Raw genomic sequence first — 72,089 nt, 5'->3', positions numbered from 1 at the left:
TTGTGTGAATACATAGACAAACTAAGCGTCACTAGTATGCCTCTACTTGAGTAGCTCATTGATCGAAGATGGTTATGTTTCCTAACCATAGACATGTGTTGTCATTTGATTAATGGGATCACATCATTAGGAGAATGATGTGATTGACATGACCCATTCCATTAGCTTAGCACCCGATCATTTAGTATGTTGCTATTGCTTTCTTCATGACTTATACATGTTCACATGACTATGAGATTATGCAACTCCCGTTTGCCGGAGGAACACTTTATGTGCTACCAAACATCACAACGTAACTGGGTGATTATAAAGGAGCTCTACAGGTGCCTCCAAAGGTACATGTTGGGTTGGCGTATTTCGAGATTAGGATTTGTCACTCCGATTGTTGGAGAGGTATCTCTGGGCCCTCTCGGTAATGCACATCACATAAGCCCTGCAAGCATTGCAACTAATGAGTTAGTTGCGAGATGATGTATTACAGAACGAGTAAAGAGACTTGCCGGTAATGTGATTGAACTAGGTATTGAGATACCGACGATCGAATCTCGGGCAAGTAACATACCGATGACAAAGGGAACAACGTATGTTGTTATGCGATCTGACCGATAAAGATCTTCGTAGAATATGTAGGAGCCAATATGAACATCCAGGTTCCGCTATTGGTTATTGACCGGAGACGTGTCTCGGTCATGTGTACATTGTTCTCGAACCCGTAGGGTCTGCATGCTTAACGTTACGATGACAGTTTCATTATGAGTTTATATATTTTGATGTACCACAGGTTGTTCGGAGACCCGGATGTGATCACCAACATGACGAGGATTCTCGAAATGGTCGAGACATAAAGATTGATATATTGGACGGCTATATTCGGACACCGGAAGTGTTCCGGAGAAGTTTCGGATAAAACCGGAGTACCGGAGGGTTACCGGAACCCCCCGGGGGGTTAATGGGCCTCATGGGCCCAAAGTGGAGCAGAGGAGGGGCGGCCAGGGCAGGCCGCGTGCCCCCTCCCCCTCTAGTCCAAATTGGACAAGGAGGGGGGGCAGCGCCCCCCCCCCTTTCCTTCCTCTTCTCTCTCCCTTCCTTCCCCCTCTCCTAGTTGGACAAGGGAAGGAGGGAGTCCTACTCCCGGTAGGAGTAGGACTCCTCCCTGGCGCGCCTCCTCCTGGCCGGCCGCCCCTCCCCCTTGCTCCTTTATATACGAGGGCAGGGGGGCACCTCTAGACACAACAATTGATCCTTGAGATCTCTTAGCCGTGTGTGGTGCCCCCCTCCACCATAATCCTCGATAATATTGTAGCGGTGCTTAGGCGAAGCCCTGCGATGGTAGAACATCAAGATCGTCACCACGCCGTCGTGCTGACGGAACTCTTCCCCGACACTTTGCTGGATCAGAGTCCGGGGATCGTCATCGAGCTGAACGTGTGCTAGAACTCGGAGGTGCCGTAGTTTCGGTGCTTGATCGGTCGGGCCGTGAAGACGTACGACTACATCAACTGTGTTGTTATAACGCTTCTGCTTTCAGTCTACGAGGGTACGTGGACAACACTCTCCCCTCTTCTTGCTATGCATCACCATGATCTTGCGTGTGCGTAGGAATTTTTTGAAATTACTACGTTCGCCAACAGAGACGATCTCCATGCCATCAAATACTTACCCCTCAAACTTAAAGGGCCAGCCCGACACTGGCTTAAAAGCTTCCCTGAAAACACTATTGGAAGTTGGGAAGAGCTCAGAGGACGCCTTTCGGGCAAATTTTCAAGGGACCTATGTCCGACCACCGGATGCAGACGATTTAAGTCATATAACTCAACAGCCCGGAGAGTCAGCCCGAAAGCTCTGGAATAGGTTCCTCACCAAAAAGAACCAAATAGTTGACTGTTCGGACGCTGATTCCTTAGCAGCTTTCAAACATAGCATCCGAGACAAATGGCTTGCCAGACACCTCGGCCAAGAAAATCTGAGAACAATGGCTGCATTAACAAGCCTGATGACTCGCTTTTGCGCGGGCGAGGACAGCTAGTTGGCTCGATGCAGCACCAGCGACCCAAGTACATTCGAAGTTAGGGACGGAAACGGGAAGCCACGACGCAGCAAAAACAAGCGCCGGAATAAAGATGACAGTCCGAAGAGCACGGCGGTAAACGCCGGATTCAAAAGCTCTCGGTCAGATCAGCAAAAGCCGCCCCCTAAAGGCAACAGGGATGAACTTTCCAGCCTAAACAAGATTTTGGACAAAATATGTCAAATCCACAGCACCCCCGACAAACCTGCCAATCATACCCATAGAGAATGTTGGGTCTTCAAGCAGTCCGGCAAACTCAATGCCGAACACAAGGGGCTGGATACACCAAGTGTAGACGAGGACGAGCCTCGCAAGCAAAGCACTGGGGAACAGAAGAAATTCCCACCAGAAGTCAAAATAGTAAACACGTTACACGTGACGAAGGGGAGAGACAAAGCGGCGACACTAAGGACACACGCTCCAGGGCCCATTACCACGGGGTTCTGCCACTGGTCGTCCCAACCAATCATCTTCGACCATCGGGATTACTCGGCCGGCATCCGGCAGGCAGGATGGGCTGCCTTGGTGTTACACCCAATAATCGACGGATACCACTTTACACGAGTCCTGATGGACGACGGCAGTAGTTTAAACCTGATATATCAGGACACAGTCCGCAAAATGGGGGTGGACCCAACAAAAATCATCCGTGGCAATACTACCTTTAAAGGAGTAACGCCAGGTCCAGAAGCCCATTGCACGAGCTCCCTGCTACTAGAGGTTATATTCGGCTTTCGGAATAACTTCCGCAGTGAGAAGTTAACCTTCCATATCGCTCCGTTAACCTTCCTACTCGGACACGAAGCTTTCATCCGCTTTAATGCAATACCGCATTACGCTTCTCTCATGCTCAAGATGCCCGGTCCACGCGGCATCATTACAGTACATGGAAATTTTGAGCGCTCCTTGCGCGCGGAACACCGTGCGGTGGCCTTAGCAGCCGCACACTAGACGGCCTCACCAACTAAAGCATCTGACAGGTTGTTAAGACCACGACCACGGCTAGACGAGTCTGGCATAGTTGTACATAATTGATACAGTTTTGATGGCTGCACGCCTAAAAACAATACAAGGGGCTCAATGCGTGTAAACAAGTGATAATTAGGCTCAAGTTTACTCATCTTGAACTATACATGGTTTATTTAATATAACCTACCTCTTTGCACGACTACTTTTCCACTAAAGTTCCTCTCTTTTACAGATGACCATCGTGCTACACCCGTCCAGGATACGGCACAACGGAGACACATGCGCAGACGTGCAGCAGGGACCCGTTTCAAGGATTCTTTTTAGATTAAGACCCTGCGTAAACCTTTTTGCACTGTCTTTTGTTAAAATATACCCCTCAGATCCTCAGTATAACTGAGAAGGATGCTGACGTATTGGCATGTGGCCACGTCAGAATATTGCACGTACCTGGGCTTACTACAAAGGGCAATATTACGCCCAGTTTCAATCATAAAGACCGAATACCTTAGGGAGTGTTCGGCGTCACGAGTTAGGCCTTATATGCATCAACTCCGAATCATGTCTTTGGTCAAATGTTGGGTTTGCCCGGCTCCTGTGTTTTGCTGCCTTACGTTCCGTTCTATCGGCTAGGGCGGCACCAGGAGAACTACTGCGATTGTGCCCTGGGTCACCCGGACGAGCACCTCAGTAGAGAAAGCCAAAAACTGACTGTCATGATATAGCGCGAGACTGGTCAACCAGTCGATGACCTCGCGGAATCTTTGAGATACCTCCGCCTTAACGAAGGGCCGTTTCTCGGCCAGGCATATACGCGCCCCGAGTTCGGACGAGCACGGAGCCACCAGGGGCTATATAGTAGCCCCACTGTCAAACTCCTATGGCTAAGTGAAAGTGTTAAAGCATTATAGTCCGATTGCCTAGTTCGCTGCGCTATCACCTCCTTAATGGACCAAGACGTTGGATCAAGTGTGAACATGCGTCTTCTGCGAACACCCCCGCATTATATGCGTGGGGGCTGAAGCCGACGACTACCATCTTGCAGATTATATACATACATACATGAACGGCCGCATCGGAGGTATTATAATTCTTTTAGGCAAAAGTATAAAATAGCCTTTACAATTCAGCAAAACATTGTTTTTCAATGGGAATACATGTCTTTAAAACATAATATTCTTCGAGCACTGTGCTTCTATTGCATGAGCGCCCTCAAGAACTTCTCGAAAGTAGTGCTCGGCAGGTACCCGGCTTTTGTCCGAATCTTGGGTTGCAACGGTGGTGGCCTCCATCTTCGCCCAGTATGTCTTCACACGGGCAAGGGCCATCCGTGCACCCTCTACGCACGCCGACCTCTTCATCGCATTGATATGCGGCACTGCACCAAGGAAGTGCTGCACCAAACTAAAGTAACTATTCGGCTTTGGCCTTTCCGGCCACAAATGATCCACAACAGATCTCATGGCAAGTCCGGACAGTCTATTCAGATCGGCCCATTCGGCCAACCGATCAGTCAATGGGAGCGGACGCTTTGGAACATTAAACTGCGACCAGAACAGCTTCTCCACTTCGCGATCTATTTGATCTCTGAAGTATTCGGCCGCATTGGTAGCACTCGCTGCTAAATCCAGATATGCGTCCAGCGAACTCCACAGACGGTCCAAAGGAGCATATTTAGGATCTCCAAACCTCATCCGCAGCATAAAAGGCTTCCCGGCCGCGATGTCTCCGGGTTGACGCAGTTGTGGAAGGCGCAGAACGGTCGGCTGCCCTTAGATGGCTCGGGCTGGTCTCTGCCGCGCTTGGTGTCCGGCTCCGCTGCGAGCACGGCCACTCCCTTGCGCTTCACGTCCTTTGCCTTGGCCTTCTTCTCCTCCGGGTCCACAGCCGGTAGCTCGCGGAGGGAGAGGCGCCCCTCCTCAGCTCTTGCGCACTTGGTCTCCAGGTTGAACAGCTCCAAGGACGTGCACAGCTCCTCGTGGATAGCAAGCTCTTCCTTCATCTTGATGTCTCGGACGCCATCGGAGAACACGGAGATGATGGCCTCGTCCGTCACCTTGGGGATCTTGAGGCGAACATTGTCGAAGCGCTGGATGTACTTCTGGAGGGTCTCCCCTGGCTGCTGCTTGACGTGGCACAGGTCATCCGCAGCCGGTGGGCGGTCGCGAGTGCCCTGGAATTTGGCGACGAAGCGGTCACGCATCTCGTCCCAGGAGGAGATCGAGCCCGGAGGCAGGTCCAGGAGCCACGGGCGGGCGCCGTCTTTGAGTGCCATAGGGAACCAGTTCGCCATGACCTTCTCATCACCGTTGGCCGCCTTGATGCTCAGCTCGTAGAGCTGTAGGAACTCTGCAGGGTCGGGGGTGTCGTTGTAGCGAGGAGGCAGGTCTGGCTTGAACTTGCCAAGCTAGGAGACGCTACACAGCTCGGGGGTGAAGGCGCGGGAGCCAGCTGTGGTCACCGGGGCACGTCTTGGAGGTGGAGCTTGGTCCTGACGCCCACGTGTTGCCATAGTGAGCGGCGCGAGGGCCTGCCGCGGCGGACAATCCTGGCGTTGCGGTGCAAGGAGTGGCGGAGCATTATCTTGCGGCCGAGGAACTTCTTGACAGCTTCTTTCTTCACGTGCGGGCATCGGACACGATGGATCGTGCCGTGGGGCCACGCGCCTTGGCGCCAAGGTGCCGTCTTGGGGCTGAGGTGGTGGAGGCGCTCCATGAGCTACGTTGCCCGTAGCCGACGGAGGGTGAGGCAGCGAGAGAGACGATTCGGGGGAGCCCCCTGCCGCGCGGACAAGCTCGGCGATGCGGTCGAGCCAGTCCTCGTAGAGGTCGTCGACCGGACGGTAGCGGGAGCTCGTGCACCATGAGGAGCGCACCCCGTGCGTCCATGGGATAGCGACGAGCATGGGACGAGGAGACGACCGGGGTCAGCGACATAGTGGCGTAGCGGCCATCCCGCCGCACCGAGGGGTGCAGCAAGGATGCTTGCTGCTTGTTCCCCGCCGGGCCGGTGGCGGCATTGGGGCAGGAGACGTAGAACGACGAGGTGGCCCATCGACGGGAGCTGTCTGTGCGACGCGGGTGGCCAGGGCAGCCCGGCGCTCGACGCGAGCACGACGAGCGTCCGCCATATAGACGATGGAGCGATTGGACGCGGAATGATGGATAGGAAGCTCTGGCACACCCCTACCTGGCGCGCCAAATGTCGGATCTCAGGTTCCGGCAAAACCCTCAAGGTTTGAACTCTGGGGTGTGCACGAAGGTTTCCTCCCTACCGATCCACACCCTAGCTCGTTAAGATTTTGCGGAAAAACTCGACGAACTCACAACACAAAAGACGCGAGATTTATACTAGTTCGGGCCATCGTTGTGGTGTAATACCCTACTCCAGTGTGGTGGTGGTGGTGGATTGCCTCTTGTGCTGATGATGAACAGTACAAGGGGAAGAACAGCCTCCTGAGGATGAGGTGTTCTTGTGCTTCTCATGCTGTGGTGGTGTGTGTCTCTAGGTAAGATCTCAGTTGATGATCCCATGCCTCTCTACTATGGTGGCTAGCTCTATTTATAAAGGCCCTGGTCCTCTTCCCAAATATTGAGCGGGAAGGGACCAACAACGGCCAATTTGAAATGGGACAACCAGTACAGCTTATCCTGACAAAAGCGGTCTTCGCCTGCCAAAGGCTCTGGTGGTGACGCCATCTTGGGCTCCACGGTGACCTCCGTCCTGCTGTCCTGCTGGTCTTGTTCTCGTTGCACCGATATGGAAACCTTTGCTTGATGCCTCGGTACTCTACGCCCGCGCTTGCCTCCTTAGCACCAAAGAGGGAATAAGGACGTTGCGCACGCTGGCGCCCGCCTGATCCTGATCGTCATGGCTCACGTCAGGAGGGCCTCGCGAGGTTTGCCTTGCCTTGATATCTCTGCCCCTCGCGAGCCAGCCTGGTGAGGCCGCCCTTGAGGAGGTCCTGTGTCGTCCGCCTCATGAGGCTTGGCCCCTCGTGAGGGTCTTGAATACCTTGTTGATGAAGTTGGGTCATATTGGCCCGCTATCTGCGCCACGCCGTGGGCCGCAGGCAGGCATGTCTGGGGACCCCCGTTCCCAGGACACCGACAATAACAATGATCTCCTATTTTAACAGAAACAACAGGCATGCCCACAACAGGTCTATGTTTATCTTTAGCATAAGGTCTAGCAATTCTAGCAGCTACAGAAAGAAATAACATGCCCATCAATATTATCGACCAAGAGATCTTTAACCATAGCTATATTAGGTTCAACTTTAATTTGTTCATAGGATGTAGATGTTTTAGCATTACTCTAACGAACCATGATTGAAGCTTTGGCATGATCCTTTATTCTAACAGGGAAAGGTGGTTTTTCAACGTAAGTAGTAGGAACAATAGGATCATTATAAGTGATAGTCTTTTCTTCAACTTTAACAGGTGCAACTACTTTTACTTCAATCGGAGGACTATATTTAAACCACTTCTCCTTAGGGAGATCAACATGAGTAGCAAAGGATTCACAGAAAGTAGCTACTATCTCAGAGTCAAGTCCATATTTAGTGCTAAATTCACGGAAAACATCGATGTCCATAAAAGATTTAACACAATCAAACTTAGGTGTTATACCTGACTCCTTACCTTCGTCGAGCTCCCAATCTTCGGAGTTGCGTTTAATTCTTTCCAATAAATCCCATTTGAATTTAGTAGTCTTCATCATAAAAGAACTAGTACAAGAAGTATCAAGCATGGTTTGATTATTGAGAGAAAGCCGAGCATAAATTTTTTGAATAATCATTTCTCTTGAGAGCTCATGATTGGGGCATGAATATAACAGTGACTAAAGCCTCCCCCAAGCTTGAGCGATGCTTTCTCCTTCGCGAGGCCAATAATTATATATATAATTGCGATCACAATTAACAAGATGCATAGGATAAAACTTCTGATGAAATTCCAATTTCAATCGGTTGTACTTCCATGATCCCATATCAACACATAGCCTATACCATGTCAATGCCTTTCCCTTCAAAGATAAAGGGGAGACCTTATTCTTGATAACATCTCTGGGCATACCTGCAAGCTTAAATAATCCACAAACTTCATCCACATATATTAAGTGCTCATCGGGATGTAGTGTTCCATCTCCTGCAAAAGGATTAGCTAGCAGTTTCTCTATCATACCCGAAGGAATTTCAAAGTAAACATTTTCATTTTTAGTAGGTTCATTAGGTTGAGGAGCAACTCTTTGCTCTACTGGTCGGGGTGAAGATACCCCGAACAAGCCCCTTAGAGGATTACTTTCCATAGTAACAAGTGACAGTAAATTTCAGCACACTATATAAATTTTTCCTTACCAAATTCCACCTACCAAAGGCACTCCACTCCCCGGCAACGGCGCTAGAAAAGATCTTGATAACCCAGAAGTATAGGGGATCTATTGTAGTCCTTTCGATAAGTAAGAGTGTCGGACCCAACGAGGAGCAGAAGGAAATGACAAGCGGTTTTCAGTAAGGTATTCTCTGCAAGCACTGAAATTATCGGTAACAGATAGTTTTGTGATAAGATAATTGGTAACGGGTAACAAGTAACAAGTGAAAATAAAGTGCAAAAAGGTGGCCCAATCCTTTTTGTAGCAAAGGACAAGCCAGGACAAATTCGTATATAAAGGAAAACGCTCCCAAGGACACATGGGAATTATCGTCAAGCTAATTTTCATGACGCTCATATGTTTCGCGTTCGTTACTTTGATAATTTGATATGTGGGTTGACCAGTGCTTGAGTGCTGCCCTTCCTTGGACAAGCATCCCAGTTATGATTAACTACTCTTGCAAGCATCCGCAACAACAAAAGAAGTATTAAGGTAAACCTAACCATAGCATGAAACATATGGATCCAAATCATCCCCTTACGAAGCACCGCATAAACTTGGGTTTAAACTTCTGTCACTCTAGCAACCCATCATCTACTTATTACTTCCCAATGCCTTCCTCTAGGCCCAAATAATGGTCAAGTATCATGTAGTCGACGTTCACATAACACCACTAGAGGATAGACAACATACATCTCATCAAAATATCGAACGAATACCAAATTCACATGACTACTTATGGCAAGACTTCTCCCATGTCCTCAGGAACAAACATAACTACTCACAAATCATATTCATGTTCATGATCAGAGGGGTATTAATGTGCATAATGGATCTAAACATATGATCTTCCACCGAATAAACAAACTAGCATCAGCTACAAGGAGTAATCAACACTACTAGCAACCTACAGGTACCAATCTGAGGCTATGAGACGAAGATTGGATACAAGAGATGAACTAGGGTTTGAGAGGCGATGGTGCTGGTGCAGATGTTGATGGAGATTGACCCCCTCCCGATGAGAGGACCATTGGTGATGACGATGGCAATGATTTCCCCCTCTTGGAGGGAAGTTTCCCCGGAAGAACAGCTCCGCCTGAGCCCTAGATTGGTTCCGCCAAGGTTCCACATCGTGGTGGCGGAGTTTCGTCTCGTAAGCTTGCTTCTGATTTTTTTCCAGGGTAAAAGACCTCATATAGCAGAAGATGGGCACCAGAGGCCAGCCAGGGGGCCCATGAGGCAGGGGGGCTCGCCCAGGGGGGGTAGGGTGCGCCCCCCACCCTCGTGGATGGTGGGTGGCCCCCCTCTGGTACTTTGTTCGCTCAGTATTTTTTATATATTCCAAAAATAATTCCCGTGGAGTTTCAGGACTTTTGGAGTTGTGCAGGATAGGTCTCTAATATTTGCTTGTTTTCCAGTCCAGAATCCTAGCTGCTGGCATTCTCCCTCTTCATAAAAAACCTTGTAAAATAAGAGAGAAAAGGCATAAGTATTGTGACATAATGTGTAGTAACAGCCCATAATGCAATAAATATCGATATAAAATCATGATGCAAAATGGACGTATCAGTCGTCCAGTAGGAGCACGACCGCATCGATGCGTTCGTCTTGTACTGGCGACCTGCTGCCCATCTGCATGGCTGTAACGCCCCGAGACCGATGTGCCAGGTGTCATTCAGTTATTCGCTGTTGTTGCCTTGTCATTGCTTGCGTGTCATGCATTGCATATCATGTCATCATGTGCATTTCATTTGCATACGTGTTCATCTCGTGCATCCGAGCATTTTCCCCGTTGTCCGTTTTGCAATCTGGCGCTTCGTTCTCCTCCGGTGGTCGTTTCTACCTTTCTTTCATGTGTGGGGTTTAAACATTTCAGGATTGGACCGAGACTTGTCAAGAGGCCTTGGTTTACTACCGGTAGACCGCCTGTCAAGTTTCGTATCATTTGGACTTCGTTTGATACTCCAACGGTTAACCGAGGGACCGAAAAGGCCTCTTGTGTGTTGCAGCCCAACACCCTTCCATTTTGGCCTAAAACCCACCTAACTCTGCTCCATCATCTCGGTCGTTCGATCACGATCGTGTGGCCGAAAACCGCACCTCATTTGGACTCTCCTAGCTCCCTCTACCTATAAATATGTGATCCCCTCCGAATTTTTCGCGCAGTCCAAACCCTAACCTTCGTCCACCTCGCGCCGCCGGACAATTTCGTCCGCGCCGGACATGTCCACCGTCCTCAGCCACCTCACTCCGACCAACCGGAGAGTGCCACCTCACCGCCGCCAGCGCCCTCACCCACTCAGCGCGCGACACGTCAGCGCCGCCACCCTCTCTCTCCTCTCCCTCCACCGCACCGGCCCTGTAGGCCCATCGCAGGCCCGCGCTGGCCCGAGCCGCCGTCGTCCGAAACTTGCGCGAGCCCGATCCAGGGCCTCATTGCCGTTCCTCTGCGCCACCTCGTCCGGCTCGCCGGAGCATCTCACCGGCGACCCCCAGCTCGCCGCAGTAGGGACCCGATGCCATGGAGTTCGCCGCCGCCGGCCACGTCTTCACCCGAACCCGGCTGGGATCCACCGGATCTGGCCCCGCCGGACCGGTATCCGCCGTCCCCTCTTCGCCGGCGCCGTTCCCTCGTTGGCTCGTAGCCCAGCCTCGCCGGCGTCGTCGCCATGGATCTCCGCCTCGCCCTGCCTCCCCGATCTGATCTGGAGACGACGAGCGCCCCCGTTGACTCCTCCGCGGGCCCCGAGTCCGGCCCAGCGCGCCGCCCCGCCTCGGCCTGCCTCCTCCTCCTTCGTGGGCTGGCCCAGCTTCCCCGGCCAGCGCAGCGCAGCGCCAAGCCCAGCTCCAGATCCGCGCCGCCCTAGCCTGGCCCAGCTCCCACGCGCGGCCTAGCGAGCCCCTTCGCGGCCTGCCTCTTCCACCATCCTGGCCGAAGCCCATGGGTGAAGCCACCGCCCCCTCCTTTTTTTCTCTCTCTAGTTGGCCCGGGACAGTTTCAGCCCATGTCATGTTTTTTTTTCAGCGCCTGGGATTTTCCTATTTATCCAGAGATTGCCAGTTTTGTAGTCAAGTCCCCCTAGTTCATGCATTTAATAACTCACTAACCGTGCATCGGATTAAAATGTTTTATATATGAAACTTGCTCCGAATTTTGTGTAGATTAATAATATCCAACTTTCATCCATGTTTAAAATGTTTAAAAATTTTTTTGTCTAATTTTGCATAAATGCCATGTTAAAATGATTTAATTCATAACTAAATAACCGTAGCTCCTTTTTTAACAAACTTTATATGTAAATGGGGTAGAAAAATGCCTAGTTTAACATGGTGCATTCATCTTGCATGTTTAACAACTCTAAAATAATGTTTAGGGCAGAACAGTACCAAACCTAATATATGCATATGAGGAGTTTCCGGAATTGTTGTTCGTTGCTTCCGGCCTCATTTAACCTTGACTAGATAGGTAGTTTACATTTGCTTCACCCTCTTGCCATGTTTAACAACATTTAATATTGTTGGGTACATAAACGGGATCAAACTAAATAACTTATCGTGGTGTTTCGTCAATATGCAACTCGTTGCATATTGAGCTCCATTTAATTTGTAGGATTGCTTGTGCACTTTGCCATGTCATGCATATTTAAACCGGACATGCATCATACTTGGTTGTGCATCATGTCATGTTTATGTGTTGGTTGTTTACTATGTTGTGTGCTTCTTTTCCGGTGTTGCTTCTTCGGGTTGGTTCCGGTAACGTCGTGTTTGTGAGGACCCGTTCGACTACGTCCCTTTATCTTCTTCATGGACTCGTTCTTCTTCCTTGCGGGATCTCAGGCAAGATGATCATACCCTAGAAATCACTACTATCTTCGCTATGCTAATTTGCTCGCTCTTTTGCTATGCCATTGCTACGATGCCTACCACTTGCTTGCAAGCCTCCCAATTGCCATGTCAAACCTCTAACCCACCATTGTCCTAGCAAACCGTTGATTGGCTATGTTACCGCTTTGCTCAGCCCCTCTTATAGCGTTGCTAGTGGCAGGTGATGATTGGAGGCCGTTCCTTGTTGGAACATCTTTTATTTAGTTGTTGGGATATCATTATATTGCCATGTTATCTTAATGGACCTATATACTTGGTAAAGGGTGGAAGGCTTGGCCTTATGCCTGGTGTTTTGTTCCACTCTTGCCACCCTAGTTTCCGTCATATCGGTGTTATGTTCCCGGATTTTGCGTCCCTTACGCGGTTGGGCTATAATGGGAACCCCTTGACAGTTCGCCTTAAGTAAAGCTCTTCCAGCAATGCCCAACATTGGTTTTACCATTCGCCACCTAGCCTTTTTCTTTTCCTTGGGTCGGCCAGCCCAAGGGTCATCTTTATTTTACCCCCCCCCCCCCGGGCCAGTGCTCCTCTGAGTGTTGGTCCAACTGAGCGATGTCCGAGGCTACCAGGGGAAACTCTGGGCTGGCTTACCCGACATCTGGCTCATCTGAGTGTGCCCTGAGAAAGAGATATGTGCAGCTCCTATCGGGATTTGTCAGCACATTCGGGCGGTGTTGCTGGTTTAGTTTTACCCTATCGAAATGTCTTGTTGTACCGGGATACCGAGTCTGATCGGAATGTCTCGGGTGGAGGTCTATTCCTTCGTTGACCGTGAGAGCTTGTCATGGGCTAAGTTGGGACACCCCTGCAGGGATTTGAACTTTCAAAAGTCGTGCCCGCGGTTATGGGCAGATGGGAATTTGTTAACGTCCGGTTGTAGAAAACCTGAACTTGACCTTAATTAAAATGAATCAACTGCGTGTGTAACTGTGATGGTCTCTTTCCGGCAGGGTCCGGGAAGTGAACACGGTTGTTGGAGTTATGCTTGACGTAGGTAGTCCAGGATCACTTCTTGATCATACTTTTATCGACCGTGCTTTGCCTTCTCTTCTCACTCTCATTTGCGTATGTTAGCCACCATATATGCTAGTCGCTTGCTGCAGCTCCACCTCATACCTTTACCTTACCCACAAGCTTAAATAGTCTTGATCGCGAGGGTGCGAGATTGCTGAGTCCCCGTGGCTCACAGATACTTCCAAAACCAGCTTGCAGGTGCCGATGAGATAGTGCAGTTGACGCAACCAAGCTCAGGAGGAGCTCGATGAAGATCTTGTCCTTTGTGTGGCTTTGTTCTAGTTGATCAGTAGTGGAGCCCAGTTGGGGTCGATCGGGGGCCTTTTTGTCGCATTTGGGGTTCTTCTTTTATTTTGGTTCCGTAGTCGGACCTTGAGTGTTTTTGGATGATGTAATGCTTTATTCATGTAATTGTGTGAAGTGGCGATTGTAAGCCAACTATGTAATCTCTTTCCCTTATTATATTCCATGGGTTGTGTGAAGATTAACTCACTTGCGACATATGCCTTCAATGCGATTATGCCTCTAAGTCATGCCTCGACACGTGGGAGATATAGTCGCATCGAGGGCGTTACAAGTTGGTATCAGAGCCCTCCCCGACCTTAGGAGCCCCATTGCTTGATCGTTTTTAGCAGCCGAGTTGTGTCTAGAAAAATGTTTTGAGTCATTTAGGAATTATATATCGGAGAGTTTAGGAATTCTTTTTACTTCCCAGTCTCTTCATCACTGTGGTGAGGCATCCTGACGTAGAGTTTTTGACTCTTCTCTTCTCAAATTTCACTAAAAAAATTTAGGATCACACGGGTATCTTGGAATCGTTCCGATGGTTTTATGATGAGAACATTGTCTTGGTGCCTCCTGTCAGGGGTTTAGTGGAAGTGTCCCAGGGAGTTGAGCTCTGAGGTGTTGTCGTCATAATTTTATCGTTGCAGTTCTGGAATACCTAAGTTTAGTACGCCGACATCAAAAATCTCTTTTATGCAGTTCGTTGGTGAGATAACCTCGACGCCACCCAGTACTGGGGCGGGAGTTCGGGAGTATTGCCATAACTTGTATAACGGATGCTTTTCGAAGGTTGAGGTAGATGATTTCCGAAGGTTTCTTGGTTATGTGTTGAAGGATGGATATAGCTGGATGTAGGATTTGCTAGATTTGGGTGAGATAATATGCTTCCCCTGTATCCCCAACACCTGATTGCATAACCGGAAAATTTCGGAAGTTTCATAGGTGGGAATTCAAGTAGCTCTTAGGATATCTTTCCGACAGATGTATGATATGAAATTGGGGTTCGACGTCTAGTGGTCCGCCTATTCACGGTCGATTTTACAGTGGTCTCATTGTGTCTTAAAGAGTCCTTGGCTATGCCGACTCGGGGACGCTTCGTATGTCATGTGCACTGCCTTGTACATGATGGTGCTGTACGATCGAGCCCGTGTAGGCCCCACCACGAAAACTTCGGACAAAATCTCTATCATATGTTTGTTCCGGCTTATTCCGCAAGCCAATTCTTTGTTTTTGTTTTGAGTTGTGGTATTCGAGTTGCTTCAATGTCAAATGTTGATTCCATACCTTCCCCAAATGGTGTTCTCATACTCCGATGCGAATAATAATCCTTCTTGATAATCGAGATTGTCTTATCAATCCTTTTTCACCGGTGTGCTTCTCTTCAAGTGGATCCGATCCTTTCAACATCAGCAAGATCAATTATCATTTCTTCTCAACGGTGTTCGTTTCATTCTCAACAGTGTTTTCCCACCCACCCACCCTTGTTTTCTTGAAGGATTCAGATTTCTTGATCAAGTATCCATCTTATTGATGCGAGGCCTCTTCTTTCCTTTTCCGTCAATGTTCGTATCTGGTGATTGTCATGAAGATGCTTACGGAGTTTCAAGTTCGTCACTCATTTTCTTCCCCGGTGGTTTCAAGTCAAGCTTTGTTGATCATATCATTTTCCTCGTTTCAATGTTTTATCTTGCCGGTGCTCCTCATATTCATTCATTTCTCGCTATTCATTTGTTCCGGAGTGCTAAAGATATCTCAGAAGACTCGTGTTTCCACTCTGCTCTCATTCAAACTCTTTCGAGGTTGTTATCTCTTTCAAGTCATTTAATTCAACCGGTGCTTTCTTCCTTTTGAATCGTTCTATGGTGTTTCTTTGAGTGGGCCCTAACCCACAGGTCTTTTCCCAGGATCTTACCTGACTCTTCTTATTTTCCCGGAGGTATTCTCAAATTCCTTTCGAAGTTTGACGTAAGGATGAATTATCATCAGTCAAATGTATTTCTCCAAGATCTTTCAAATTATTTTCATCGTTGGTTCAACCTTTCCAATTTTAATTCCGGAGTACTCAATAATTCTTGGTGGTGTTTCCCGTCATCATTCTCGGGGATTTGTAGACCGAAGAAGATTTTTCTCTCAATCTTGCTCCATTCTCTTCAAGATTCGCGATTCTATCTTGTTGCCATCCTCTCATTTGCGATTGTGAGATATTCTTTTCAAACATCCGGAGTAATTCAGGAGCCTTTTCAGTTTGTTCATCCGGAGCCCATCATCTAAGATTTATTCATTCTCAGCTTTCAGTTATCATTCTCCAATTTTACCGGTGCTTCGTTCAAGTGATCTTTAATCAGTTCGTGATCCCTTTGTTCTCTTGTATCTAGTTTCTCTCAAGCATCTTCCTTCATCTGCAAATTATTCCCGGTGTGTCTTCATGTTTTAATCATTCTTTTTAATTCTTACGGTGGTTCGTTCAAGATTTCTATTCCTTCATTATCATATCAAATCCTTTTCTACGAGAATAAGTAATATGCCAAATCCGTTGATTGTCATCAATTTAAATTGGTGAAGGATAAGCATAATGTAATTCTTACTCTTGTTTCGTCCAAGTGATTTAATTCCTTATTCCGGAGGTTCATCAAAATTCTTGGGTTTAATAGCTCATCTTTCTTGTCCCGGAGTTCCTAGCTCTCGAAATTACATTACCATGGAGATTCATCTAAATCATTGCAAGGAGTCAACCTTATTCTTTTCATCCTCCTTTTCGATTGATCATTTCTTTTATTACCGGAGTTCTCATGAAGTTTCTACATGATGGTTCATAAAGGATTTAATTCCTTCTCGAAGCGTTCATCAACATTCTTTTCAGAGGAGCTCAAGATTTTTTTTCATATTGTAATCCGGAGTGCAATTCTTTCTTCCGTATCTTTGGAGGTGGTATTATGTCATTTTGATAATTTGAGATCATGCTTCATGATTCACACATTGTTTACAATGAGGTATTTTAAATCCATCAATCTCGTCATTGTAGTTACCTTGGGTTATATTTCACCTAAAGCCTTCCCTAAGGTTTGTTGCTATCTATGGCGCTTATAAATGATCCAATGTCTTCTTTTATCCTCACGGTGAAATAATTTCTCGTCTCCTTGTTCTTATCAATCCAATTCTTTTTCCCATGAGTGGTAGGTTGTCACCTCATAATTTGAGATGTACTCCATAAGACCATATCAAGCTTATTCTTTTCATTGTTGGTTTTCAACAACTTTGTTCTAGCATTTGTTGTAACCGTGCTCTCTCAAGATCTCGTTTCCCTTTGTTCCGGAGGCATTGTGATGTTGCTCTCTTCAACCCATCTTCTTGCTTTGTCAGGATCGTGCTCTTTTCGTCCTTATCCTTTTAACTGGAGTGTCGTGCCCGCTTTTCGAGTTCTTCCCATCCTGTCAAATTTTGCATCCCTTCTCAACCGGAGTGCTGCTCAAATTATATCAGTCTTATCCCTTCTCTATCTTGTCTTAACCGGAGTGGTTTCAATATATATCGTGCCCCTCAACCTCAAGGTTTTTTTTCGCAATGCTCTTTGTCCCCCCGTTTCTAACGGAATGTTTTCGACCTTGTTCACCTTCGTTGCATTCTTTTCTCGAATTTATTCAACCTTTGCAAGGTTCTCTGGTTTCACTCGTTTGTCAGAGAAGCAACTTAGCTTTACCTCTCCTCTTTCTCTTCTGTTTTTCCCTCCGGTGTTATTCTAGATCTCGGGACGAGATCCTCTCGTAGTGGTGGAGTGTTGTAACGCCCTGAGACCGATGTGCCAGGTGTCGTTCAGTTATTCGCTGTTGCTGCCTTGTCATTGCTTGCGTGTCATGCATTGCATATCATGTCATCATGTGCATTTCATTTGCATACGTGTTCATCTCGTGCATCCGAGCATTTCCCCCGTTGTCCGTTTTGCAATCCGGCGCTTCGTTCTCCTTTGGTGGTCGTTTCTACCTTTCTTTCGTGTGTGGGGTTTAAACATTTCAGGATTGGACCGAGACTTGTCAAGCGGCCTTGGTTTACTACCGGTAGACCGCCTGTCAAGTTTCGTATCATTTGGACTTCGTTTGATACTCCAACGGTTAACCGAGGGACCGAAAAGGCCTCGTGTGTGTTGCAGCCCAACACCCTTCCATTTTGGCCCAAAACCCACCTACCTCTGCTCCATCATCTCGGTCGTTCGATCACGATCGCGTGGCCGAAAACCGCACCTCATATGGACTCTCCTAGCTCCCTCTACCTATAAATATGTGATCCCCTCCGAATTTTTCGCGCAGTCCAAACCCTAACCTTCGTCCACCTCGCGCCGCCGGACAATTTCGTCCGCGCCGGACATGTCCGCCGCCCTCAGCCACCTCACTCCGACCAATCGGAGAGCGCCACCTCACCGCCGCCAGCGCCCTCACCCACTCAGCGCGCGACACGTCAGCGCCGCCACCCTCTCTCTCCACTCCCTCCACCGCACCGGCCCTGCAGGCCCATCGCAGGCCCGCGCTGGCCCGAGCCGCCGTCGTCCGAAACTTGCGCGAGCCCGATCCAGGGCCTCGTTGCCGTTCCTCTGCGCCACCTCGTCCGGCTCGCCGGAGCAGCTCACCGGCGACCCCCAGCTCGCCGTAGTAGGGACCCGATGCCATGGAGTTCGCCGCCGCCGGCCACGTCTTCACCCGAACCCGTCCGGGATCCACCGGATCTGGCCCCGCCGGACCGGGATCCGCCGTCCCCGCTTCCCCGGCGCCGTTCCCTCGCCGGCCCGTCGCCCAGCCTCACCGGCATCGTCGCCATGGATCTCCGCCTCGCCCTGCCTCCCCGATCCGATCTGGAGACGACGAGCGCCCCCGTTGACTCCTTCGTGGGCCCCGAGTCCAGCCCAGCGCGCCGCCCCACCTCGGCCTGCCTCCTCCTCCTTCGTGGGCCGGCCCAGTTTCCCCGGCCAGCGCAGCGCAGCACCAAGCCCAGCTCCAGATCCGCGCCGCCCTAGCCTGGCCCAGCTCCCACGCGCGGCCTAGCGAGCCCCTTCGCGGCCTGCCTCTTCCACCGTCCTGGCCGAAGCCCATGGGTGAGGCCACCGCCCCCTCCTTTTTTTTCTCTCTCTAGTTGGCCCGGGACAGTTTCAGCCCATGTCATGTTTTTTTTTCAGCGCCTGGGATTTTCCTATTTATCCAGAGATTGCCAGTTTTGTAGTTAAGTCATGCATTTAATAACTCACTAACCGTGCATCGGATTAAAATGTTTTATATATGAAACTTGCTCCGAATTTTGTGTAGATTAATAATATCCAACTTTCATCCATGTTTAAATTTTTTTTGTTTAATTTTGCATAAATGCCATGTTAAAATGATTTAATTCATAACTAAATAACCGTAGCTCCGTTTTTAACAAACTTTATATGTAAATGGGGTAGAAAAATGCCTAGTTTAACATGGTGCATTCATTTTGCATGTTTAACAACTCTAAAATAATGTTTAGGGCAGAACAGTACCAAACCTAATATATGCATATGAGGAGTTTCCGGAATTGTTGTTCGTTGCTTCCGGCCTCATTTAACCTTGACTAGATCGGTAGTTTACATTTTCTTCACCCTTTTGCCATGTTTAACAACAATTAATATTGTTGGGTACATAAACGGGATCAAACTAAATAACTTATCGTGGTGTTTCGTCAATATGCAACTCGTTGCATATTGAGCTCCATTTAATTTGTAGGATTGCTTGTGCACTTTGCCATGTCATGCATATTTAAACCGGACATGCATCATACTTGGTTGTGCATCATGTCATGTTTATGTGTTGGTTGTTTACTATGTTGTGTGCTTCTTTTCCGGTGTTGCTTCTTCGGGTTGGTTCCGGTAACGTCGTGTTTGTGAGGACCCGTTCGACTACGTCCCTTTATCTTCTTCATGGACTCGTTCTTCTTCCTTGCGGGATCTCAGGCAAGATGATCATACCCTCGAAATCACTACTATCTTTGCTATGCTAGTTTGCTCGCTCTTTTGCTATGCCATTGCTACGATGCCTACCACTTGCTTGCAAGCCTCCCAATTGCCATGTCAAACCTCTAACCCACCATTGTCCTAGAAAACCGTTGATTGGCTATGTTACCGCTTTGCTCAGCCCCTCTTATAGCGTTGCTAGTTGCAGGTGAAGATTGGAGGCCGTTCCTTGTTGGAACATCTTTTATTTACGTGTTGGGATATCATTATATTGCCATGTTATCTTAATGCACCTATATACTTGGTAAAGGGTGGAAGGCTCGGCCTTATGCCTGGTGTTTTGTTCCACTCTTGCCGCCCTAGTTTCCATCATATCGGTGTTATGTTCCCAGATTTTGCGTCCCTTACGCAGTTGGGCTATAATGGGAACCCCTTGACAGTTCGCCTTAAGTAAAGCTCTTCCAGCAATGCCCAACATTGGTTTTACCATTCGCCACCTAGCCTTTTTCTTTCCCTTGGGTCGGCCAGCCCAAGGGTCATCTTTATTTTACCCCCCCCCCCCGGGCCAGTGCTCCTCTGAGTGTTGGTCCAACTGAGCGATGTCCTAGGCTACCAGGGGCAACTCTGGGCTGGCTTACCCGACGTCTGGCTCATCTGAGTGTGCCCTGAGAAAGAGATATGTGCGGCTCCTATCGGGATTTGTCGGCACATTCTGGCGGTGTTGCTGGTTTAGTTTTACCCTGTCGAAATGTCTTGTTGTACCGGGATACCGAGTCTGATCGGAATGTCTCGGGTGGAAGTCTATTCCTTCGTTGACCGTGAGAGCTTGTCATGGGCTAAGTTGGGACACCCCTGCAGGGATTTGAACTTTCGAAATCCGTGCCCGCGGTTATGGGCAGATGGGAATTTGTTAACGTCCGGTTGTAGAAAACCTGAACTTGACCTTAATTAAAATGAATCAACTGCGTGTGTAACCGTGATGGTCTCTTTCCGGCGGGGTCCGAGAAGCGAACACGGTTGTTGGAGTTATGCTCGACGTAGGTAGTCCAGGATCACTTCTTGATCATACTTTTATCGACCGTGCTTTGCCTTCTCTTCTCGCTCTCATTTGCGTATGTTAGCCACCATATATGCTAGTCGCTTGCTGCAGCTCCACCTCATACCTTTACCTTACCCATAAGCTTAAATAGTCTTGATTGCGAGGGTGCGAGATTGCTAAGTCCCCGTGGCTCACAGATACTTCCAAAACCAGCTTGCAGGTGCCGATGAGACAGTGCAGTTGACGCAACCAAGCTTAGGAGGAGCTCGATGAAGATCTTGTCCTTTGTGTGGCTTTGTTCTAGTTGATCAGTAGTGGAGCCCAGTTGGGGTCGATCGGGGGCCTTTTTGTCGCATTTGGGGTTCTTCTTTTATTTTGGTTTCGTAGTCGGACCTTGAGTGTTTTTGGATGATGTAATGCTTTATTCATGTAATTGTGTGAAGTGGCGATTGTAAGCCAACTATTTAATCTCTTTCCCTTATTATATTCCATGGGTTGTGTGAAGATTACCTCACTTGCGACATATGCCTTCAATGCGATTATGCCTCTAAGTCGTGCCTCGACACATGGGAGATATAGTCGCATCGAGGGCGTTACAATGGCTCTTCCCCCTTTTCTCGGTGCCGTCATCACCGTTTCTTCTGACTGCCGGGAAATGGCTCGTCCCCCTGGTGCTTCCGCTTCCTTTTGGGGCCTTCTGGCTGGGCTCTGGTGCCTTCCTCTGCCGGTGCCTGTGCTGGAGACCCCCTTTCGGTCCTGGGGCGGTGACCAGGGGGCCGTCGAGGTGCTCCGCAAGTCTTCCTCCTTCGTAGCCTCGCCACTCCCGATCTTGTCAGGATGGGGTTGCTAGCTCCTGACAAGGATTGGGGTGGCGTTGTGCTGGCGTGGCACCCGTCCTCTTCTCTTCCCACCGCAATACCTAGGATAAGAGGGACATGGAGAGGAGTTTACGGATCACTTATCTTTGTTCAATCTTAAACTGGCAGGCAATCACCAAATTTTAATTCAAATAATGTAATCTCTCGAGTCCATCTTTGTGTTCTATAATGCTTGTACTTGTATCAGCATATAAATGAAAAAGATGAACCTTTCCGGGAACCCGTTCATGTGTATGTCCATGCAGAGGTGGATTGCCTCTTTAATAAAAATAAACGAGTTTTCCCCGACAGGATATCCTGTCGGTACCCTCTTTGTCTGTCGGAGAGCTACGTCTATCGGGGGATAGACAGAGGGGCTAGCCCCCCACCAACTCCTTTTTACCAAAGGCTACTGCAACCATCCTGATAGAAGAAATGTTCGAGTCAATGATGGGAGCACCTAAGTTTCAAAAGAGAGGCGAGGTTTTCTCATGCAAAGTTATAGCTTTATAGAACACTAATGGACAAGAGGTAAAACTTATCTGGTTGGCTTGCTGGGGATCGCTGTGACGTGCAATCTTCTCATCCCTTGTTGAAGCCAAGTTCACGGCACGAACCTGCAACTCCATGTAGATGAGAATGAATGCAGGATGCGATCCTATCTATATGCATATGCCGATGCTCATGAAATGCTTATGCAGTGATCTTGGTGTGCTCATGCATGCATGCAATCTTAGTTGGGGGCCCCCTACAGCGCTTCTTTAATTTCTCTTGCATAGGGTCATCGCCCCGGCTTTGTACAAGGGGTTACATGTAGCTGAGGCAAGGCATGTACAAAAGACTGCCCAACAGCCTCGCGCCTTACCGGTAGTACTCGCGGAGATGCTCAATATTCCATGAGTTTTGCAACTCAGTGCCATCTTCGGTCTCCAGACGGACTGCGCCGGGTCTGGTGACTCGTACCACCCGGTAAGGACCTTCCCACTTTGGTGACAACTTGTTTGTACCCTTGACGGACTGAACGCGCCTAAGGACAAGGTCAGCTTCCTCAAAACACCGGGCACGAACCCTGCGGTTGTGATAGCGACGCGGGGCTTGCTGCTAGCATGCACCACGCATAGCGTCCTAGAGACGGTTCTCCTCGAGTAGCACAGCGTCGTCACACCGGTGCTTGCGCTACTTCATCGCATGCAAGCACTCGAGGGGACCCGTAAATGAGTTCCATGGGGATAACTGCTTCTGCCCCATAGACCAGGGAGAAGGGAGTATGCCCGGTAGCTCAGTTAGGTGCCGTTCTGAGGGAGCAGAGAACTAATGGAAGCTCCTCGATCCACCACCTATCGTGCTTCTGCAGCGTATCGAAAGTTCTCATCTTGAGCCTACGTAGCACTTCAGCGTTCGCTCTCTCCGGGGGTGTGCCACAGAGACGAATGAGATCTTGCATCCGAGGGTATGAACATATAACATGAAGGCGTGGCTCGTGAATTGGGTGCCGTTGTCGGTGATGATCCTTGCAGGAACTCCAAAATGACGCACCAATTCTTTCAAGAACTTGATAGTTGACTTAGCAGTCACCTTTCTCATGGCAGTCACTGTCAGGACCCCGATTCCAAGTCACATCGATCTAGCCGGTAACACCTCATATCACTTTGCGGCCTCACGCACGGTATTCCCACAGGTGTCGCCTTACCATGGTCAGGACCGTTTGCACCTTTTGGCTCATGTATATGATAGTGTCGCTAGCATCCATATGACAGAGAACCCGGGCCGACATGACTAGTCGTGAACCCAAAGTGGCACTAACTTACGGGGACATGCATACATGAATCAACATCGAGCATGTAGGTCAGCATCGTGTGAATACGGGCTGTAGCACCGGGCTAACAGGACTCCGGGAACCTGGGCTGTAGCAGGACTACTATGGCTCATGGAAGCACAAGACTACATTTCCCCATAAGAGAGGCTACCAAGGATAAACAACTAGGTTGTCGGATCCCACACATACCAAGCATTTCAATCATACACACAATATGCTCGATATGTGTAAATACAACATGGCATCACAACAAGACTCTACGACTCAAAGTATTTATTCATTAGGCTCCGAGGAGCGAGATATTACAAACATGGGTCTCATGACCCAACATTCAGAGCATACAAGTCAAAGCACATGCGGAAGCTTAACATGTCTGAGTACAGACATCTACAAATGAAAAAGGCTGAGAAGCCTGACTATCTACCAGATCCTGCTGAGGGCACAAGATCGTAGCTGAGGTAACAAGCTAAACATCGAAGTCCACACGGAACTACTAGCGAGACTGACGTCTCACTGCAAAACATAAAATAAGCAAACGTGAGTACAAATGTACCCAGCATGACTTACATCAGAACTATCTACATATGCATCGGTATCAACAAAGGGGTGGTGGAGTTTAATTGCAGCAAGCCAGCTTTGACTCAGTGGCTAACCTAAACCATGACTGCAAGTAACTCTTTTGAGGTGGCGCACACGAGTCCACACATTCACCATATCAATACACCACTATGGATCCACTTCCGTCTCCCTACGAGAAGGCCATCCATAGCACTCACGCTTATCTTGCGAGTTTTAGAGTATCCACTTTCACTTGTCTATGAACTGTACAGGCAACCCAGAAGTCCATTACCGCAGACACGACTATTCAAATAGATGATGTTAACCCTGCAGGGGTGTACTTCTTCACACACGCTCTCACCACTTATCGCCGTTTACACGACATGTACTCGGCAACCTTAAAGCGGAAGCCCAGTGAGGGTGTCATCCACGACCTACCTAAACACTCAAGTCTCTAGTCCAGGTTTATCACCTATTTAGCTTCCATCCGCAGGGAGTCCGGCCGAGGTTTCCACATACGGCCCCGAACGATGTGTACAGGGTTCCGAGACACCAAACGGGCGCCCGGCATGCCCGACCACGTGCCTACCGCATCACAGCCCACCCCTCTGGTCAGCGCTGCCCACGGCCTCCAGCACACTACAAACACCAGAAACTACTTGCAACTCCTAGACAGAGGACAAGGGTGATTAAGAAGCCGAGAGAGTCAATTAAGGATCCCAGTGTGTGGTAGTAACTGTTTCATGGATCACAAACACATAACTCAGTTCCTGAGGACGACTTCAATGAGACAACCCACCATGTACTCCTACATGGCCTCTCACCGCTACCTTTACCAAATCATGTTCACACACTTAGCTCTCAACAGTAGGACATGTTCACAACTTTCCAATCCACCCCCGATGAATCAGAACTGACACAACTCTAAGCAATAGCAGGAATGACAAACAAGCATGAATGAGTAGGCACATCAGGGCTCAAACAACTCCTACTCATGCTAGTGGGTTTCATCTATTTACTGTGGCAATGACAGGTCATGCAGAGGAAAGGGGTTCAATTACCACAACATGTAACAGTTGAAGCGTTGTTGTCCTAATGCAGTAAAAGAGAGCAGGAGCGAGACAGTGAGATTGTATTGGAATGAACAAGGGGGTTTTGCTTGCCTGGCACTTCTGAAGATAGTATAGTTCTTCATCGGTGTCATCGAACTCATCGTCTGAACGTCGTCTACTGAGAGGGGACAGTCACCGGCAACAGAGAAAGAACACAATCAATGCAATGCGACAATATGATGCATGATCATGACATCGCAATATGATGTGAGTTAAGCTAATGCAGCTAGCAATGATTTAAATGGAGTTGGTTTGAACACTAGATTCAAATTCAAACTCCACATAAGGCATTTCAAATGCCATTAATTCAAATTGTTTCATACAGCAAATTTAAGTTGTTCAAACATGCATGATAATGGTACAGATGGATAGATTGGATTTTTTTGATCATTTTTCATATATAATTTGTTTCATTTGGAGTTATGGTTGAATTTCTATGAATTTTAGAAGTTTAGGACATTTTCTGGAATTTCCTGAATAAGAATAAATCTAGAAAATAATTAACTGCATCAGGGTGACGTCAGCAGTCAACGGAGCTGGTCTAGGTCAAACTGATAAGTGGGTCCTGCATGTCAGTATTAATGTAAACTAACTAAATTTAGTTAGTGTTAACCCTAGGTTAATTAGCAGAGTAGGCCCCACTTGTCATAGACTCAAGGGGAGTCAACCTGGGCCCACCCAGTCAAAGTCAACGGGTTAAACCCGCCGGCGTTTAGCCGCCGGCGAAGCCAAACGCGGCGGTGGAAGTGCAGTTTCGCGCTCAGGCGACCAAATGGATGGCGGACACCATCTAAGGGACGCGGGGAGCGAGCCCCATCATTTGGTGGCTGTGGTGGAGCTCGGGGTTGCCGGAAACATCGCTGGCGACAACCTTGGCGATTGCCGGAGTCGATTGAGGACGAACCCGAAGCTATGGGGCACGACGAGGCGTGTGGGGTGGTGCGTTGGGCTCTTGGTAATGCGGTGAGTGCGTTGGACATGGTGGTGTGGCCTGTGGGTGGCCGTAGTCACATCGGCGACGAGCTCGGCGGCGGCGGGTGCGGGTAAATGTGGTGCGGTGCATACGATGAAGGAGAGAGTTAACGGAGAGGGGGAGGATGGAGCTGAGCTCACGGCGATTGCAGCAAGCATCGAAGCAGGCTCGGGGAAGGCTGGAGCTAAGCGGGGCGACGATGGCGATCTCAGCGGCCGGAGTTGGGGAAAACGGGGTCGGGGGAGACTCTAGAGCGGGCGAGCGCTCGGGGCTCGGCCTGCTCGACGTAGTCGACGACGGTGGAGCGAATGGACACGATGACGCGGCACGGGGACGACGGCGGACGCGGTTATCACGGTGGCATGGGCGCGGCAGCGTTGGCCATGGTGCGGGAGAGCGAGGGAGAGGAGCTGGGGAGGAAGAGGCGTGTCTGCGAGCTCGGGGGAGAAGTGGGTAACCGACCCAGGGAAGCAGAATGGCGAGGGGAGAAAGCAGGGCAGCGGGCAGCTGTGTGGCGCGCGCTGGTGCCGGCGTCGAGCACCTGCCTTCCTGCCTGGCCGACCGAAGCAGCTCGCTGGAGCGGTGGCTGGGCTGGGCCGGTAGCTGGGCTTACTAGGTGGGTGCCAGGTAAGCCTCTGCTCTCTACCTTTGTTTTTCTTTTTATTTATTCTTGTTCTATGTCTTGAAATAGTAAAAAAAACTATTCCATTTAGGAAAAACCTGAAAATATTCAGAGGCACATTTGAAAATATTCTCATTAGCCTAAAAATACTTTCAGGATTATTTGGGCATTTTAAAATATTTAAAGGATTTAACTTTCCCAAATGCAAATAGTAATGATTTAATCCAATGACCTTATGTGTCCTGGAAAGATGTGAACCCATTTTGTCAGAGGGTTCTAACCCATAACAAAAAGGGTGGAATTTTTAGAAGGGCATTTTGTCAGGACCGGTTTTTCGGGATATTAATTTCCCAAAAGCGGCCCTTGTGCTCACCAGCCCCAGGGTTACTGTTAGCTGATGAGACACCAACTTGTTACAGAAACTCCAAGCAAACTACAAAATATGTAGTACAAGACCATTCTGGCCTATGGGTACAACAATTGGTTTCTAGTGATTGATGGCGGAAGCGGTTTGCGGATCATCAGCGTCTATGGGACTCCATTTCCCACAGGAACAGCTGACCAGGATAACTCCTATCTTCGCGAGGCTGCTATCTCCATTGCGTAGGTTCCGGGGCTGTCATCGCAACGTTCCTTTCCACGCAAGAAATCTGGCCAAGACAATAGCCAGGGACAAGCCAGTGAGTACTTTGAATGTACTCGCAAACAATAAGAACACAGGTATAATATAGCCACTGATAACCATGCTTTGAAATATTCCATGATTACTTCATCAGTCATAAATGAAGCTCATGATGCATGCAAGTAGGTTAATCATGTCATATATGAATATGCAATCAGCGAGTAGAAATAGAATGCACCGATCGGGTGTCTGAAGCGACGCCTCGAAAGGATAACAATATAAAGTATGCCACAGTCGGGCGTCTAAGCGACACCACATAAAGGGCTTATAAGTAGATAAAATATCAAGCATGCCACAGTCGGGCGTCTGTGCGACACCGCATAAAGGGCTTATAAGTAAATAAAATAACAAGAATGCCACAGTCGGGCGTCTGTGTGACACCACATAAAGGGCTTATAAGTAAATGAAATGACAAGCATGCCACAGTCGGGCGTCTATGCGACACCACATAAAGGGCTTATATATACACATAATCATGGTGAATATCCAGGAGGTAGAACCGTCCCAGAGATACCCAATAATTCAAATAAAATAAATGGTTAGTCCATAATAATAATAATCATAATCATCATACATCACAAGTCATGATCAATATTCTGGTTTAATAGGTTTTCCTCCGAAGACCAACACTAAGACCGACACTTGACCCATCCCAGACTGTAGTCGTTAACCATGGACCCGGCTATTCGAATAGGTTCAATATCTCTGCAGAGGGTGTACTCTTTACCCACGAGTAACAGATTTCTTTAGTCCATCGGAACTAATTCCGTCTACAGTCTTTTAGTCGAAAACACGCCTGACTTGCACACACCAGCTTAACCTTACACGTGTCTGGAATCACCCAGACACCTGTTAAACAAAACTCTAAGTGGGGAGGCTACAACCTCGCGTAGCATCGGATCAAATTTTTATCGCGCGCTCTAAGGGGTGGCCTCCCCTCTCGGTCCCAACCGGAAACACCCATGCCCTCGGACCAGGTGGCATACCTACCAGCTACAACCGGTATCTTCCACCATGGCCTCTCTGTATGGTGTCTGCTAGGACAGGGGTTGACAACTTACTGAACCGTACCCTACCTACGGCAGGGGCAAGTGGCAGCACAAAACAAGTATGGGGGTTACTGGAACAAGACTTGATCTACGGCCGACTCAGGAAGCTTAAGTATTTCCTGCATGGGTAGCTCAAGAATTATATTTCATAGCCATCAGACACAACCACCACTTATCATACCTTCCCCTGCCCTACCGGTCATAACCGTCTCGACGAGGGACAAGCTCGTGTCTACACAAGACAGAGGCTTTCCTGGGTCCTTCCCGGTAGACATGAGAGGCATATGAGGGTGATTGCTATCACAAGCTTATCCATTTCCAACAGCAAGAATTTTCATTTATGCACTCAAGGTGTATGATCATATCGTCATATAAAAATGACCAACGCTTCATGGCGAGGTGGTGTTATAACCGTATCGAACAACCCACAAAACATTATGCCAGGGTTCAGAATGCTTGCCTTTAAGTTGCGGAGAGGCAGGGTGCATTCCAACACCTTGAAAGCTTTCTTCTCTCTCCAACAAATCCTATTTTTGGAAATATTTAAATTATCACCTAATTTAAAAACAGTACAAAAATGTTTCTTGGAAAATTTTGAAATAAATATGAAAATAAACTAGATAATATTTGAGGAACAACAGAAAAAGAATCAAGTCATTTGGATTTATAGTTTAAAAGTTATAGCCAGTCAAAGTTTTGGTCAAATTCTGTTTTTAAATTAAAACAAAAAAGAAAACGTTTCAGATAGAAATACGCTTCCGGGGCAGAGGAGACGTACTTATGGGGTTTACGCCTTCACTTAAAACACGTGGAGGCGGGGCTAGGTCACTGACAGTGGGTCCACGGGGCCCACTGGTCAGGTTTGACCAGTCGCCTCTCCCTCCTTTTTCCTCTGCCCGAGCGGGGGTGGGATTCCGGCGTTCGTCGCCGGCGAACGGAGGCTCCTCGAGGGCATCCGAGGCCAGGGATGGATCCGCCACTCCTAGGCGGTCCTTCCGGTGGTCGACTGGCGGGCGGGGACGGAGGGAATCGCCGGCGAACGGAGGCTCCTCGAGGGCATCCTAGGCCAGGGATGGACCCGCCACTCCTAGGCGGTCCTTCCGTTGGTCGACTGGCCGGCGGGGACGGAGGGAATCGCCGGCGGCGAGCTCCACGGCGAAGGGAGCTTCGAGCATGATTGGGGGCTTTGTATTCGGTGGCTCCCGATCAAAATCGAGCTTGGGGTGGACTCACGAGACGAAGGGTGGGCCCCTGGTGAAGAGAGTGGAGGGGGAGAGGCCCTGGTGGCGCCCGAGTGAACGAGACAGTGGCGGCGGCCGTGGTTGCCGTAGATGAGGAGACGACCCCTCTGGTCTTTCTACTGCCATGGGAGGGTCAGTGAGGGAGTGAGGGAAGTTGCTTGAGGGCCTGACAAGCTCGGGGCTTCTTATATAGGCGAGCAGTGGCGGTTCCGACGATGGCCGAGGATAAGAACACCGGCGACCGTCATTCTGTAGCTAGGGCGATGTGGCGGCGACGAGGGCTTGCGGACAAGGCTGCTGATGAGCTTGAGCTGTTCAAGGGGGCAGCTGGCGAGCGCTGGTGGCTCGGGCGGCGCCGTCCATGGCAGAGGCTGCTGTGGCCGCCCACTAGCCGCCGTTGCCGACCTGACGGCGGCGCTGTTGGGCGCCAGGTGGGGGCTTGGCTGGTTCCTGCGAGCGGATGAGGTCGGGGGGTGCGGCTCTGCAGGCGAGCAAGGGCCGGGGCGCTACGCGGTGACCCGAGCACACGCACGTGCAAAACGCGCGCTCTGGGCCCGCCTAGAGCACGCACGCTACGTGCTCGACAATATGCCAAGGCATGCTAGGTGGCTCCAAACCACAAGAGAGTTAGCAAGGTGGGGCTATAGGCATGGGCAAATCCATGTGACATGCTGGTCTAGTCAGGGGATCAAGTTCATAACACAAACCAGAAACTAAGCCAAAACTGGTCATACACTCAGGGTGTTTGACAAAATGCCAATGGCATCTAGGCAACTCTTGGGGTGGCCAAATTCCCTAGATCAGTGTCTCCTTGGATGAGTAAGAGGGTGGTGAGGTTAGTTTGACAAAATCAGAAACTTGTTAGTGCAAGTTTCTCAAAACATCAGTTTTGGACAGAAATAAAAAGGCATGGTTGTATGTACTAAAAATTCTCCAATGGGTCCTCTCTTCTGGACTTAAGGGTTTTGTAGCATGGGCTATCAGCAGGAGAAAGCTCAAGAGTACTAGAGCAAATTTAACTAGGGTTGCAGTAGAAAAAGCCAAACTGGACCAGAAAGCAAAAGAGGTTGATTCACTCAAATTTTTCAAAGAACACCACTGGGTTTTTGCATAAAGTTGAATTACATACCACTACTAACATCCCACAATTTTGGTGGAAGTTCTAAAGAAATATTTAATTAGGTTGTAGTGCAAAATTGCTCTATGTACCAGATTTTTAAACTTGGGGTAGAGCTCAAAATATTAAAAGAATGAAATATATTTTTGCATAAAAGTGATTTAAAAAACATCACATGACACCTCCAAATTTTGGTGAAAATTTTAAATAAATTTATCAAGTGGTTGTAGTTCAAAAGAGCTCCAAAACTAAAGGAAAAATAATTTTAGGGAATAAAGCTCAGAGAGAAATAATTGTGCAAATCAATTCCACTGATAATAGTAATGTTTTTCTTGAAAGGGCAAACAAGTCCAATGATATATTTGGAAACTTTCACTTGGGATAAAACTCCAAAAAAAACCAAGAAAAGGGTGCTACTGAAATCAAAGAAAACCTAGAAAGATGAAAATTTTAAGTTTCCCGGCAAAATTTTAATTAATAAAACAACGTTAAATTTTTGGGGTGTCACAACACTACCCCCCTTAAGAAAAATCTCGTCCTCGAGATTTGTTAAAAGCTGTTTTAGGAAAATATATGCAATAAAATGTGGCTACAGTGAGAGGGCAATAAGTGGTGTAAAACCATAGTGTGGAACACTGGCGCTGCGTGGAAAAATCTATGGTTAGGGGGAAAACGAGAGATTTCTACGTTGGATACAGTAAATTTAGAATAAATTCTAAATTTAAAACACGCTGGTCGTACCCGAGAGCACAGTGCTCTCTCTGGCTGACAGGTGGTCCCGGGTCCACTGTCAGCCTCTTCTTCTTCCTCTGGTTCTCTCTTCTTCCTCTCTCCCACATGCTTTCCCGTGCTTTCTCCACCGGCGACGTCTAGCGCATAGGGCATCTAGGCCATACCCGCGGTAGTGCGCGGCGTGCTAGCTGCCGGTGCAGCGTGCACTCACTTCGCGGGCCAGCGTGCTGTCGGCACTGCTCGCGGATTCGCCTCCGAACACCGGCGATCGAGTGACGAGCGGCACTGGTGGACTTCGCCCACCGTACACCGAGCTCGAGCTATAAAACGGCCGAGGTGCTTCTCTCTTCTTCCTCACACCTGGCCTCGCTTCTCCTTCTTCCTCCTCCATTTCCGTTTACAGAATCTAGATACGAGGTTTTAATGGTGGAGGCGATTCCGGATTGGTACGTGATCCTGATGTGCGGAGGGCTGGCCGCATTGCTGGGGCTCATCGTGCTCCTGTGTGCGATGATCCACGATGATCGTCGTGATGCTGTCGCTCGAGTGTTGGCTCTCCGCGGTGGCGGTGATCACGATGAGTAGGTGTGGTCTCGGGTGCTAATTGTTGTTGGTGTGCGGGAGGTAACTCGCATCCGGATGATTATCCACTAATCTCTCTTTCAAAGACTGTGGTGCGTTAGGGAGATGATTAGCCAGATGCAACACGGTTACGTGGTGTTGCAAGTAGTGTATGTGTTTGAGTGGTTGCGGTTGTGAGTCTGCTGCCGTGGTGCTGCGTGAATAAAATTCCATGTCGTGAGGAGACATATGTTGTAGTAACTCAGGGAAAAGAAATCTCACTCCAGGATATCTCGCGAGGAAAAAATTAGTTAATCAAAATTTACAGCAGCAAAAATTATTCATTACAATTGAAACCAAAAGTTCATCTCATCGCACAAGGTTTAGAATAACACGCATGAGTTACAACACTTAACTAAATGCGAGAATACAAGAACATAGCAGTGACGTCTAGAATGAAAATGGCAACTGGACAGGGTCCCGAGAAAACATCTCTGGTACTGGGGCGCACTTTTCTTCTATCGGGGGAAGCGGATTGATCAGTCGATGAACGCGTCTTTCCTGGTCGGGCCTCAGTGGTCTGCCGATGGCGATCTGAGGATTTAAATCAGCGAGGCTCTGGAGATAACCCATTACTCGCTGGGTCAAACGCTCTTGGGCGATGACGTACTGGACAAGGTTGGCCAGTACTGGGTCTCTCTCAATTCGTCCACCGGGAAAGGATGTCACTTCCCCGGGTGCTGCATGGCTCGGAAAGTAATAATACCCTCGTTCGCTAGCATAGGGTACTGCGAATCGAAGGCGAACAATCGCTTCGTGTGCAGCCACTTCTATGGCCATCTGCGGAGTCGGCATAGATTTCCCTAGGAAGGGGACTTCCGTTGGGTCCTGATTTGAGTTTACGGGAGGGATGTGCACTACTGCCCAATATTTCGAGGCGGATGAGGTGATCCTCGACTTGAGCAGCTCGTACTGGGGTGGCTGGGTAGAACCCATGGTACTGCAGGTAAAGTCCCACAATATTCTAACAAAACTACTTGGGGTTGCATCCGGGGTTCTTAGATAAATGCTAGCGCTCGGCATGGCAAGAAATGGTTGTGAGGGTTGCGCACAAGATGAGGGGTACTCGGCAAGGTCACAAGGTGTCCCTTTTATAAAGCAACTGGGCTGGGTTATTTACCGCGGTGAAGGGCAACTAGTTTGCTGGTTCTACTCCCATGGGGGTTGGGGTCAAATCCACAGATACACACATCTCACAAAAGTGACGTGTTACTGTGGGTGCCGTCGGGGTTGGTTTTGGTAGCTACGCCCGGAATTAAAAATGCAACCGTACATGAACACACTTATGCACATCTACTTTAAAAATAGGGGTGCACAGGCATGCAACGTTGTGGTAATACGAGGTCACATAATTACTGGGTGTGGACAAGCCAAGACTGGGTACTACTCGAGTGGCTTAGTCCACCTCATTTATATCTAAGCGGGCGTGCCTTGCGGATGTCGAGGCTTCTCCATTGGCTCCACCATCAGGGTTAGCTGCAGGGGGTTGCGGAACTGCAGGTTTGGGGTAGCGATGATGACCATCGTGGGGATTGTTGGCCACAATCCCATTGGAGTGTGTTCCCAAAAGGCGATGAAGCACTTTTGGGGTCATCAAAGCACCTTGGTTGACGGCTGGGGCTGACCTCAAGGTCTTGATCGGTTGTCCGAACAACATGACTGGGTTGTTGGTGTCGGGCTCAGCCTCTCTTCTTGCTGGGGGTCGGCGGATCAGTTCTCCACGAGCTGCGATCAGATCAAGGGTGATTTGATCGAATAGTCCCTCTAGTGCACTTACATAGCGCACTAGATGCAATAATGCAGGATCCATCTCGTGGTCTCCATTGGCAACTTGGGTTGGTCTACCATACCCGTCACGGCTGGGGTAGTAGTAGAAGGAGCGACAGTTAACTCTGGGCGACAAGTGCCGGAGTTGAACTATAGCTTCTCGAGCAGCTAGTTGGATGGCTTGTGGCTCAAAGGAAGTTGTCCTTCCGGTGAACCTGTAGGGGCGTTCTGGCGATAGACCCCTACCATAGACATGCACAGTGGCCCAAAATTGACGGCTCTCACCGCTCATGGACCCTTGGTACGCAACATACTCCAGGGGCTCTTCTAATGCAAAGGCACGGCGGGTGAGGTTTGCTAGCACGGTCACGAAACCTCCAAGGTTGGTTGCTGTGGTCTCATTGTGAACAATGGGGCCAGGCATTCTAGCTCGGTTTGGGGTAGAGGTTGTGCTGTGCTGTGCTGAGGTGAGCGTGCCCTCTTTATAGAAAAAAGGGGACAGAGTCTTCCTTCGCACGCTTGCGAAAAAGACTATTTAGGGGCCGGTCACTAGCGTGTGACTGACAGGTTAGGCTGATAGGTTGGGCACCGACTTCCAAAAGGTGTCGGGTCAATGTGAGGCTATCTTACACGAGAAGCTTGGCCGGGGTTTGGTTAAGGTCTGGTGGGTTGGTTTGCCTAGGTTTTTCGATCTGTCTAAGATAGGATTAGCCAATGGTCAGCCTGGCTCTGATACCAAGTGTGTCAGGACCGGTTTTTCAGGATATTAATATCCCAAAAGCGGCCCTTGTGCTCACCAGCCCTAGGATTACTGTTAGCTAATGAGACACCAACTTGTTACAGAAACTCCAAGCAAACTACAAAATATGTAGTACAAGACCATTCTGGCCTATGGGTACAACAATTGGTTTCTAGTGGTTGATGGCGGAAGCGGTTTGCGGATCATTAGCGTCTATGGGACTCCATTTCCCACAGGAACAGCTGACCAGGATAACTCCTATCTTCGCGAGGCTGCTATCTCCATTGCGTAGGTTCCGGGGCTGTCATCGCAACGTTCCTTTCCACGCAAGAAATCTGGCCAAGACAATAGCCAGGGACAAGCCAGTGAGTACTTTGAATGTACTCGCAAACATTAAGAACACAGGTATAATATAGCCACTGATAATCATGCTTTGAAATATTCCATGATTACTTCGTTAGTCATAAATGAAGCTCATGATGCATGCAAGTAGGTTAATCATGTCATATATGAATATGCAATCAGCGAGTAGAAATAGAATGCACCGATCGGGTGTCTGAAGCGACGCCTCGAAAGGATAACAATATAAAGTATGCCTCAGTCGGGCGTCTAAGCGACACCACATAAAGGGCTTATAAGTAGATAAAATATCAAGCATGCCACAGTCGGGCGTCTGTGCGTTACCTCATAAAGGGCTTATAAGTAAATAAAATAACAAGCATGCCACACTCGGGCGTCTGTGCGACACCACATAAAGGGCTTATAAGTAAATGAAATGACAAGCATGCCAAAGTCGGGCGTCTATGCGACACCACATAAAGGGCTTATATATACACATAATCACGGAGAATATCCAAGAGGTAGAACCGTCCCAGAGATACCCAATAATTGAAATAACATAAATGGTTAGTCCATAATAATAATAATCATAATCATCATACATCACAAGTCATGATCAATATTCTGGTTTAATAGTTTTTCCTCCGAAGACCAACACTAAGACCGACGCTTGACCCATCCCAGACTGTAGTCCTTAACCATGGACATGGCTATTCGAATAGGTTCAATATCTCTGCAGAGGGTGTACTCTTTACCCACGAGTAACGGATTTCTTTAGTCCACCGGAACTAATTCCGTCTACAGTCTTTTAGTCGAAAACACGCCTGACTTGCACACACCAGCTTAACCTTACACGTGTCTAGAATCACCCAGACACATGTTAAGCAAAACTCTAAGTGGGGAGGCTACAACCTCGTGTAGCATGGGATCAAATTTTTATCGCGCGCTCTAAGGGGTGGCCTCCCCTCTCGGTCCCAACCAGAAACACCCATGCCCCCGGACCAGGTGGCATGCCTACCAGCTACAACCAGTATCTTCCACCATGGCCTCTCTGTATGATGTGTGCTAGGACAGGGGTTGACAACTTACTGAACCATACCCTACCTATGGCAGGGGCAAGTGGCAGCATGAAACAAGTATGGGGGTTACTCGAACAAGACTCGATCTACGGCCGCCTCAGGAGGCTTAAGTATTTCCTGCATGGTTAGCTCAAGAATTATATTTCACAGCCATCAGACACAACCACCACTTATCATACCTCCCCCTGCCCTACCGGTCATAACCGTCTCGATGAGGGACAAGCTCGTGTCTACACAAGATAGAGACTTTCCCAGGTCCTTCCCGGTAGACATGAGAGGCATATGAGGGTGATTGCTATCACAAGCTTATCCATTTCCAACAGCAAGAATTTTCATTTATGCACTCAAGGTGTATGATCATATCGTCATATAAAAATAACCAACGCTTCATGTCGAGGTGGTGTTATAACCGTATCGAACAACCCACAAAACATTATGCCAGGGTTCAGAATGCTTCCCTTTAAGTTGTGGAGAGGCAGGGTGCATTCCAACACCTTGAAAGCTTTCTTCTCTCTCCAACAAATCCTATTTTTGGAAATATTTAAATTATCACCTAAGTTAAAAACATTACAAAAATGTTGGTTGGAAAATTTTGAAATAAATAATAAAATAAACTAGACAATATTTGAGGGACAACGGAAAAAGAATCAAGTCATTTGGATTTATATTTTAAAAGTTATAGCCATTCAAAGTTTTGGTCAAATTCTGTTCTTAAATTAAAACAGAAAAGAAAACATTTCAGATAGAAATACGCTTCCGGGGCAGAGGAGACGTACTTATGGGGTTTACGCCTTCACTTAAAACAGGTGGAGGCGGGGCTGGGTCACTGACAGTGGGTCCACGGGGCCCACTGGTCAGGTTTGACCAGTCGCTTCTCCCTCCTTTTTCCTCTGCCTGAGCGTGGGCGGGATTCCGGCGATCGTCGCCGGTGAACGGAGGCTCCTCGAGGGCATCCGAGTCCAGGGATGGATCTGCCACTCCTAGGCGGTCCTTCCGGTGGTCGACTGGCGGCGGGGATGGAGGGAATCGCCGGCGGCGAGCTCCGCGACGAAGGGAGCTTTGGGCATGATTGGGGGCTTTGTCTTCGGTGGCTCCTGATCAAAATCGAGCTTGGGGGTGGACTCACGAGACGAAGGGAGGGCCCCTGGTGAAGAGAGTGGAGGGGGAGAGGCCCTGGTGGCGCCGGAGTGAACGAGACAGTGGCGGCGGCCGTGGTTGCCGGAGATGAGGAAGACGACCCCTCTGGTCTTTCTACTGCCATGGGAGGGTCAGTGAGGGAGTGAGGTAAGTTGCTTGAGGGCCTGACGAGCTCGGGGCTTCTTATATAGGTGAGCAGTGGCGGTTCCGACGATGGCCGAGGATAAGAACGCCGGCGACCGTCATTCTGTAGCTAGGGCGACGTGGCGGCGACGAGGGCTTGCGAACAAGGCTGCGGATGAGCTTGAGCCGTTCAAGGGGGCAGCTGGCGAGCGTTGGTGGCTCGGGCGGCGCCGTCCACGGCAGAGGCTGCTGTGGCCGCCCGCTAGCCGCCGTTGTCGACCTGACAGCGGCGCTGTTGGTCGCCAGGGGGGGGCTTGGCTGGTTCCTGCGAGCGGATGAGGTCAGGGGTGCGGCTCTGCAGGCGAGCAAGGGCCGGGGCGCTACGCGGCGACCCGAGCACACGCACGTGCAAAACGCGCGCTCTGGGCGCGCCTAGAGCACGCACGCTACGTGCTCGACAATATGCCAAGGCATGCTAGGTGGCTCCAAACCACAAGAGAGTTAGCAGGGTGGGGCTATAGGCTTGGGCAAATCCATGTGACATGCTGGTCTAGTCAGGGGATCAAGTTCATAACACAAACCAGAAACTAAGCCAAAACTGGTCATGCACTCAGGGTGTTTGACAAAATGCCAATGGCATCTAGGCAACTCTTGGGGTGGCCAAATTCTCCAGATCAATGTCTCCTTGGATGAGTAAGAGGGTGGTGAGGTTAGTTTGACAAAATCAGAAACTTGTTAGTGCAAGTTTTGCAAAACATCAGTTTTGGACAGAAAGAAAAAGGCATGGTTGTTTGTACTAAAAATTCTCCAATGGGTCCACTCTTCTGGACTTAAGGGTTTTGTAGCATGGGCTATAAGCAGGAGAAAGCTCAAGAGTACTAGAGGAAATTTAACTAGGGTTGAAGTAGAAAAAGCCAAACTGGACCGGAAAGCAAAAGAGGTTGATTCACTCAGATTTTTCAAAGAACACCACTCGGTTTTTGCATAAAGTTGAATTACATACCACTACTAACATCCCACAATTTTGGTGGAAGTTTTAAAGAAATATTTAATTAGGTTGTAGTGCAAAATTGCTCTCTGGACCAGATTTTTAACTTGGGGTAGAGCTCAAAACATTAAAAGAATGAAATATATTTTTAAATAAAAGTGATTTAAAACACATCACATGACACCTCCAAATTTTGGTGAAAATTTTAAATAAATTTATCAAGTGGTTGTAGTTCAAAAGAGCTCCAAAACTAAGGGAAAAATAATTTTAGGGAATAAAGCTCAGAGAGAAATAATTGTGCAAATCAATTCCACTGATAATAGTAATGTTTTTCTTGAAAGGGCAAATAAGTCCAATAATATATTTGGAAACTTTCACTTTGGATAAAACTCCAAAAAAACCAAGAAAAGGGTGGTACTGAAATCAAAGAAAACCCAGAAAGATGAAAAGTTTAATTTTCCTGGAAAAATTTTAATTAATAAAACAAGGTTAAAATTTTGGGATGCCACACATTTCAGGTTCATTGAAAAAGATTTTAGTAAATTCTAGTTGTTTCAGGGAGGGGTGCTGGGGGTTCTGTCATCCCCATTTCAAAAGTAATAGAAACTGAAAATGATGCATGGATGCAATGCCACTAATTACAAGAAGATTTCTAGGGCTGTGACAACTCACCCCCACTAAACAAGAATCTCGTCCTGAGATTCAAGCGTAGGGTAAGGTGAAGGGGGAACACAACTAACACAATCATCACGATCCAGGTTGCACTTCATAAGGGTGTTGATTCAACCACTGTCTTTGTCTCGATGTCATGCTCTTAGAACTTCATCCAACACGACAATGACAGAAAGAAATTCTACGAAACTGATCTCCTCAAAGATCGAACAACTGACGATCAGCTCATGAAATGAGACATAACATCTCTTGAGCTGAGACATGATACACACATCAAGAATGATAGAAATGAGCATATGACAAGGTTTAAATAAGTAGCGGAATTTCCACACTTAGGAGGGTGGTGAACGGTGTCAATGTAGTAAGGAGTTGGTTGCCCTTCGGAACAAACAGGGGCACCTTTGGGAAGATGACTGGTAGAATTAATCCCTTAAGTGGCAAAAAGAATTACTTTTGATACCTCCATCATTCAGATTCTTTATACCAGCCTAAGGCAATCACAATCGATCATTTGAAGGAGTTCAAGAGAATGGCATACTCGAATTCGAATGGATGATGTGGACTACCTTGTTGAAGACAACGCAATGGATGATTTTGCTTATCAACAGAAATGGATGGGACCCATGGTAAGTCCACTTTGGAACATGATCTTGGACAGCAACTGCTGAGAAAGACAGCCCATGGAAAGATGGCGCGATGGGGTGCAAGCTGGGAACAAAATGCAAATGTTGGGAATGTTCCAACCATCATATCTGCCTGAGATTCAGATATGGTTGGAACAGGATATTTCAGACAGCATGTCTGGAAAAGAAAGTTTACAACACAAACCGACGAGAAGGAGTTGCGAGATTCTCGGGGAATGAACTAAGATAGCAAGCTCCAAAACATGAGCTGGTTCTGCTACATCCATGTGAATACACTGTCCCAGACAAGCATGACCACATAGTAGTCTTATAATAAAACACTACCGAGTTTAGGTGGGGAACCATCATCGAGGATGTCGGAGTCTTGTGCATGAACTAGTATTCGCACAGCAACTTCTTATCCTCGAACAACTCAATCAGTGGCTTGGTGTGCTAGGAACACATATGGAGTGGAGGTAATTAATCTACCAAACCATAGAATACTTCGCACGCATGCATGACTGATTTGGGATGATTCCAAGGGAAACAAAAGAAACTTTCTCGAATTCACGACGGCAACTTACACCAAATGCACATGAATTCGAGGAAGTCACTTCTTCCATCCAAGCTTAAGCTTCATGAATGGAACACGAAGGCATTGCTTACAAAGTTCTCAACACTAGGTTGATGTTCAACATGAATCATGGGGGAGACAAAATGTAGCTGATGCGCTCAACAACAACTCATCAAAATTTCCATATCACTGGACTTCCACCATCATGTGAACACGGTGATAGCATTGGTCAGACCAAAAGATGAAATGGTGTATGCTCGAGGGATCGACCACGAGTAAGACAACATTATGAACATCGTTGGTTCTAATTTGACTTGACGATAGCCCATATTCAAGTCAAAGTTTAGACAAGGTAATAGATCCAACAACCGATCACGAGGAACAATCGATGAAGAAATCATCTTTCTACAACAAGCACACAAACACAAGATATCCCTTTGGAAATGAACTAAGTTAGAGAAGCTTTTATCTTCCAACTCTCCAAGTTGTTATTTAGCTTGATCAACTAGCTCAGGGGTATCCAACACAGATTCTTGGAGAATGGCTGGTGAGGGATTCCTGGGTTAGGGGGTGTCCGGATAGCCGGACTATACCTTCGGCCGGACTCCTGGACCATGAAGATACAAGATTGAAGACTTGGTCCCGTGTTCGGAAGGGACTTTCCTTGGCGTGGAAGGCAAGCTTGGCGATACGGATACGTAGATCTCCTACCATTGTAACCGACTCTGTGTAATCCTCACCCTCTCCGGTGTCTATATAAACCGAAGGGTTTTAGTCCGTAGGACGAACAAGAATCATACCATAGGCTAGCTTCTAGGGTTTAGCCTCCTTGATCTCGTGGTAGATCTACTCTTGTACTACCTATATCATCAATATTAATCAAGCAGGAGTAGGTTTTTACCTCTATCGAGAGGGCCCGAACCTGGGTAAAAACATCGTGTCCCCTGTCTCCTATTACCATCCGCCTAGACGCATAGTTCGGGACCCCCTACCCGAGATCCGCCGGTTTTGACACCGACATTGGTGCTTTCATTGAGAGTTCCTCTGTGTCGTCACTTTTAGGCCCGATGGCTCCTCCGATCATCAACGACGCTGTCCAGGGTGAGACTTTTCTCCCGGGACAGATCTTCGTATTCGGCGGCTTCGCACTGCGGGCCAATTCGCTTGGCCATCTGGAGCAGATCGAAAGCTACGCCCCTGGCTATCAGGTCAGATTTGGAAGTTTAAACTAATGTCCGACATCCGCGGAGACTTGATCTTCGACGGATTCGAGCCACAGCCGAGCGCTCCCCACTGCCACAATGGGCATGATCTAGCTCTGCCGCTGAACAGTGCCCTGGAGGCCGCACCAGTGTCCGCTCCGACCCTTAGCTCGGAGCCGACCACACCAATCGAGGATGGGTGGTTAGACACCGCCTCGGGGGCTGCAATCTCTACAGTGATCAAGCCGAACACCAGCCTTTTCCTCTGCAAAGCCCGTGACTCCAAGGTGCCGGACTCCTCTCCGGACTCCGAGCCCTCCGCGCCCCTACCAATCGAATCTGATTGGGCGCCGATCATGGAATTCACCGCCGCAAACATCTTTCAGCACCCGCCCTTCAGCAATATTCTGAATTCACTCAGGTCTCTCTCTTTGTCAGGAGAGTCTTGGCCGGACTATGACCGGCAGGATTGGAATGCGGACGACGAAGAAATTCGATGCCCACCCACCATCCACTTCGTAGCCACTGTCGATAATCTAAACGATGTGCTCGACTTCGACTCCGAAGACATCGACGATATGGACGACGATGTAGGAGACGAACACGAACCAACGCCTATAGGGCACTGGACAGCCACCTCATCTCATGATGTATACATGGTGGACACACCTAAAGGAAGCGACGACGAGGAACACAGGGATGCAACGAGGGATCGTTCACTCGAAAAGCAATCAAAGCAGCGACGTAAGTGCCTCTCCAAGCCCTGCCTCGACAGAGACAGCAGCCATACAGACCCAACCATAGAGCAGGACGAGCCGGCGGACGACGAACATGCCATCGAGCAAACGTACGAATAGGAAAACTTCGATAAACAAAACGAACAACCCGTCCCCAGCGAAAACAGTATTCCGGACGACCTTACGCCAGACAAGCTCATGGAGCAGAAGAACATCCACAAAAGGCTCGTTGCCACTGCGCGTAGCCTGAAAAAGCAGAAGGGGAAGCTCAAAACTATGGAAGATGCACTCAGAATCAGATGGAGCAAAGTACTCAACACCGTAGACAAATACGGCGGCAGTCGCCACACCAAAAGCTATCCAAAGCGAAAGCTACTGCCTGAATTTGATGAGGAGGCCTTAGAACCCCCGCAATCAAAAAATTAGAAAGCCACCCGGTCGGATAGACGACCCCATGGCCAGCATAGAGCGGCAAGCGGTGCCGCACACAAGCCGGCACGCGATCCACTCAAGGATTCGCATCAAAAAGATGGCCCGGTGAGATCTATCTATGGGCAAAGAAAGCAAGCTCTCGTAAGCAATGCAAGACAACCAATATCCGAACATCACGGCACACCCAAATACAGGGGTGCCGCACGCCCCCTATGTTTCACTTATGAGGTTCTAGACCATGAATTTGTAGCGGGATTAAAGCCCGTAAACAGAGAGGTGTATGGCGGAACAACAGACCCTGGAGTCTGGATTGAGGATTATATCCTCCACATACACATGGCCAGAGGAGATGACCTCCACGCCATAAAATACTTACCCCTCAAGCTTAAAGGGCCAGCTCGGCATTGGCTCAAAAGCCTTCCTGAAAACACCATTGGAAGTTGGGAAGAGCTTGAGGATGCTTTCCGGGCAAATTTTCAAGGGACCTATGTCCGCCCTCCGGATGCAGATGATCTAAGTCATATAACTCAATAGCCCGGAGAGTCGGCCCAGAAATTCTGGAACAGATTGCTTACTAAAAAGAATCAGATAGTCGACTGTCTAGACGCTGAAGCCCTAGCAGCTTTTAAGCATAACATTCGAGACGAATGGCTCGCCAGACACCTCGGCCAAGAAAAGCCAAGAACAATGGCCACATTAACAAGCCTCATGACCCGCTTCTGCGCAGGAGAGGACAGCTGGTTGGCAAGATGTAGCACCAGCGACCCAAGTACATCCGAAGTTAGAGACGGAAACAGAAAACCCCGACGCAGCAAGGACCAGCGCCGGAATAAGGGAAGCAGCCCAAAGAGCACGGCAGTCAACGCCAGATTCAAAAGCTCAGGGCAGAGTCAGAGAAAGCCGCCCCTCAATGACAACAAGGACGAGCTGTCCAACCTAAACAAAATCTTGGACAGTATATGTCAAATACACAGTACTCCCGGGAAGCCTGCGAATCATACCCACAGAGATTGTTGGGCTTCAATCAATCCAGCAAACTCAACGCGAACACAAGGGACTTGACACATCAAGTGAGGACGATGACGAACCCCACAAGCAGAGCACCAGGAAACAAAAGAATTTCCCACAAGAAGTCAAAACAGTAAACTTACTTCACGTGAAAAGACGAGTGGCGCCCATAGAGATACGCGCCGTACGGCCTATCCCAAAGGACTCCCACCGATGGTTGTTAAAACCAATCACCTTCGACCATCAGGATTACTCCAGAAGTATCCGGAACGCAGGCTGGAATGCCTTGGTATTAGATCCACTAATCGGCGGACTCCACTTTACAAATGTCCTGATGGACGGCGGTAGTGATCTAAACTTGTTATACCAGGACACAATCTGCAACATGGGGATAGACCCAACAAAAATTTGCCATAGCAAAACCTCCTTTCAAGGGGTAACGCCAGGCCCAGATGCCCGTTGTATGGGTTCTCTCCGGCTAGAAGTTATGTTCGGCTCCCCCGATAACTTCCGTCGCGAAAAGCTAACTTTCAGCATTGCCCCATTCTCAAGTAGCTATCAAGCACTGCTGGGACGCGAAGCTTTCGCCCACTTTAACGCAATACCGCATTATGCATCTCTTACGCTCAAGATGCCCGGTCCACGAGGCATCATCTCATTAAAGGGAAACATTGAGTGTCCCTCCCGCGCGGAAGACTGTGCGGCTGCCTTGACAGCCCCACAATAAAACGGCTTCACCAGCCAAAAACACCTAAACAGGTCGTTAAGACCACAGACACGGCTAGACGAGTCCGGCATAAACATACAATTGACAAAAGCTTAATAACTGTATACCCCTGTACTAGGGGCTCCGTGCATATAAAACAAGAGACAATAAAACTCAATTTTACCCATTTTGATTTATACTTTGTTTATTTAGTATAACTTACATTCGGCACGATCTTTCTTCAACTAAGTTCCTCTCTTTTACAGATGAACACCATGCTACGCCCGTCCAGGATACGGCACAACGGAGACACAGGCGCAGACGTGCAGTAGGGACCCGTTCCAAGGATTCTTTTCAGATTAAGACCCTGTGTAAAACTTTTTTACTGTCTCTTGTTGATACACATCCCCTGGTTTCTTGGTGTTTTGGCATGTGGCGACGTCAGAATTTTACACGTACCTGGACACTAGGGGCTTATTACTAAGGGCGTTGTCCCGCTCGCCCTCATAAAGACCGAATACCTTAGGGAGTGTTCGGCGTCGCGAGTTTGGCCTTATATGCATCAGCTCTGAATCATGTCTTTGGTCAAATGTTGGGTTGCTCGGCTCCTGTATTTTGCTGCCTTACGTTCCGCTCTATCGGCTAAGGCGGCACCAGGAGAACTACTACAATTGTGCCCCGGTTCGGCCAGGCGAGCACCTCAGTAGAGAAAGCTGAAAACTGACTATCATGATATAGCGTGAGACTGGTCAACCACTCGATGACTTATTGGAATCTTTAGGATTCCTCCGCATTAACGAAGGGCCATTTCCCGGCCAGGCACATACGCGCCCCGAGTTCGGGCGAGCGCAGGCGCCACCAGGGGCTATATAAGTAGCCTCACTGTCAAACTCCTATGGCTAGGTGAAAGTGATAAAGCATCATAGTCCGATTGCCTAGTTCGCTCCGCTATCACCTCCTTTGTAGGACCAAGATGTTGGATTAAGTGTGAAAATGCGCCTTCTGCGAACACCCCTGCATTATTTGCGTGGGGGCTGAAGCCGACAACTGCCATCTTTCAGATTATATATACATATATCTTAAACGGCCGCACAGGAGGTATTATAATACTTGCAAGCACAAGTATAAAAGGCTTCTACAATTTATCAAAATATTCTTTTAAAATAACATATGCTATTCGAACATGGTATCCTTTGAGCACTGCGTCTCTATTACACGAGCGCCTTGCAGAACTTCCTGAAAATAGTGCTCGGCAGGTACTCGGCTTTCGTCCGAACACCGGGATGCAACATCGGTGGTCTCCATTTCCGCCCAGTATGTCTTGACACGGGCAAGAGCCATCCGCGCACCCTCTATGCATGCTGTCCTCTTCATCGCATTAATATGCGGCACCGCACCAAGGAACTGCTGCACCAAGTTGAAATAACTTTTCGGCTCTGGCCTCTCCGGCCACAAATGACTCATGACACATTTCATGGCAAGTCCGGACAACCTATTCAGCTCGGCCCATTTGGCCAGACGATCGGCTACTGACAGTGGATGCTCTGGATTGTGGAACTGCGACCAGAAGAGCTTTTCCACTTTGCGATCTTCTTGATCTCGAAAGTGTTCGATCGCATCTGCAGCACTCGCTGCCAAATCCAGATAGGTGTCCACCGTACTCCACATCTGGTCTAACAGAGCATGTTTAGTATCACAGAACTTCCTCCGCAGCATAAAGGGCTTTCCGGCCGTGATATCTCCGGCCTGACGTAGCTCCTCCTTCATAGCTCTCATTGCAGAGCGAGCATCCTTGGCATCTGCAACGGCCTTCTCCAGGTCCGTCTTTTCCGCCCGGTCTTCTTTTTCAAGAAGCTTGCAATGGTCAGCAACGCTCTTCAGCTTTACGGCCATCTCGGCCATTTCCTTCTTGCTTCGGGAGTGAGCAGCCTGTTCGGCTTTCAGCTCTTCAATTGCCTTTCCGGCAACCGCATCACTTTTCCTGGCTTGCTCCTTGGATCGGGCAAGTTCCGCCCGAAGATTCTCCATGGCAGCGGCACCATCTACATCAAGCGCACACATTGTAAGATACTAGCATAAAGCTCCTCTTACCAGGTGCCGCTGGAGGAATTAAATACCTTGTGCCTCGTCAAGCCGCTTGTTGACAAGCGCGATGTCGGCATCTGCAACGTCAAGTTGCCGCTTTAGCTCGGCAAATTCATCAGTCCGTCTGGCCGCCGGACACTTTGCCACCTACATATGAAGGCGGCTAAGGGAGTCCTGGATTAGGGGGTGTCCGGATAGCCGGACTATACCTTCAGCCGGACTCCAGGACTAAGAAGATACAAGATTGAAGACTTCGTCCCGTGTCCGGAAGGGACTTTCCTTGGCGTGGAAGCCAAGCTTGGTGATACGGATATGTAGATATCCTACCATTGTAACCGACTCTGTGTAACCCTAACCCTCTTCGGTGTCTATATAAACCGGAGGGTTTTAGTCCGTAGGACAACACAACAATCATAACATAGGCTAGCTTCTAGGGTTTAGCCTCCTTGATCTCGTGGTAGATCTACTCTTGTACTACCCATATCATCAATATTAATCAAGCAGGACGTAGGGTTTTACCTCCATCAAGAGGGCCCGAACCTGGGTAAAACATGGTGTCCCTTGTCTCCTGTTACCATCCGCCTAGACGCATAGTTCGGGACCCCCTACCCGAGATCCGCCGGTTTTGACACCGACATTGGTGCTTTCATTGAGAGTTCCTCTGTGTCGACCCTTTTAGGCCCGATGGCTCCTCCGATCATCAACGACGACGCAGGGTGAGACTTTTCTCCCCGGACAGATCCTCGTCTTCGGCGGCTTCGCACTGCGGGCCAATTTGCTTGGCCATCTGGAGCAGATCGAAAGCTACGCCGCTAGCCATCAGGTCAGATTTGGAAGTTTAAACTACACGGTGAACGACCACGGAGACTTGATCTTCGACGGATCTGAGCCACTGCCAAGCGCGCCGTGCTGTCACGATGGGCAAGATCTAGCTCTGCCACCGGACAGTGCCCTAGAGGCCGCACTCGCATCAGCTCCGACCCTTAATTCGGAACCAACTGCACCGATCGAGGATGAGTGGTTGGACGCCGCCTCAACGAGGCCCGTGACTCCAAGGGGCCGGACTCCTGTCCGGACTACGAGCGCTCCGCGCCCCTGCCGATCGAATCCGATTGGGCATCGATCATGGATTTCACCGCCGCGGACATCTTTCAGCACTCGCCCTTCGGCGATATCCTGAAGTCACTAAAGTCTCTCTCTTTATCAGGAGATCCCTGGCCGGACTATGGTCAGCAAGGTTGGGATACGGACGATGAACAAATTCAAAGACCACCCACCACCCATTTGGTAGCCACTATCGATAATTTAAACGACGTGCTCAATTTCGACTCCGAAGACATCGACGGTATGGACGACGATGTAGGAGACGCACACGAACCAACGCCTATAGGGCACTAGACAACCACCTCATCTCATGATGTGTACATGGTGGACACACCTAAAGGAAGCAACGATGAGGAACACAGGGATGCAACGAGGGATCGTTCTCTCGAAAAGCAATCAAAGCGGTGACGTAAACGCCTCTCCAAGCCCCGCCTCGATAAAGACAACAACCATATAGACCGAGCCATAGAGCAGGACGAACCGCCGAACGACGAACAGGGCAACTTGGATAAACAAACCGAACAACCCGCCCCCAGTGAGAACAGCATTCCGGACGACCTTACGCTAGACAAGCTAATGGAGCAGAAGAACCTCCACCAAAGGCTCGTTGCCACTGCACGTAGCCTAAAAAAGCAGAAGCGGAAGCTCAAAACTGCAGAAGATGCACTCAGAATCAGATGGAGCAAAGTACTCAACACTACAGACAAATATGGCGGCAGTCGCCACACCAAAAGCTATCCAAAGCGAAAGCTACTGCCTGAATTTGATGAGGAGGCCGTAGAACCCCCGCAATCAAAAAATAAGAATGCCACCAGGTCGGATAGACGACCCCATGGCCAGCATAGAGCGGCAAACGGCGCCGCACACAAGCCGGCATGCGATCCAATCAAGGATTCACATCAAAAAGATGGCCCAGCCAGATCTATCTATGGGCCAAGAAAGCAAGCTCTTGTAAGCAATGCAACACAACCAATATCTGAACATCATGGCACACCCAAATACAGGGGTGCCGCACACCCCCTATGTTTCACCGATGAGGTCCTGGACCATGAATTTCCAGCGGGATTCAAGCCCGTAAAGATAGAGGCGTACGACGGAACAACAGACCCTGGAGTCTGGATCGAGGATTATATCCTCCACATACATATGGCCAGAGGAGATGACCTCCACGCCATAAAATACTTACCCCTCAAGCTTAAAGGGCCAGCCCGGCATTGGCTCGAAAGCCTTCCCGAAAACACAATTGGAAGTTGGGAAGAGCTCGAGGACGCTTTCTATTGTGGTTTTCTCATGGCAGATGTCCTCATGATAGGACTTAGTCGTGGAGCCATTGCAACGGGTTGGCTTGAAGGGGTTAAAGCGGACACAGGGACGCAAGAGGGTTTATACTAGTTCGGCCCCTTCGGTGAAGGTAAAAGCCTACATCTAGTTGTGATGGAATTGATGGGGTTTCGATGACTAGGGAGCAAACAAGCTTCGCCTAAGTCTCGAGTTGTTGTCTGTTTTCCTGAACCGCCGCCAGGTCGTCCCCTTATATACACGGGTGACGCCCGTCGGTTCACAGAGTCCCAACACCGGTTCATATTCGTATCCGGGTTGGTCTATCCTTATTCCTAACTTACAGCACAAGTTTACATACAAATGCCAGTTTACGGCTACAAGTCTTAAACCGACTACGGGCCTTAGGCCCTCATCTATCTTCTTGGGCTTTAACACTCTTGGACTACTGATGAAGTTAACCCGGCCGAAATAGGCCAGTTTATGCCCAGTAGTAATATCCCCAACATTAGGCCCCAGATTGGTTTGAACGGGTTCATGTCAATCCTTAGCAAAAATCTTCATCTTCAACATCTTCTTGTAGTTGTTGAACCGCCGTGATGTCATCTTCTCCAGTTGCTGTAAACCGGAGTGACGTCATCTATCATAAAGAAAACATCCATGATATCTCCTTGTTTAATAGACGCACAACAATCGAGGCGACAACTCCGCTTCCGAAATTCGCGGTTCCTTGATTCATGCGCCTGACACATGTCTTTTTGCCTTATAAATAGGACCAAAGGGTCATTTCTTTTCTCCCCTTCGTGTCCTTCCTCTTCGTCTTCCTAGCGTCGCCAGTCTCAGAGCTCCGCTGCCGCCGTCGTCTTCTGCACCGACCTTGGCCACTGCATCAACCTGAGTGCACCAGAAAACCGCGGCGACCTTCCGCGTCTTCCTCAGCTCTAGTAGGTCTTCTGCTCTTCTCAACATAGATCTGTTCTAGGGTTTCATGTTCTTGCAGTGTTCATCACCTGTTCATATTCATATACTAGCTCTTGGATGCATCTATGAACCCCTCCTCTGTGTAGCGGCAACTTTTATTATCCGCCTTTAGTTTCACACCCAAAATCATAGATCTCACATATATTTCTGCCCATTGATTCAATACCGTTCTGCTTTGAGCTTTTGAATATTTTCCTTCTTTTCTGAACTTGCTTCAGATCCAATGCAGTAGAGAAATCTTGTGAAATCTGTTTCTGTATACTTATCCATCCGCAATCTCAACTGTTTCAATGCTTAGATCAGGCGGTTTAACTTGATGTAAAAAAATTAACAACCTGGCATATACCATTAGTCCCCTTGTTGAACCGCTAGAACTCTTTAGCCAGATGCTTCGTAGAACTCCGGTTTAGATATAGCTGTCTCCAGTTTAACGTTGTATATACCAGTATACATTTAACCAACACATTCTTGAACCGGAATCACCTATTTTGTAGATTTCATCATGGCCAAGCAAGTATACGAGTGCAACTGGGTTCCTTCTCGCGTCACAGAAACTCAACTGAATAATTTAGTCCTGACCGACGCTTTAAGCAGCAAAGACACTATCCATTAGAGGGTCCCTGGTAAAGAATGTCCTCCCACACCTCAATAGGGAGAGGTCGTCGTTTTCGCAGATCACTTAGCCCGGGGCTTTAATCCGCCAGGTTCTAAATTTTACCGGGCTGTCTTAGCCAATTTTCAACTCCGCCCGCAAGACACTGGCCCCAACTCTGTTACCAACATATGTCACTTCCAAGTGCTCTGTGAGGTGTTCTTTCAAGAGGAACCCACAGTTGAGCTGTTCAGAGACTGCTTCCATCTAAACCGCCGCACAGAGTTTACTGACGGTTCCAATACGAAGTTGGGTGGTGTGGTGATTCAGAAAAGAAAAGAGGTCACTTATCCTCACGCTAAACCGCACAGCCACCCCAAAGAGTGGATTCAAACATGGTTCTATTGCAAAGACACCTCCCGTGCTGATGAAAATCCTTTGCCTGGCTTTCGTCCGGAGCGGCTTAGCAATAAAAACCCTTTTCCGCAAAGGTTGACTGCCAAGGAGAGAAGTAAATATGCTCCTCAACGGTCCAAGCTCAGAGCCTTCATGGCTAACGGTTTAACAGGAGTTGATCTTGCTCGCTGTTGGATATCGTGGAGCATACTGCCCCTTAGTCAGCGCTCCGGTTTGATGTGCGAGTATACTGGCAGTGTCGATGACCCACTGCGACATGTTAACATCTAGCTCACCGATGAAGAAAGTCACAAAAGCTGTAAAGAAAATGTTGAACAAACCGGAACACATCTGTGCCCGAACCGGCCTGCTTCCCTTTTGTGCCACCAACAAACCGCCAGCTGTAAGATTTTGATTTTACTTTTTACTGAACCTGTCATTGCTATATCTGTCCATTCTTTAATATCAACATCTGTTTAAACAGGGCGATGATCCGTTTTGGAGCAACAAGCTTCTATAGGAGAAACCAGAAAAACTAGACAAACCGGAAAGACCAATCCGGCCAAAGACTAAAGTCGTGAAGAGGTCTGCTCATAAGAAGAAAACCACTGCATCTTCTGATCCGGCCGCTGATGATGATGTGGGTAATACGGACCTTGAGGTAGAGCTTGATTCGCTTGGCTTATTTTTCACATGCCTTATTGATGATGATATTTGTCAGGATGATGCCGAAGCCAGCCATGCTAATGCTGCAGAGGTAATTACTCTCACTTCCGATTCAAACCCTTTGCCTTCGCTAAAAATCCGTCAAGGCAAACCAGAAGGTTAAATTTTCTTATCCTCTTGCTTACTTGGATCCCAAATTTCCTATGAAGACCCAACAGCATGAAGCTCGCCGCACAACCCGGCATAGCGGCCAGGTAGTTACCTCTGCCGGTTTACCGAACAGTCCGGTTCGGAAACACCGTTCAGAGGTCTCTAATTTGATTGTCAGTGCTTGTCCTAAAGCGGGCTGTTTTCGTCAACCTCTTAATCCATCTGACTCCGATTATTAGGTTACTTCCCATTCATCCTCTGGCGAGTCATCGGCTACTCAGTTGCCACCTCTCAAAACGGTGCTTTGGTAAGCTATACTTATCATAACATTTCTGGCGCATTACTTTGCAACATATGCTATTTTTGACTTTTAGTACTCCTTTCAGGGCCAAGCCTAGGCCGAGCAAGAAGGCCTGCCTGGATAAAGCGGCCGAGGAGGACGCCGTCCCTGAACCGGATAAAACACCAGATCTTCAAGCGGCTATTCGTGAAGATATTCCCAACGACCCACCACTGCACGATGAGGACTTTATTGCTGAAGAAAGGCCTATTGACACCTCAGGCCCTGTCGACCGGCCCACAAGCCCCATCCGGATTGAGAGATCCACCAGTCCATCCCAGCCAGCTGACAAACCGACTGCCCCAGTGCAAACCGGTGATGCTAAAGATGATGATGTTGTGATTACTGGCATTGGCCGTACAGAGCCAAGCAATCCTGTTGCCTTATCCAAGCATACTGCCAAATAAGAATTTGCTGCCATGGGCAAAGGCAAGTGGAATGTTGACCTGGCGACTTATGCTGCTCTGAATGTCCAAGATCTTCATTCCGGCTACCTGAACCGGCTGTATAACAGCCGTGACTATGAAGCTGGTCTGGTGAATTTGATGAAAGAAAAATTTGAGGTAACTTCCATGTGCTTTTTCCTGCTTGGATATTTCAATCTTGTTAACGCTCCTAGCCCCCAAGGGCCGGTTTAAAATCTTCATTCAAACCGGGACTTGCTAATATAAATCTCAATGCTTCGGAATTCGCTGATGTAGCTGCCAAGGGCCGGTTCAACTTAGTGTAGTTTAACCGAGACTTTAAGTAATTGACACTGCCGCATCAGAATTTATCCGAGCAAATAGCCATTAGCCCCCAAGTGCCAAGTTGAATACTTGTATTGATCCTAGGACCTTATAATCAATTGAAAGATGAAGATCAAATATGCATTAGCCCCCAAGTGCCAAGTGCGTAACTTGTTATGTGGTTGGTACTTCAATTCTTGCACTGCTTTCTTAATCATATAACTGTCTGTATGCAGGCTGAACTGAAGACAAAAGAAAACCAAGTCGCCGATCTCCAAGAAAATCTGAAGTCCCAACAAGCTGAAACCTCAAAAGCAAAAGAGGAGTTGACCAGCGCTTTAAGCGTCATGGAACAGCTTAAGGAGGACTTCAAGAAAGAGCGGGCGGACTGGGCCACTGAGAAGGCCGCTTTGACTAAGCGAGTTGAAAATGCCGAAGCGGCACTTAAACCGGTGGTAGATGAACTGACCAGCGTAAAACGTCAAGTGCATGCCATGACTGTCGCTATCTTTGGTAAACTATCTTGACTTCTATAGTAACACGGCCTTCTTATGATGTGTCCAGTTTGTGAATCCTTTGTAATGTTGCAGGGACACACGTTGGTCATTTGGGGTCAGATGTGCGGAAGAAGTTGAAAGCTGCCTATACATTGATAGAGCAACTGTATACTGGTGCGCAGCGGATCATCTCAACTGTGTCCCACAACAACCCGGCGCCCACCTTGATCCAAGACACCCTGAAAAGACTGTCTATGCTTCCTGCCCGGGTTGAAGAGCTGAAAAAATCTGCTGCTCAAACCGGTGCTATCAATGCCTTAATCCGGGCAAAAGCGTGGGTGCCGGATTTTGATCCTGTTGAAGCGGCTCAAGGATACCCCCACTTGAAGAAATATGGCTCAGAGTTCAATGAGGAGGACCTGAGAGCGATAAACCAGGAGGTGCGCCCTCTAGCTTGTCAATTAGTGGAAGAGGTAGACTTGTCTCATTATCAAGCCCAATATGACAACCAGAACAAACGAGTGGCTGCACCAATTCTTGAAGCGGAGAATCTGATCCCTCCAATCCGTAAGCATACTTACGCTCCTGATATTGAACCGTCATTGCTGATCCATGATGAAGCTATCTTTCAAGCCTTAATGGGAATCGACTGGACAACTATTGATTTCCAGCCACTGGGTAGGGAAGCAGAAGCTGAAGTGGCGCAAGATGACCCGCAACCATCAGACCAGGCCGACGACGAAGCTTGAACCGGAGGCCGGTTTAAATTGCTGGTCTTTTATATTCCGCCGAAAAAACAATGATCTTATTCGGGCACCATGTTGCCTTGTAATAGGATAGCCAATACTCTTGCTTTTGAGATGCCTTCGTGCATAGGTACTGGTACTTACCCTTCTTTTGAATGATCAAAACCTTCAATCTATTTTTCCTGCAATCACAAAATCTTAAACTGCCAAGGCGGTTGTACCGCCTGCTGGATTATGATCTTTGTATATATATGCAATGAAATTTAGGTATATGATCAAATCTTGTGATACAAAATACCTGCCATCGTTGGCCATGAAGTTGGCATTGCCAATCTTGAAACAGAGGCATATAAACTTATACCGTCGAAGGAAAAAGTAGCTCTTGTGTATGTAATGCCGGTTTACCATGAAAACCGTGCCGGGTTATGATAAACACCGTGTTTATTCTTCCTTCGAGATGTGAACAGAAAATCAAACCGAGCAAATAGTCTCCAGATTAAAAATGGACCGTGTTCCGTCAATTGACAGTCTGAACCGGTTTAAAACTTTGCCGGTTTAAAAACGCGACAAAAATAAATAAACATTTATCAAAGAAAATATTGAAGCAAAGGCAATGATAAAACCGTTTGCAAAAAGAGGATTATTTGAGCCGATCAGATGGCGTTACCATGGTCGGACACGACCAAGCTCCTGATAGGCGTAGCTATGGTTCAAGTCAGCCAGGTCCCCAACTGAAATAGTGGCATTATGCCGATCAAGAGGTGTGGCAATGGTTCGGGTTCGACCAAGCCCCAAGTGATTCTGTGGCCTTAGGCCAATCAAGAGGCGTGGCTGGTTCAGACTTGACCATGTCCCCAAGTGATCTGGTGGCTTTCGCCTATTAAAAGGTGTTGCATTGGTGTGGATACGACCAAGCCCCCAAGTGATGTTATAAAGCTTTTAAAGAGCAATTTCAAGGGGTAAACCGGAGGCCACTTTAAGACAGAACAACTCCGTGTAACCACACATGATGTAAAAGAACAGATACCCCGCTTTAGCTGAGGTTCCGGTTTATTATATTAATCATAATATATACATTGTCATAATATGTACATAAGTAGAGCCGATGGCTCAGGTACAGTAAGGCCGAAGATGAGCTATGTTCCACGGCCTGTTGGTCTCCTCTTCTGATGTATGTGAGTCTTTATGCTCTCGAATATCGATTAGATAGTATGACCCGTTATGCAGATTCTTGCTGACCATGAAAGGTCCCTCCCAAGGTGGGGATAACTTATGCATATCAGTCTGATCTTGGATGAGCCGAAGCACCAAATCTGCTTCTTGAAAGGTTCTGGTTCTGACTCGGCGGCTGTGATAACGACGAAGATCCTGTTGGTAAATCGCCGAGCGAGTGGCTGCTATGTCACGCTCTTCATCCAACAGGTCCAAAGCATCTTGTCGTGCTATCTCGTTGTCCGCTTCAACATAAGCCGCCACACGAGGTGAGTCATGATGAATATCACTAGGGAGAACCGCCTCCACTCCGTAGACCATGAAGAACAGTGTGTATGCTGTTGATCTGTTGGGTGTAGTATTGATGCTCCATAACACAGTTGGTAACTCTTCTACCCAACAACCCGGTGTTCTCTGCAAAGGAGCCATAAGCCGGGGTTTGATGCCTCTCAAGATTTCTTGATTAGCCCTTTCTGCTTGACCATTGGACTGTGGGTGCGCTACTGATGAAACATCAAGCCGGATGTGCTCACGTTTGCAGAACTCCTTCATGGCACCCTTGGACAAATTGGTACCATTATTTGTGATGATACTGCGTGGAAAGCCAAACCGGAAAATCATTTTTTTGATGAAATGAACCGTCGTGGCCGCATCACACTTGCTAACAGGTTCTGCTTCCACCCACTTTGTAAACTTGTCAACCGCCACCAGGAGGTGGGTTTTCTTGTCCTTGGACCTTTTTAAAGGCCCAACCATATCCAGCCCCCAAGTCGCAAACGGCCAAGTGATTGGAATCATTCTCAATTCTTGGGCCGACACATGAGCATGTCTTGAAAACTTTTGGCAACCGTCACACCGTCTGACCAGATCCTTCGCATCAGCATGAGCAGTTAACCAATAGAAGCCATGGCGAAACGCTTTAGCGACCAAAGATTTTGAACCGGCATGGTGACCACAATCTCCTTCGTGGATCTCACGCAAATTTCACAGCCTTCTTCAGGAGACACACAGCGTTGAAACGCCCCTAACACACTGCAATGATGCAACTCGCCATTGACAATAGTCATGGACTTGGATCGCCGGATTATCTGTCGGGCCAGAGTCTCATCCTCTGGTAACTCGCCCCGGTTCATGTACGCAAGGTAAGGAAGCATCCAATCCGGAATGACATGGAGAGCTGCCACCAATTGAGCCTCCGGATCAGGAATAGCCAAATCCGCTTCACCAGGGAGCTTGACCGACGGGTTGTGCAGTACATCGAGGAAAACATTGGGTTGGACCGGTTTGCGCTGAGAGCCCAACCGGCTTAAAGCGTTCGCCGCTTCATTCTTCCCTCGGTCCACATGGTCCACCTGATAGCCTTTAAAGTGACCTGCAACAATATCCACCTCACGATGATATGCTGCCATGAGTGGGTCCTTGGAATCCCAAGTGCCAGACACCTGTTGAGCCACGAGGTCCGAGTCACCGAAGCACTTGACTCGACTTAGATTCATCTCCTTAGCCATCTGGAGACCGTGGAGCAAGGCTTCATACTCAGCTGCATTGTTAGTACAAGGGAACATTAAGCGGACAACGTAACAAAACTTATCACCTCGTGGGGAAGTTAATATGACTCCAGCCCCCGAGCCCTCCAATTGCCTGGATCCGTCAAAATGGACGGTCCAATATGTGTGATCCGGCTTTTCTTCAGGTGCTTGCAGTTCTGTCCAATCATTGATGAAACCAACAAGTGCTTGAGACTTAACCGCTGTCCGAGGCACGTACTTCAACCCGTGCGGCCCAAGCTCTATAGCCCACTTGGCAATCCGGCCAGTCGCTTCCCGGTTCTGGATGATATCGCCCAAGGGAGCAGAACTGACCACCGTAATGGGGTGCCCTTGGAAGTATTGCTTAAGCTTCCGACTTGCCATAAAAACTCCATATACCAGCTTCTGCCAATGCGGATACCTTTGCTTGGACTCAATAAGTACCTCGCTGATATAATAGACCGGACATTGAACTGGATGCTCCTTGCCTGCCTCCTTTCACTCCACCACAATAGCCACACTGACTGCACGAGCATTTGCAGCAACATATAGGAGCAACGACTCCTTGTCAATGGGAGCGGCGAGCACCGGCGGATTGGCCAATTGCCGCTTTAAATCCTCAAATGCCTTATCAGCAGTAGGACTCCAGATGAAATGATCCGTCTTCTTCAACATCTGATACAAAGAGATTGCCTTCTCCCCAAGGCGGCTGATAAACCGGCTCAACGCGGCAATCCGGCCTGCCAGGCGTTGAACATCATTGATACACTTTGGTTTAGCCAAGGAGGTGATGGCTGTGATCTTCTCCGGATTAGCCTCGATTCCCTTGTTGGACACCAGAAAACCCAATAACTTGCCTGCCGGTACACCAAAGATGCACTTGGCCGGATTAAGCATCATCTTCTACGTCCTTAGGTTATCAAAGGTTTCCTTCAAATCGTCAACCAGAGTCTCCTTCTCCCTTGACTTAACCACTATATCATCCACATAAGCATGTACATTACGGCCAATCTGCTTGTGAAGGCAATTTTGTACACACCATTGATAAGTTGCCTGGGCACTCTTGAGCCCAAAGAGCATAGACACATAGCAGAAAGCTCCAAAGGGAGTTATGAACGTCGTCTTCTCCTGGTCCTTAACTGCCATTTTGATCTGATGATAGCCAGAATATGCATCCAAAAAACTCAAACGCTCACAACCCGCCGTAGCATCAATAATTTGATCAATACGGGGGAGGGCAAAAGGATCCGCCGGACAAGCCATATTAAGATCTGTGTAATCCACACGCATGCGCCAGGTGCCATTTTTCTTAAGGACCAGCACCGGATTAGCAAGCCACTCAGGGTGGAAAACTTCAATAATAAAGCCAGCTGCCAAGAGCCTGGCTACCTCCTCTCCCAATAGCCTTGCGTCTTTCTTCATTAAACCGGAGGAGAAACTATTTCACCGGTTTGTACTTAGGATCCACATTAAGAGTGTGCTTAGCGAGTCGCCTCGGTACACCTGGCATGTCATAGGGTTTCCATGCAAAAATGTCCCGATTCTCACGGATGAACTCGATGAGCGCGCTTTCCTATTTCGGATCCAAGTTGGCACTGATCCTGAACTGCTTGTACAAATCGCCAGGCACGAAGTCAACAAGCTTAGTTTGAGCTGCCGATTTGAATTTCAGGACCGGATCATGCTCCGTAGTTGGCTTCTTCAACAGAGTCATGTCTGCCGGATCAACATTGTCCTTATAAAATTTCAGCTCCTCGGTGGCACAAACCGACTCTGCGTAGGCCGCATCTCCTTCCTCGCACTCCAAAGCGACTTTACGGCTTCCGTGAACCGTTATTGTCCCCTTGTGACCCGCCAACTTGAGCTGCAAATACACATAACAGGGCCGTGCCATAAACCTGGCGTAGGCCGGTCGCCCAAACAGGGCGTGATATGGACTTTGGATTTTTACCACTTCAAACGTCAATGTCTCCGACCTGGAATCATGATCATCTCCAAAGGCCACTTCCAGAGCTATCTTACCAACAGGATATGCTGACTTGCTAGGTACCACACCATGGAACACCGTATTGGACGGTTTGAGATTTTTATCTGTTAGTCCCATACGACGGAAGGTCTCATAGTACAAGATATTAATGCTGCTCCCCCCATCCATGAGCACCTTGGTGAACTTGTAACCTCCCACCTGAGGCGCCACCACTAAAGCCAACTGACCCGGATTGTCAACTCGGGGAGGGTGATCCTCTCTGCTCCATATGATAGGATGTTCGGACCAACGTAGATAACGGGGCACGACCGGTTCAACAGAGTTGACTGCCCGCTTCTGAACCTTCCGGTCTCGCTTGTCCAAGCTAGTGGTGAAGACATGGTACTGCCCACTATTCAACTGCTTTGGGTTGCTCTGGTAACCCGACTTTTGCTGCTACCGGTTCTAACCACCCTGGTTATTCTGATTATTTTGATTGTTATGTCCGCCCGGATTACCATTAAATCCTGAACCGGAATTTCCTCCACCGTAACCCAGCCCGAATCCTGAGCCACCGGCGGAGCCATGATCATACCGGAAAGCATTAGAATTCTTGAACTCCTGCATAATGTAGCAATCCTTCCAAAGGTGGTTTGCTGGCACCTCCTTCGTCCCATGCTTTGGACAGGGCTGGTTCAATAGATAATTTAAGTGGTCCGGGTTAGGGTTAGGCGCTCCACTGCGATTCGGCGGTTTACCCTTGCGTCGCTGGCCCTTGTCCTGTGCGTTGGTATTAGCCATGAAGTCCATGTTGCCATCCGCTTTACGCTTGCCTCCGCTACCATTACCTGCCGAGTGATGCTGCTGACCTTTGGAGTTGCTATTCTTCTTTCCCTTCCCTGTCTTGTCATCATCAGACTCGGGATCCTTGGTTCTATCAGAATCAGCATACTTTACCAAAGCAGCCATGAGGGTCCCCATGTCAGTGCAATGGCGCTTCATCCGTCCTAACTTCAGCTTTAGGGGCCCAAACCAACAGTTGCCTTCTAGGGTTATAACCGCGGTGTAAGCGTTGATGCGGTCTGATGAATGCAGAACTTGCGAGACCCGGCGCACCCAATGAGTCATCGATTCTCCTTCCTCCTGGACACAGGCAGCTAAGTCCACTATCGACATAGGCTGCTTACATGCATCCTTGAAATTACTGATAAACCGGGCTCGTAATTGGGCCCATGAACTAATAGAATTGGCCGGTAAGATTTTTAACCAAGTACGGGCCGTTCCTTCGAGCATCATGGTGAAGTACTTCGCACATGCCGCATCATCCACATCAAGCATCTCCATGGTCATCTCATAGCTCTCCACCCATGTCTCTGGAGGTTGATCCGCCGTGTAATTTGGTACCTTACACGGGCCCTTGAAATCCTTGGGCAGGCGCACATTGCGTAAAGCGAGGACAAGGCAAGGCACCCCCAAAGAACTAGAAGTAACACCAGGCTCGACCGAGGTAGTGGGACGAACCGGCATAAGCTGCTGAGCCTGATACTGTGCGGCTAACTCGGCCTCCCTGCGCGCTCGGGCTCGGTCCACCACTTCCTGAGCATTATCAGCACCACCCGCCGGGTTGTTGCCGCGGGGTGCTCCACGTTGTTCATTACTTGATACGGCCGGTTCATCCATATGTCTGCTATAGCTCTGGCTTGGACGAGGGGTGGAGTGGATCCGGTCGCGGCTGTACGAGTATGCTTCCTGTTGGACCAAAGCTGTCCTAAGAAGCTCCTTGACCAGGCGCATCTCTACTGCCTGCGGCGAATCACCTTCAATGGGAATGGCCTCCAGCCGTGCAGCAGCTGCAACAAGGTTGTCCATCGGGTTGGAGTAGTGACTCGGAGGTGTTGGAACCGGCTGGGGTACAACAGTGTTATGACGAGGCAGATCCGTCAAACGGGGCTGGACCGGCGCGCCTGTCCCAGGGGCTTCCGCCCGGTTTACCCCCGGCGGATAACTGGTTCCCGCTCCTGGGGTGTTGAAGAGGTCTCTGGCCTCGAACACCGAAGGCAAACGGGATCGGTACTTCCTCTTCATGACTTCATGCGACGCGTTCTGGTCCAACATGAGCCTGTAGGCTTGTGCATCTAAAGCGGCCCGCTCTGCAGTCATCCTGGTATTTTCAGCTGCCAGGTCCGCCTTGGCCTGAGTGATCTGTTCCCTCACCTTTGCAATCTCCGCGTTGTGGACGTCCTGATCCGCCGGGTTAGCTTCTGCCACAAGCGCAGCCAATGCATCAAACAGATCCGATAAAACTTGAGCCGGTGGGCGCACAGAGCCTCCTACCCCGGCAGCCGTCGCCGCTACTGAACCGGAGGTCATTGCCGCAGCGGTCGAAGAATGAAGCACTGCTTGTGTACCGGCCATGAATATTCCAACCCGGTTGGGCAGATCAGAGGGGTCCGGAATACTGTCGCCATCGGAACAGCCCCCAATCCAGCCATCTTGTAGTTGATACAGAGATTCGGTTTCTCCGGTTGATGACTCGTCGCCAGAGTAAACAACGGTCTCGCCACCAGATTCCGATCCATCCTCATAGCTTCCTCCACGGATGACTCCCACGAAGGCACGCTTCACGGCCGGTTTAACCTGGGCAGATCGCGCACGCTGAGCCGTTTCGACGAGGTCAGTGCAGATGTCCGGCTCAGGGCCCGGTTCACCGATCTTGCCGATGAAAACATGCATGCCACCAAAGGGGACCCGGTACCCGTACTCAATTGAGCCGGCCTCGGGGCCCAGCCTGCATCGTCGATGTAGAGCTTGCCGCGACGACTCTTAGTCATCTGACCCACAGCGTAGCCCTCGAGTCCTTCGAAGCGACCCTCCAAGAACTTGAAACCATCATGCGATAGCCCCACGGTGGGCGCCAACTATCGTGGTTTTGTCACGGCAGATGTCCTCATGATAGGACTTAGTCATGGAGCCATCGCAACGGGTTGGCTTGAAGGGGTTAAAGCGGACACATGGACGCAAGAGGGTTTATACTAGTTCGGCCCCTTCGATGAAGGTAAAAGCCTACGTCTAGTTGTGATGGAATTGATGGGGTTTCGATGACTAGGGAGCAAACAAGCTTCGCCTAAGTCTCGAGTTGTTGTCTGTTGTCCTGAACCACCGCCGGGTCATCCCCTTATATACACGAGTGACACCCATCGGTTCACAGAGTCCCAACACCGGTTCATATTCGTATCCGGGTTGGTCTCTCCCTATTCCTAACTTACAACACAAGTTTACATACAAATGCCGGTTTACGGCTACAAGTCTTAAACCGATTACGGGCCTTAGGCCCTCATCTATCTTCTTGGGCTTTAACACTCTTCGACTACTAATGAAGTTAACCCGGCCCAAATAGGCCGGTTTATGCCCAGTAGTAATATCCCCAACACTTTCCGAGAAAATTTTCAAGGGACCTATGTCCGCCCTCTGGATGCAGATGATCTCAGTCACATAAGTCAACAGCCGGGAGAGTCAGCTTGGCAATTCTGGAATAGATTTCTTACTAAAAAGAATCAGATAGTCGACTCTCCGGACGCCGAAGCCTTAGCAGCTTTTAAGCATAGCGTTCGAGATGAATGGCTCGCCAGACACCTCGGCCAAGAAAAGCCAAGAACAATGGCAGCATTAACAAGCCTGATGACCCGCTTTTGCGCAGGAGAGGACAGCTCGTTGGCAAGATGTAGCACCAGCGACCCAAGTACATCTGAAATTAGAGACGGAAACGGAAAACCGCGACGCAACAAGGACCAGCGCCGGACTAAGGGAAGCAATCCGAAGAGCACGGCAGTCAATGCCGGATTCAAAAGCTCGCGGCAGAATTAGAAAAAGCCGCCCCTCAAGGATAACAGGGACGAGCTATCCAACTTAAACAAAATCTTGGACAAGATATGTCAAATACACAGTACTCCCGGGAAGCCTGCAAACCATACCCACAGAGATTGTTGGGTTTTCAAGCAATCCGGCAAACTCAATGCCGAACACAAGGGGCTCGACACACCAAGCGAAGACGATGACGAACTCCAAAAGAAGAGCACCAGGAAACAAAAGAATTTTCCACAAGAAGTAAAAACAGTAAACATACTTCACTTAACAAAACGAGCGGCGCCCATAGAGGTACGCGCCATACGGCCTATCCCAAAGGAGTCTCGCCACTGGTTGTTAAAACCAATCACCTTCGATCATCTGGATTACTCTGGAAGTATCAGGAACGCAGGCTGGACTGCCTTGGTACTTGATCCAATAATCAGCGGACTCCACTTTGCAAATGTCCTGATGGACGGCGGCAGTTGTCTAAACCTGATATATCAGGACACAATCCGCCACATGGGGATAGACCCAACAAAAATTCGCTATAGCAAAACCTCCTTTCAAGGGGTAACGCCAGGTCCGGATACCCATTGCATGGGTTTTCTCCGGCTACAAATTATGTTCGACTCCCCCGATAACTTCCGTCGCGAAAAGCTAACTTTTCACATCGTCCCATTCTCAAGTAGCTATCAAGCACTGATGGGACGCGAAGCTTTCACCCGCTTTAACGCAATACCACATTATGCATCTCTCACACTTAAGATGCCCGGTCCATGAGGCATCATCTCACTAAAGGGAAACATTGAGTGCGCCCCCGCGCAGAAGATTGTGCGGCTGCCTTAACAACCCCACAATAAAACGGCTTCACCAGCCAAAACATCCAAACAGGTCATTAAGACCACGGACACGGTTAGACGAGTCCGACATAAACATATAATTGATAAAGGCTTAATAGCCGTATACCCCTGCACTAGGGGCTCCGCGCATATAAATTATGAGATAATCAAGCTCAATTTTACCCATTTCAATTTATACTTTGTTTATTTAGTATAACTTCTGTTCGGCACGTGCCTTTTTCAACTAAGTTCCTCTCTTTTACAGATGAACACCATGCTGCGCCCATCCAGGATACGGCACAACGGAGATACAGGCACAGGCGTGCAGCAGGGACCCATTCAAAGGATTCTTTTCAGATTAAGACCCTGCATAAACCTTTTTTACTGTCTCTTGTTGATACACATCCCCTGGTTTCTTGGTGTAACCAAGGAGGAGGCTGGTGTTTTGGCATGTGGCCATGTCAGAATTTTGCGCGTACCTGGACACTAGGGGCTTATTACTAAGGATGTTGTCCCGCCCGCCCTCATAAAGACCGAATACCTTAGGGAGTGTTCGGCGTCGCGAGTTTGGCCTTATATGCATCAACTTCGAATCATGTCTTTGGTCAAATGTTGGGTTGCCCGACTCCTGTGTTTTGCTGCCTTACGTTCCGCTCTATCGGCTAAGGCGGCACCAGGAGAACTACTACGATTGTGCCCCGGTTCGGCCAGGCGAGCACCTCAGTAGAGAAAGCTGAAAACTGACTGTCATGATATAGCGTGAGACTGGTCAACCACTCGATGACTTATCAGAATCTTTAGAATTCCTCCGCATTAACGAAGGGCCGTTTCCCGACCAGGCACATATGTGCCCCGAGTTCGGGCGAGCGCAGGCGCCGCCAGGGGCTATATAAGTAGCCTCACTATCAAGCTCCTATGGCTAAGTGAAAGTGATAAAGCATTATAGTCCGATTGCCTAGTTCGCTGCGCTATCACCTCCTTTGTAGTACCAAGACGTTGGATCAAGTGTGAAAATGCGCCTTCTGTGAACACCCCCGCATTATTTGCATGGGGGCTAAAGCCGACGACTGCTATCTTTCAGATTATATATATATACCTTAAACGGCCGCACAGGAGGTGTTACAATACTTGAAGGCACAAGTATAAAAAGCTTCTACAATTTATCAAAATATTGTTTTACAATAACACATGCTATTCGTACATAGCATCCTTGGAGCACTGTGTCTCTATTACACGAGCGTCTTGCAGAACTTCTGGAAAATAGTGCTCGGCAGGCACTTGGCTTCCGTCCGAATCTCGGGATGCTACAGTGGTGGTTTCCATCTCCGCCCAGTATGTCTTGACACGGGCAAGAGCCATCCGTGCACCCTCTATGCATGCTGACCTCTTCATTGCATTAATACGCGGCACCGCACCAAGGAACTGCTGCACCAAGCTGAAATAACTTTTCGGCTCCGATCTCTCTGGCCACAGGTTACTCATGACACACTTCATGGCGAGTCCGGACAACCTATTCAGCTCGGCCCATTCGGCCAGGCGATCGGCCACTGACATTGGACGCTCTGGATTGTGGAACCTCGACCAGAAGAGCTTTTCCACTTCCTGATCTTCTTGATCTCGAAAGTGTTCAGTCGCATCAGCAGCACTCGCTGCCAAATCCAGATAGGTGCCCGCCGTACTCCACAACCGGTCTAACGGAGCATTCTTAGGATCACAAAACTTCCTTCTCAGCATAAAGGGCTTTCCAGCCGCGATCTCTCCGGCCTGACGTAGCTCCTCCTTCGCAGCTCTCATCGCAGAGCGAGCAACCTTGGCATTGGCAATGGCCTTCTCCAAGTCCGTCTGTTCCGCCCGGTCTTCTTTTTCAAGAAGCTTGCAACGGTCAGCAGCGCTCTTCAGCTTCACGGCCATCTCGGCCATCTCTTTCTTGCTTCGGCAGTGAGCAGCCTGTTCGGCTTTCAGCTCTTCAATTGCCTTTCCGGCAGCCGCATCACTTTTTCTGGCTTGCTCCTTGGCTCGGGCAAGTTCCGCCCGAAGATTCTCCATGGCAGCCGCACCATCTACATCAAGCACACACATAGTAAGATACTGGCACAAAGCTCCTCTTACTAGGTGCCACCGGAGGAAATACATTCCTTGTGCCTCGTCAAGCCGCTTGTTAACAAGCATGATGTCGGCATCTGCCATGTCAAGTTGCCGCTTTAGCACGGCAAATTCTTTAGTCCGGCTGGATGCCTGTCACTTCGTCACCTACATTCAAAGGCGACATTTTAGACCTGGGGTTATGATCCTCTGTGCGCCATCACTTTTGACAATGCACAGAGTCTCAGGGGCTACTATCTACACAGGGCGCATCTTATTTATGTGCAACTGTCAAAAAGGGTGCGTTATTCCGCGTACCTCAAAACCCGTCAGTAAACTTCTGACGGCCTCGCGCAATCTGCTTTCCGCGGACGAAATCCTTTCAATCACCATGCCCATCAATGCACAGTGCTCCTCTGAGATAGATGCTCGCCCTAGCAGATCCTTCAGTTCCTCCGACCGCACACCGGACGGTGCCGGACTCGTCCTATGGCCTTTTTCGAAGGCCGGACATGGAGAACCTTGGGGGCCATATGACTACCTTCCGGCCCTGTCGGATTCGGAGAAACCCTCCGTGACGATACCTCAGGGTCGCCCGCCTCACTAGGCGGTACGGCAGGGGGAGGCGTTCCGCTCTCCATCATCTCCGGAAGAAGATCCCCCGAAGACGAGCTCTGCTGAGAAGGGCTGAGGTCCGAACTACAAGGCAAATTTCACTTACTCTTCTCAGATGTAAAACAAGGATTCCTCTCAAAGAAAAACCTCTCTCTACTTACGGCTCGGTGGAGGGCTGACCCCCTTGTGGGCATAATTCGGCCGAGGTATCCCCCGGCGCAGGACCCTCTTACGAGGATTTCTTCCCCCGTTTTGAGGCCATGTCTCCGGGTCTTCAGAGGCGGTCCTCTTCTTCCCCTGAGGAGAGGAATTTTTGATTCCTTCCCTCCGAACATCCTCCTTCGAGGAGGCCATAGTAGCCTTGTCCCCTCCCTTGCTTTACTCCAAAGGCACAATCTTCAACATCCTGACCAGCACGGGATCCGGCGTGGTCTCACAGAGGGGAGCCGGACACCTGATAAGCTTTGCTCTCGCTATCCACTCCTGTTTAAAGAACAACTCTTTAGGGGCAAGTTTTATGACGAATATACGGATAGCGAGTCCGGGCACAAGGCTACTTACTTGAGTATCCGGGCGATTGCAGCTCAGACCTGCGTCCTCGGTCAAGTCCGGACACGTTGCTTGTGATCCGAAGAACAATTTATACATCTCCGCGGGCGTTGCGCCCATGAAATGCTGGAGAGCTCGCGGTCCCTTTGGATTAAACTCCCACAGGCAAAGGGAGCGACATTTGCCGGGCAGGGTTCGGCGGATCAGCATGACCTGCGTCACCTTAACCAGGCTGAGGTCTCTTTCTAAGAGATCCCTGAAGCGGCCCTGCAACAAGGGCACGTCCTTGGATGACCCCCAGTCTAGTCCTTTGTTGACCCATGACGCCAGCTCTGGTGGGGGACCCGAGCGAAAAGCAGTCGGCGCCACCCACTTGGTGCCCCTAGGAGCGGTGATATAGAACCACTCTCGCTGCCATAAGCCGAGCTCCTCTTGAAAAGAGCCCTCGGGCCATGGAGCATCAGTATTCTTGCTTATAACAGCGCCTCCGGACTCTGCGTGCCGCCCCTCGATCATCTTCGGCACTACTTTGAAGGTCTTGAGCCATAGTCCGAAGTGAGGAGTAACATGGAGGATGGCTTCACACACGACGATGAAAGAGGAAATGTGGAGGATGGACTCCGGAGCTAAGTCGTGAAATTCCAGCCCATAATAAAACATGAGCCCCCTCACGAAGGGATCCATCGGGAAGCCTAGGCCCCGAAGGAAGTGAGACATGAACACCACGCTCTCACCAGGCTTGGGAGTGGGAATGACCTGCCCTTGAGCAGGCAACCTATGCGAGATTTCGCCGGTCAAGAACCTGGCCTCTCTCAGCTTTAGCACGTCCTCCTCCATAACGGAAGAGGGAACCCATCGGCCTCGAAGGTCGGGACCGGACATTGTCGAAGATTCAAAGCGCCCGAAATCTAGAGCCTTGGGTGTTGGAACTCGAGGCGAAGGGCGAAATCGTATGAGATTGAAAGAAAGAAGTAAGGCCTTGGTCTCTTTATAAGAGGTTGAATACCAAGGGCCCTCCCCGTAACCGTTTGGGACTCGCCTTTAATCGAGAAAACATGCCAACGGGCACGATTGGGTTACCCACGTCCGTATTGATGAGAATCCCATAAATGAGGTGACATGATCTCTGCTTTGACAAGATGTGCCAAGGAAACCGCCTCGCAAAGCGCGCTGAGGTGGGGGAGTAAAAACAATTTGAATAAAGGCTTGGCCGTAGTGTGATGTCACGCTACGGAATACGTCAGCAGATTAGATTTGTGTACATATTATTCTCTCTATGGCAATACGTGGGAACTTATTTTGCAAAGCCGGACACTGTCTTTTGTGTTCAAAATCTTCTATGAAGTACTTGGAGGAGGAACCCGCCTTGCAATGCCGAAGACAATCTGTGCGCCGAACTCGTCGTCATTGAAGCCTGGTTCAGGGGCTACTGAGGGAGTCCTGGATTAGGGGGCGTCCGGATAGCCAGACTATACCTTCAGCCAGACTCCAGGACTATGAAGATACAAGATTGAAGACTTCGCCCCGTGTTCGGAAGGGACTTTCCTTGGTGTGGAAGGCAAGCTTGGCGATACGGATATCTAGATCTCCTACCATTGTAACCGACTCTGTGTAACCCTAACCCTCTCCGGTGTCTATAACAACCGGAGGGTTTTAGTCCGTAGGACAGCACAACAATCATACCATAGGCTAGCTTCTAGGGTTTAGCCTCCTTGATCTCGTGGTAGATCTACTCTTGTACTACCCATATCATCAATATTAATCAAGCAGGACGTAGGGTTTTACCTCCATCAAGAGGGCCCGAACCTGGGTAAAACATTGTGTCCCTTGTCTCCTGTTACCATCCGCCTAGACACACAGTTCGGGACCCCCTACCCGAGATCCGCCGGTTTTGACACCGACAGCGGCATATTAGACCTGGGATTATGATCCTCTGCGCGCTGTCACTTTTGACAATGCACAGAGTCTCAGGGGCTACTATCTATACAGGGCGCATCTTATTTATGCGCAACTATCAAAAAGTGTACATTATTTCACGTACCTCAAAACCTGTCAGTAAACTCCTGACGGCCTCGTGCAATGCGCTCTCCGCGGATGAAATCCTTTCAATCACCGTGACAATCAATGCACGATGCTCGCCCTAGCAGATCCTTTAGTTCCCCCGACCGTGCACCGGACGGCGCTGGACTCGTCCTATGGCCTTTTTCGAAGGCCGGATGCGGAGGGCTTTGGGGGGCCATATGACTACCTTCCGGCCCTGCCGGATCCGGAGAAACCCTCCGTGACGATACCTCAGGGTCGCCCGCCTCGCAAGGCGGTACGGTAGGGGGAGGCGTTCCGCTCTCCATCATCTCCGAGAGAAGATCCCCCGAAGACGAGCTCTGCTGAGAAGGGCTGAGGTCTGAGCTACAAGGTAAATTCTCGGTTACACATCTCAGATACAAAGCGAGGATTCCCTTCATTTCTTTAAAAGAAAACTTCTCTCTACTTACGGCTCGGTGGAGGGCTGACCCGCTTGGGGGCATAATTCGGCCGAAGTATTCCCCAGCGCAGGACCCTTTGACGAAGATTTGTCCTCCCGCTTTGAGGCCATGATCTCCGGGTCGTCAGAGGCGGTCCTCTTCTTCCCCTGAGGAGAGGAATTTTCGAGTCCTCCCTTCCGAACAGACTCCTTCAAGGAGGCCGTAGCCTCCTTGTCCCCTCCCTCACTTTCCTCCAAAGGCACAACCTTCAACATCCTGACTAGCATGGGATCCAACGTGGTCTCGGGGAGGGGAGCCGGACACCTGATCAGCTTTACTTTCGCTATCCACCCCTGTTTAAAGGACAACTCTTTTAAGGGCAATTTTGTGAGAAATATACGGATGGCAAGTCCGGGCACAAGGCTACTTACTTGAGTATCCGGGCGATTGCAGCTCAGACCTGCGCCCTCAGTCAAGTCTGCACACGTTGCTTTTGATCCGAAGAACAATTTATACATCTCCACGGGCGTCGAGCCCATAAAATGTTGGAGAGCTCACAGTCCCTCTGGATTGAACTCCCACAGGCGAAGGGGGCGATGTTTGCCGGGCAGGGTTCAGCGGATCAACATGACATGCGTCACCACGACCTGGCTGATGTCTCTTTCTAAGAGATCCCTGATGCGACCCTGCAACAAGGGCACGTCCTTGGGCGGCCCCCAGTCCAGTCCCTTATGGACCCATGACGCTAGCTGTGGTGGGGGGCCCGAGCGAAAGGCAGGTGGCACCACCCACTTGGTGCCCCTGGGAGCGGTGATATAAAACCACTCTCGTTGCCATAAGCCAAACTCCTCTTGAAAAGAGCCCTCGGGCCATGGAGCATCGGCATTTTTGCTTATAATAGCACCTCCGCACTCCGCGTGCCGTCCCTCGATTATCTTCGGTTATACTTTGAAGGTCTTGAGCCATAGTCCGAAGTGAGGAGTAATACGGAGGAAGGCTTCACACACGACGATGAATGAGGAAATATGGAGGATGGACTCCGGAGCTAAGTCGTGAAATTCCAGCCCATAATAAAACATGAGCCCCCCTCACAAAGGGATCTGTCGGGAAGCCTAGCCCTCGAAGGAAGTGAGACATGAACACCACGCTCTCACCAGGTTTGGGAGTGGGAATGACCTGCCCTTGAGCAGGCAGCCTATGCGAGATTTCGCCAGTCAAGAACCTGGCCTATCTCAACTTTAGCACGTCCTCCTCTATGACGAAGGAGGGCATCCATCAGCCTCGAAGGTCGGAACCGGACATTGTCGAAGGTCCGAAGCGCCTAAATCTGGAGCCTTGGGTGTCGGAACTCGAGGCAAAGGGAGAACTCGTTTGAGATTGAAAGAAAGGAGTAAGGCCTTGGTCTCTTTATAAGAGGTTGAATACCAAGGGCCCTCCCCGTAACCGTTTGGGACTCGTCTTTAATCGAGAAAACATGCCAACAGGCACAATTGGGTTACTCATGTCCGTATTGATGAGAATCCCGTAAATAAAGGGGACACGATCTTTGCTTCGACAAGACGTGCCAAGGAAACCGCCTCGCTAAACGCGCTGAGGTGGGACAGTAGAAATGATTTGAATAAAGGCTTGGCCGTGGTGTGATGTCACGCTACAGGATACGTCAGCAGATTAGATTTGTGTAAATATTATTCTCTCTATGGCAATATGTGGAAAGTTATTTTGCAGAGCCGGACACTATGCTTTGTGTTCAAAATCTTCTATGAAGTACCTGGAGGAGGAACCCGCCTTGCAATGCCAAAGACAATCTGCACAATGGACTCGTCATCATTGAAGCCTGGTTCAGGGGCTACTGAGGGAGTCCTGGGTTAGGGGGTGTCCGGATAGCCGGACTATACCTTTGGCCGGACTCCTGGACTATGAAGATACAAGATTGAAGACTTCGTCCCGTGTTCGGAAGGGACTTTCCTTGGCGTGGAAGGCAAGCTTGGCGATACGGATATCTAGATCTCCTACCATTGTAACCGACTCTGTGTAACCCTAACCCTCTCCGGTGTCTATATAAACCGGAGGGTTTTAGTCCGTAGGACGAACAACAATCATACCATAGGCTAGCTTCTAGGGTTTAGCCTCCTTGATCTCATGGTAGATCTACTCTTGTACTACCTATATCATCAATATTAATCAAGCAGGAGTAGGGTTTTAGCTCCATTGAGAGGGCCCGAACCTGGGTAAAAACATCGTGTCCCCTGTCTCCTGTTACCATCTTCCTAGACACATAGTTCGGGACCCCCTACCCGAGATCTGCCGATTTTGACACCGACAGCTGGTTTATAAGAAAACCAACTTGATCACGAACTCAACATAGCATTCAGGTGACAGCCTGGTAACACTTTCGAGAAGATATTCGGAAAATCATGAAACACCGATATGTTACTAAGCTCGAGAACAATCTTGCTTTTCAGAGCAAGACGATATGATCAAATAAGCAAGGGATTGACTAATCCTAACTCATGGATCGAAGAGTGCACCGGAAATAAGGACTAGGTAGCACAATCTATCTTAGAATGATGAGTCAATAACCAACACGCTAAGAATGAGAATATTGTCCATTAACTACCAAGCAACGATGTTGCTAGGAGTATCGATTTCACATATCACGGTTCACTTGTCGGTATTCCGGTTACAATAACACGGGGACCGAGGAATGAACAATGATGGCGAGAAGTATCACTGTATCAAGAGTTCATAGGAGGTTGTGCAATTCCTATGATATTCCTGACATAAAGAGGGCAATACTTCAGGGTAGAACAGAATCAAAAGCTAGATTGGCATTTTGATCTACGAAATACAACTGCTTTGACCCATTCCTAGATATGGATGAGGTACTGGAGTTTGTTTCTCCTAGTCATTCTGAACTAGAACGGCTTGACGGACCACAAGAATAAAAGATATCGATGAACACAAATGCACACATACTCTTGGCTATCAACTGATAGATAATGGTCGGGATACAACTGAAGAGGAACAACTCAAGGAACATATAATTTTTTGAGTTGTGGATGCATAGATTAGTATGTCGAGCAAACCTCAACATATTTCTTCCAAAAATCCCATGCAGAGAGGTAGGATTGGCAGAGTCACAATATAGAATCGGGAACTCATCGAGAGCACTCTTGTTGTGATCTTTTGGTTCAACGAGGAACTTCTACCAAGGATGGTTCATGGTATTTGGAAGAATGATATACCATGGACCTCGAAGACTATCAAAAGGTCACTAATATCCTAAAGGAACTAGTAACACTATCAACATGAGGTAAGTAGGGTAAATCTCGGGTTCAAG

Source organism: Triticum aestivum, chromosome 5A (genome assembly GCF_018294505.1).
Source record: "Triticum aestivum cultivar Chinese Spring chromosome 5A, IWGSC CS RefSeq v2.1, whole genome shotgun sequence".
Classification (NCBI taxonomy): Eukaryota; Viridiplantae; Streptophyta; class Magnoliopsida; order Poales; family Poaceae; genus Triticum; species Triticum aestivum.
The sequence above is the reverse complement of the archived record's forward strand: the minus strand, read 5'-3'. Positions refer to the sequence as shown.